At 46.6% G+C, this 72,089-nt stretch overlaps 1 protein-coding gene across 12 annotated transcripts; it reads left to right on the top strand.

Annotated features, from left to right (window-relative positions):
• The first annotated feature begins 53,177 nt into the window (after positions 1-53,177).
• Positions 53,178-67,619, top strand: LOC125556579. Of its 12 annotated transcripts, none has more exons than XM_048719318.1 (21): positions 53,178-53,459; positions 53,607-53,656; positions 55,075-55,144; positions 55,775-56,316; positions 56,409-56,504; positions 56,586-56,723; positions 56,804-56,875; positions 56,977-57,113; positions 58,551-58,625; positions 61,689-61,747; positions 61,859-61,966; positions 62,224-62,283; positions 62,365-62,560; positions 63,291-63,340; positions 63,452-63,560; positions 63,671-63,719; positions 64,751-64,838; positions 65,311-65,634; positions 66,291-66,341; positions 66,809-66,955; positions 67,328-67,619. In XM_048719318.1, exons 4-11 carry the CDS (start codon positions 55,806-55,808, stop codon positions 61,908-61,910), a joined length of 1,140 nt encoding a protein of 379 aa, XP_048575275.1. In that variant the 5' UTR covers positions 53,178-53,459; positions 53,607-53,656; positions 55,075-55,144; positions 55,775-55,805; the 3' UTR covers positions 61,911-61,966; positions 62,224-62,283; positions 62,365-62,560; positions 63,291-63,340; positions 63,452-63,560; positions 63,671-63,719; positions 64,751-64,838; positions 65,311-65,634; positions 66,291-66,341; positions 66,809-66,955; positions 67,328-67,619. The 12 variants fall into 12 exon arrangements, with proteins under 12 accessions (XP_048575275.1, XP_048575257.1, XP_048575262.1 ...); XM_048719300.1 differs by having other exon boundaries at positions 56,965-57,113; positions 64,751-64,801; positions 65,321-65,634; XM_048719305.1 differs by having other exon boundaries at positions 56,965-57,113; positions 64,751-64,801; positions 65,316-65,634.
• Positions 67,620-72,089: the final 4,470 nt, after the last annotated feature.

The raw sequence follows: 72,089 nt of genomic DNA, 5'->3' as shown, positions 1-72,089 counted from the left end.
GCCCACAATCAAGTTACATTACAAAGATAGCTTGTCGCAGCTCTAACAGATTGTTTTCATGACATGATGGGCAGCGACAAGAAAAGAAGAAATGAGCGGCCTAATCTACGCGATCTCCTTCGACCCGCTTGATCCCGCTCACCTTGTCCACAATGGGTGCGACAAGGGCCTTGAGCTCCTCCAGATCAGCTTCTGGCGGCAAGGACCTGAGGATGTTGGTGAGGCGGAGGCCCGGATTGCGGAAGGCCACCTTCATCAACACTTTCTCGAGGGCTCCTGCGCAGATCTCGCGCGACTCGTCAGCTAGTTGCTTGGGGATCCTCTCTCGGAGTCGCTGAAGGGCCGTCGCCACGCCCTTGAAGAATAGGACGAGCTTGGCGCTGGGCTGGAGGTTGTCGTCGGAGGGATACCCAAGATCTTCCATCCCCAGCTGCGCCAGCTCCTTGTCGATATCTGTGGCGGCATTCACCAGACTCTCCGTCCAGTGCGTCACAGTCTCCCTGAAGGTGTTCTGGGCGGTGGCAGCGCTCTCCAGCAGCGCCTTGTCGGCCTTGATTTCCTCCTTCAAGGCCGCCTCCCCCTTCTTGGCGCTGTCCAAAGTCTTGGTCAAAGTGGTTAGCTTCAACTCAAGATCCACGTTGGAGGCCTTGGCGATGCTGAGCTCCTTGCCCTTCTCGGAGAGATCGGCCTCCAGCCGCGCCACCTTCGTCTTCAACTCCTCCTTGGCGGGCTCGGCGGCGGCGGCAGTGTCCTCCGCTTGCTTGAGGGCTCCGCCAAGCTTCTCCTCGCGCGAGGCAAGCTCCTCCTCGTGGGCGTCGAGATTGACCTTCCGCTGCGCCAGCTCGCCCTCTTCCGCGGCTAGCTTCACAGCGGCAAGTCACTGGCGCTCTTCGGCTTCAGCCTTCTCGAGGAGAAAGACCTTCCGCGCTTCAGCGAGCTGCTCCCGCTCCTCCGCCAGGGATCGGAGGGCTTCCCGGTGGAAACCCCTGAGCTCTTCCGCGCGCTTTTCAATGTCTGCTCCCGCCTTTGCGACAAGCGCCTCGCGGGACTCCAGCTTGGCTTGTCGCGCGCGGTAGAGCGACATCAACCTGCGTAGCAGCCGCTCTTCTTCGGGCTCGTTGCTGCTGCTGCTTGGCGCGTCGACCAGCTTCAGCCCCGCGGAGGCGAGCACTTCTCCGTCGAAGACCTCCCCCTCGACCGGCGCTCTGGAGCTTGATGCCCAGGGAAGATTGATGACGACGTCGTCGCCGGCCTTCAAATAAACGCCCGGCTGGGGCTCCTTGGAACTTGGCGCTGCGGCTTCGGCGGATGGGTCGGCGGTCGGCGTAGCGCCTGGCGCTCCTGCGGCCTCAGGGCCGTCAGTACGATCGCCAGATTCCTCGCCAGTTGCTGCGGCGTCAGCCTTGGCGGCCTCTGCGCCGGTGGCGTCTCTAGCACCGGCTGCTTCATCGGCGGCGACCTCTGTCTCCATCTGCTCCATAGCGGATGGATCTGACAGCCGGAAAAGGGGAGAAGAGTCAAACAGAATCCAGCAGAAACCCATAAAGATCAAGAAAAGAAGGATCCAAGAGAAGTTTTGAAGCAAGGGGAGTACCTGCACCAGGCTCTGCGGTTGTGGTCTCCGTCGTCGGGGGGCCGTTGGCGCTGTCCCTCGCCGGAGAACCCTCCCTTGCCGGAGACTTCTCCCTCACCGGGAAGCCTTCCCTTGCCGGAGAATTCTCCCTTGTCGGGGGATTCTCCCTTGGCTCTTGGTGGGGCTGCTCGGCTCCTACACAAGTCAACAAGCAGATATCAGCAAAGACAAGTACCCATGCGCGCCTCGCCACGGAAAATAATTCACACACTTACACTGGGGGCTGCCATGGAGGAAAGTCGCCAGCTCCAGCAAGGTTGTCTCGGGCGCGCCACCTGTTGTCACAGTGGGCTCGTCCTCGATGATGATCACCGGGGCCTTAGCTCTCTTTGCCGCTCTCTGGGCCAGAGTCCTAAAGAGGAACAGATTCAGGGAAAAGCAAGTGAGAAACAAGACCAACAGCAAGAGTTGAAGAAATGCAAGTACAACAAGAGAAGCTTACTCTTCTTCTTCTTCCTCGTCGGAGCTTAACACGGAGAAGTCGAAGCCTGGCGCGCACCCAGAGCGAGGAGGCGGAGGAGAAGCTTCCCTTGGCCGCTTGGCGGGAGCAGTGGCGGCGGTCTGAGACGACCCCGCTCCGGCTGTCGGCGCGGCGTGAGTAGTGGCAGGGACTGAAGCGGTGGTCCGGCTAGACTCCGCTCTAGTTGCCGTCGTAGCATGAGGCGCTCCCGCGGCAACGGTGTTTGCCGTGGTCGAGCGTGTCACGCGGCGTGGCGACTGTTGGCCCGCTTGCCGCTCCGCCACATCACCAACCTTGCGGAGACGCCTTCTTGGTGGGGATGGAGGCTCTGCTTTTGGTGGGCTGTCTGAAGACGAGGTGGAAGAAGAGTCGATTTGCAACGAGCCGCTCGCGTCCTTGGCGGGCTCGCTCGGCTCGGTGTCTTGCCCGACAAGCCCCTTCTTGCCGGCAGGCTCCCCTCGCTCGGCACGGCTTGCCGCTTCTGCTGCATCGGCCTCCTCCACAGTGAACCCGAACTCGCCCGCGGCTGCGGCTGCCGCTGCCTCCTCCAGCCTAGTGGCGATGAGCGCCATCTCCGCATCCGTGGTGTCGCGGGTGAGGCCGTCCTTCTCGTCGAGACGGATTGGCACTTCCACCAAGTCGTCGAAGAATTGCTGCACGACCTCGTCTGCAGGCTCCTGCCAAGTTGGCACAATCCCGTTCGAGTCGCACTCCGGCATCATTGCACGGATGCGGTCGAGCGCGGAATTGTTGCACAAAGGCACGACGCCCCCCGGCAACCTGAACACCTCGGGATGCTGGGGGTCATATTTGAACAGCTCCTGCAGCATCGCGTTGAGCTCCAGGACTGTGAAGTTGTAATTGAGGCCTAGCCGCAGCCTCATGATGTCTGCCACGTTCTTGAACTCCCAAGTGGGCCTCCCCCGTTCCTACAGGGGGGCGATGCGGCGGCGAAGGAAGTCTGCGCCAACAGCGCCAACAGTAAGCCCGGCAAGCCTCAGGCGCAGGATCCTGGTGAGGGCAATCTTCAGCCTGGCGTCCTCTGGAGCCATGTCACTCCAATCGCTGCCGCGTGCTACTGGGGTTCGACGTCGGACGGTGAATGGCTGCGGGCTCTCCTCGTCAATCCAGCACCAATCAGCTCTACACTCCTCCCACTTGCCGCGGAATTCTCCCTCCAGATAGGTCTATTTCTTGCCGGGCCTTGAGATCCAGGCAATCCCGCCGGATAGAGGCTCTCCTCTCTCTACTCGGGGTATGAAAAAGTGGCAGAAGAGGGCTACGTTGGGAAGGACTCCGACAAAGTTTTCGTAGAGGTGTGCGAAAACTGCCATTGTCAGCACGGCGTTGGGGGTGAAGTCAAGGAGATGGAATCCATAGGTGTTCATGATGTCGCAGAAGAAATCAGAGAAGGGCGGGCAGAGCCCGCAATAGAAGAACAATGCAAAGAAGGGGTACCCATTCAGAGCCTTCTTCCAAGCGGCGGCGGGGAGAACCTTTGTGCGCGGATGCGCGCGCGTCTCCGCCGACCAGAACAGATAGTAGTTCTCCCTCAGCTCCTTCGCGCCGAGCTTGGGAGGGAAAACGGACCGCTCCTTCCGCAGCGCCGCGAGCCGCTGCGCCTCAGTCGTCTTCACGGTCTTCCCCTTGTCGGCTTTTGGAGCCATGGCAGAAGTAGTGGAGGAGGTCGACGGCGTTGGTGGTGCTAGTGGCGATGGGGGGCGGAGCGCTGCTCTCTCTCTCTCTCAGCTTTGGGGAGGCAAGGGAGCGGCGGAGATTTCTGAGATTGGGAACGGCAACGGGCGAGTGGGCCAACTGCCCCTGTTTCCCCTGCTTATAAAGGGGGAGGGGGCGGACGTTCCGCATTTTCGAATAAAGAAACCCCCACGACCTCTCCCACGACGCCGCATTCAACGCGTGCCGTTCGGGGAGGGCGCGGTGGATACGGAGTGAGATACGGCGTAACCTAGGCCGCGCGTGCCCGTGCCCTGTTTTGGGCCTGGCCCAACAGCGCTCGGCACCATGTATGGCCCAGGCCCGGGGGCTCCTGTCGGTGTACTAGAGTAGGGGTACCCTAGTATCCCGAACTTGTGCACGGGCAGTCGCAGCATCCCGCGGCAAGGCTTGCCGGGTGACCTCCAAGATCCTCCGTGGTTCCTTTGGAGCCATTCAAGAACAAAGTGTCCAAGTCAAGAAGACAAGACCCCGGCAAGAGGAGCTTGCCGGGAAGGCCACTCAAGGCATTTCAAGGAACTTGCCGCGGCGCACCACGCGTTCCGGCAAGACCCGGTGAGCGACAAGCTCCCGGACGCGACAAGACAACGGCCGCGGCAAGGCGCTCGCCGCGGCAAGCCACCTCTCCGCGCCCGCGCTCCAGCACATCCACCAACGTGTCGCTCTGGGGCCCTTCCAGGCGTACGTGGCGGAAGGCTGTGCAGCTAGGGACGTGCAGTGGCAAGCGGCGCTGACAAGATCGCCATCGTGGCGAACGGTGGCGTCCCTGGCGGTCCCTTTTCGCACTGTTTAGGCGACACAGACGGGCATTTAAGACCCTTGTCCCCTGCCGTCAGGGTTAGGTATGATACACTGTAGCAGGTAGCTGTGCCTACCACAGCACCTTTCCATTTTTTCCCTTTACCTCCGTTGCCACCTGTCGGTAACCCCTTGAGCATATAAAAGGAGGCCCGTGTGCAACGTAGAGGGGGGTTAGCCAGTTCGAACACTCACGCTCGGTCTTGCTGGCCGCTGGTGTGTACTGTAGCACTCCGCGCTCCCGAGCTAGAAATCAATACAAAACCATAAAGCAGGAGTAGGGTTTTACGCATCCGTGCGGCCCGAACCTGGGTAAATCGCTCGCGTGCTTCGCCTCGATTTGCTCTTTGCACGATCTCCGCCCCCGCCGAACCGAAAGGGACCCGGCCCGCCGGTCCCATAGGTGCCCGTGGATCAGCACCCCGGCAGTATGCTTGAAGTATTATTATTTTTATGTCAATATGAACTTTTATCTTGAATCTTTCGAATCTGAATATTCATACCACAATTAAGAAGAATTACATTGAAATTATGCCAAGTAGCACTCCGCGTCAAAAATTATCTTTTTTATCATTTACCTACTCGAGGACGAGCAGGAATTAAGCTTGGGGATGCTTGATACGTCTCCCACGTATCTATAATTTTTTATTGCTCCATGCTATATTATCTACTGTTTTGGACATTATTGGGCTTTATTATCCACTTTTATATTATTCTTGGGACTAACCTATTAACTGGAGGCTCAGCCCAGAATTGCTGTTTTTTTGCCTATTTTAGGGTTTCGAAGAAAAGGAATATCAAATCGAGTCCAAATGGAATTAAACCTCTGGGAACGTGATTTTTGGAACGAACAAGACCTAGGAGACTTGCACCCTACGTCAAGAAATAAAGGAGGAAGCCACGAGGTAGGGGGCGCGCCTCCCCCCCCAGGCGCGCTCTCCACCCTCGTGGGCCCCCTGTTGCTCCACCGACGTACTCCTTCCTCCTATATATACCTACGTACCCCCAAACGATCAGATACGGAGCCAAAACCTTAATTCCACCGCCGCAACTTTCTGTATCCAGGAGATCCAATCTTGGGGCTTGTTCCGGAGCTTCGCCGGAGGGGGCATCCATCACGGAGGGCTTCTACATCAACACCATAGCCTCTCCGATGTAGTGTGAGTAGTTTACCTCAGACCTTCGGGTCCATAGTTATTAGATAAATGGCTTCTTCTCTCTTTTTGGATCTCAATACAATGTTCTCCCCCTCTCTTGTGGAGATCTATTCGATGTAATCTTCTTTTTGCGGTGTGTTTGTTGAGACCGATGAATTGTGGGTTTATTATCAAGATTATGTATGAACAATATTTGAATCTTCTCTGAATTCTTTTATGTATGATTGGTTATCTTTGCAAGTCTCTTCGAATTATCAGTTTTGTTTGGCCTACTAGATTGATATTTCTTGCAATGGGAGAAGTGCTTAGCTTTGGGTTCAATCTTGCGGTGTCTTTTCCCATTGACAGTAGGGGCAGCAAGGCACGTATTGTATTGTTGCCATCGAGGATAACAAGATATTTTTTTATCATATTGCATGAATTTATTCCTCTACATAATGTCATCTTGCTTAAGGCGTTACTCTATTTTCATGAACTTAATACTCTAGATGCATGCTGGATAGTGGTCGATGAGTGGAGTAATAGTAGTAGATGCAGGGAGGAGTCGGTCTACTTGTCTCGGACGTGATGCCTATATACATGATCATACCTAGATATTCTCATAACTATGCTCAATTATGTCAATTGCTCAACAGTAATTCGTTCCCTCACCGTAAAATACTTATGCTCTTGAGAGAAGCCACTAGTGAAACCTATGGCCCCCGGGTCTATCTTCATCATATTAACCTTCCAATACTTAGTTATTTCCTTTGTTTTTACTTTGCTTTTATTTTACTTTGCATATTTATCACAAAAATACCAAAAATATTATTCTATCATATCTATCAGATCTCACTCTCGTAAGTGACCGTGAAGGGATTAACAACCCCTTATCGCGTTGGTTGCGAGGATTTATTTGTTTTGTGCAGGTACGAGGGTGAAAGTGCTAGTGATCAACTAGAGGGGGGGTGAATAGGCAATTTTTATGGAAGTCTTCAAATCATGGAAGTTTCGAAGACAAATGATAGAAATAAACCTATTACCATGCAGCGGAAGGTAGACTACACTAGGCAAGCCATAGTCAAGTATTCAATCAAGTGAAAGCACAAAGACTAATAGCAGCTAGGCAGTATGGATCAGGATGGAAGATAGTATGAAGCCAATCAGAACAAGCAGTCACTCAGTGAAGACAGAACATAATGCAGACATGCAATGACTTCACAAGGACCAACTGAAAATAAAGAGATGGGAAGGATAGAACTAGTAGCTCGTTGAAGACAATGATTTGTTGGACCAGTTCCAGTTGTTGTGACAACTGTACGTCTAGTTAGGGAGGCTGAGATTTAACTCAGAAGACCGCGTCTTCACCTTATTCCCCTTGAGCTAAGGACACCCAGTCCTCGCCCAATCACTCCGGTAAGTATTCAAGGTAGACTTCCAAACCTTCACAGACTTCGTTCACCGGTGATCCACAATGACTCTTGGATGCTCAGAATGCGACGCCTAACTGGCTGGAGGATTCACAGTCCTAGAGTCTAATAAGTCTTCAGATCACACAGACAGGAAGACTTTAGTGATGCCTAACACTCTTTGGCTCTAGGTGTTTAGGGCTTTGTCCTCGCAAGGATTTCTCTCTCAAAGGCTTCGAGGTGGGATGCTCTCAAATGACAAAAGTCGTGCACTAACTCTGAGCAGCCAACCAATTTATGGTGTAGGGGGTGGGCTATTTATAGCCACTAGGCAACCCGACTTGATCTGTCCGAAATGACCCTGGGTCACTAAGGAACTGACACGTGTTCCAACGGTCAGATTTCAAACACACACGACAACTTTACTTGGGCTACAAGAAAAGCTGACTTATCCAACTCTGGATAAGATTTGCTCTCATTGTCTTCGCTCGAAGACATAGGATTTTGGTTAAGCATCACTTCAGTCATTCTGACTGGTTCACTTGGACCCCACTTAACAATACGGTGGTTCCTATGACTCAACAAAGAAGAAAAGGAAATGACGAAACAACTAAGTCTTCATGCTCCATAGTCTTCACGCGATGTATTCTCTTGTCATAGTCTTTGAGGGAGTCCTGGATTAGGGGGTATCCGGACAGCCGGATTATATCCTTTGGCCGGACTGTTAGATTATGAAGATACAAGATTGAAGACTTCGTCTCGTGTCGTGATGGGACTCTACTTGGCGTGGAAGGCAAGCTAGGCAATACGGATATGTATATCTCCTCCTTTGTGCCCGACCTTGTGTAACCCTAGCCCCCTCCGGTGTCTATATAAACCGGAGGGTTTTAGTCCGTAGGACAACAGACAATCATACCATAGGATAGCTTCTAGGGTTTAGCCTCTCCGATCTCGTGGTAGATCAACTCTTGTAATACTCATATCATCAAGAATAAATCAAGCAGGACGTAGGGTTTTACCTCCATCAAGAGGGCCCGAACCTGGGTAAAACATTGTGTCCCCTGCCTCTTGTTACCATCCGCCTTAGATGCACAGTTTGGGACCCCCTACCCGAGATCCGCCGATTTTGACACCGACATTGGTGCTTTCATTGAGAGTTCCTCTGTGACGTCACCATAAGGAAGGATGCCTCATCTCGTTGTTAAAAACAACATTACCGCCGTGGGAGCTCTGGCTGTCGGCCAAACTCTTCGGCTAGGCAGTTTTGTCATGACCGCCTGTTCGGTTGCTGCACCGACGATGACTTCTCGGGTCATCAAAAACAGCCTCCACGTTAGCTCAGAATTCGCCGAGCAGATGGATCCAATGGAGCTCTCCTCCCTAAACGAACTCTTGGATCGCATTTCCACCTTGGGAGTCGCTACAGACTATGATCGAATTGGGCTTAAACCCGATCGAAGGGAGATTAACTCTCCACCGGTCACCCATCATGTTGCGGTGGTGGAGGAACAATGCGGCGATTCTCCCTCTATCTTGAAGGCTAACTATGTCCGAATTCCTGAGCTCTCTGAGTGGGATACCCATTTACGGGAGGACATCACCCAAACCCTGAACCTAGAGTCAGGCAGCGGGCCAGACTCATTGGGCAACATATCGGAATTCGAACTTCCAAGATCGGAAACCCCTCGGCCCCTGGGTCTCAGATCAGGTAGGGGTCCGGACTCAAATCCACCCACCTAGCCAGACATAAAAGATCTTTCCCACATCAGGCAAGAGCCCCATGAAACAGTACATCATTATTGGGCCAGATTCCTCCTTGTGATGAACAAGGTTAAGGACTGCCGTGAGGAAGACACAGTCTCACTTTTCTGCAATAACTGCACGGACAAGGGAATCCTAAACGCCATAAGTCACCGTGACATATCACGCTTCGCCGACTTGGCGTCCATAGTACGAAAGTACTGTGCGATGGAAAGTGCCTGGAAAACCAAAACGAAATTCTGGGATAATCCAGCTCCGTATATGCACCCAGTCTGAGGTAAAAGGGTGCACTATCATAAGACACCCGAGTTCATTACAAAGAAGCAAAAACCCTCTACAGGGCATGGAACCGTATTGGAGGGATGTCTTAACAGACCCTGCAAAATTCATAGCACAACGGATACAATACCAACGGACAGCCCTAGAGCATGTTGGATACTCCGGCAGGTGGCCAAAAGTGGTGAGGATCTTCTTATCCCAAATGCCACAGAGCACCATCCCGTGGATAACAATACGGTGTTAACAGTCTTTGAGACCTTCGCGTCAAATAATAGGCGCAAGCGAACACTCCGCATCATGGCCGAAATCTGCCACGTAGCAACAATAAATCCATGGAGTGACACGGCTATTACCTTCAATGCCAGTGACGAACCTAAATTCCGAACAGCCCGAGCACCAGCGCACTGGTCCTCAGTCCAATCGTGGATGGTTTTTGACTCACCAAAGTACTCATGGACGGCGGCAGCGGATTAAACCTCATCTATGAGGAAACTCTTCAAAAAATGGAAATAGACTGGAAACGCATTGAGCAAAGTAGCACAACCTTCAGAGGAATCATACCCAGTCAGGAAGCATGATGCGCTGAGAAAATCACACTAGATGTGGTATTCGGTATGCCAGAGAACTATAGGTCCGAAGAAATTACATTTCAAGTGGCCCCATTCAGCAGTGGATACCACGCCCTTTTAGGACGTGAGGCGTTCACGATCTTCCTATTGGGGAACGTAGTAATTTCAAAAAAAATCCTACGCACACGCAAGATCATGGTGATGCATAGCAACGAGAGGGGAGAGTGTTGTCTACGTACCCTCGTAGACCGGAAGCGGAAGCGTTAGCACAACGCGGTTGATGTAGTCGTACGTCTTCACGGCCCGACCGATCAAGCACCAAAACTACGACACCTCCGAGTTCTAGCACACGTTCAGCTCAATGAAGATCCCCGGACTCCGATCCAGCAAAATGTCAGGGAAGAGTTCCGTCAGCACGACGGCATGGTGAGGATCTTGATGTTCTACCGTCGCAGGGCTTCGCCTAAGCACCGCTACAATATTATCGAGGATTATGGTGGAGGGGGGCACCGCACACGGCTAAGAGATCAATGATCAATTGTTGTGTCTATGGGGTGCCCCCTGCCCCCGTATATAAAGGAGCAAGGGGGGAGGCGGCCGGCCTAGGAGGAGGGCGCGCCAAGGGGGGAGTCCTACTCCCACCGGGAGTAGGACTCCTCCTTCCCTTGTTGGAGTAGGAGAGAAGGAAAGGGGGGAGAGGAACAAGGAAAAGGGGGCTGCACCCCTTGTCCAATTCGGACCAGAGGGGGGGGCGCGCCTCCTTCCTTTTGGCCTCCCTCCTCTATTCCCGTATGGCCCAATAAGGCCCATATACTCCCCGGCGAATTCCCGTAACTCTCCGATACTCCGAAAAATACCCGAATCACTCGGAACCTTTCCGATGTCCGAATAAGTCGTCCAATATATCGATCTTTACGTCTCGACCATTTCGAGACTCCTCGTCATGTCCCCGATCTCATCCGGGACTCCGAACTCCTTCGGCACATCAAAACTCATAAATTCATAATATAACTGTCATCGAAACCTTAAGCGTGCGGACCCTACGGGTTCGAGAACAATGTAGACATGACCGAGACACGTCTCCGATCAATAACCAATAGTGGAACCTGGATGCTCATATTGGCTCCCACATATTCTACGAAGATCTTTATCAGTCAAACCGCATAACAACATACGTTGTTCCCTTTGTCATCGGTATGTTATTTGCCCGACATTCGATCGTCGGTATCTCAATACCTAGTTCAATCTCATTACCGGCAAGTCTCTTTACTCATTCCGTAATACATCATCCTGCAACTAACTCATTAGTTGCAATGCTTGCAAGGCTTAAGTGATGTGCATTACCGAGAGGGCGCAAAGATACCTCTCCGACAATCGGAGTTACAAATCCTAATCTCGAAATACGCCAACCCAACAATACCTTCGGAGACACCTATAGAGCACCTTTATAATCACCGAGTTACGTTGTGACGTTTGGTGGCACACAAAGTGTTCCTTCGATAAACCGGAGTTGCATAATCTCATAGTCATAGGAACATGTATAAGTCATGAAGAAAGCAATAGCAACAAACTAAACGATCAAGTGCTATGCTAACGGAATGGGTCAAGTCAATAACATCATTCTCCTAATGATGTGATCCCGTTAATCAAATGACAACTCATGTCTATGGTTAGGAAACATAACCATCTTTGATCAACGAGCTAGTCAAGTAGAGGCATACCAGTGACACTCTGTTTGTCTATGTATTCACACATGTATTATGTTTCCGGTTAATACAATTCTAGCATGAACAATAAGCACTTATCATGATATAAGGAAATAAATAATAACTTTATTATTGCCTCTAGGGCATATTTCCTTCACTCTCCCACTTGCACTAGAGTCAATAATCTAGTTCACATCGCCATGTGATTTAACATCAATAGTTCACATCACCATGTGATTAACACCCATAGTTCACGTCGACATGTGACCAATACCCAAAGGGTTTACTAGAGTCAATAATCTAGTTCACATCGCTATGTGATTAACACCCAAAGAGTACTGAGGTGTGATCATGTTTTGCTTATGAGAGAAGTTTAGTCAACGGGTCTGCCACATTCAGATCTGTAAGTATTTTGCAAATTTCTATGTCAACAATGCTCTACATGGAGCTACTCTAGCTAATTGCTCCCACTTTCAATATGTATCCAGATTGAGACTTAGAGTCATCTGGATCAGTGTTAAAACTTGCATCGACGTAACCCTTTATGACGAACCTTTTGTCACCTCCATAATCGAGAAACATATCCTTATTCCACTAAAGATAATTTTGACCAATGTCCAGTGATCTACTCCTAGATCACTATTTTACTCCCTTGCCAAACTCAGGATAGGGTATACAATAGGTCTGGTACATAGCATGGGATACTTTATAGAACCTATGGCTGAGGCATAGGGAATGACTTTCATTCTCTCTCTATCTTTTGTCGTGGTCGGGTTTTGAGTCTTACTCAACTTCACACCTTCGTAACACATGCAAGAACTCCTTCTTTGACTGTTCCATTTTGAACTACTTCAAAATCTTGTCAAGGTATGTACTCATTGAAAAACTTATTAAGTGTCTTGATCTATCTCTATAGATCTTGATGCTCAATATGTAAGCAGCTTCACCGAGGTCTTTCTTTGAAAAACTCCTTTCAAACATTCCTTTATGCTTTGCAGAATAATTCTACATTATCTCTGATCAACAATATGTCTTTCACATATACTTATCAGAAATGCTGTAGTGCTCCCACTCACTTTCTTGTAAATACAGGCTTCACCGCAAGTCTGTATAAAATTATATGCTTTGATCAACTTATCAAAGCATATATTCCAACTCTGAGATGCTTGCACCAGTCCATAGATGGATCACTGGAGCTTGCATATTTTGTTAGTACCTTTAGGATTGACAAAACCTTCTGGTTGCATCATATACAACTGTTCTTTAATAAATCCATTAAGGAATGCAGTTTTGTTTATCCATTTTCCAGATTTCATAAAATGCGGCAATTGCTAACATGATTCGGACAGACTTAAGCATAGATACGAGTGAGAAACTCTCATCGTAGTCAACACCTTGAACTTGTTGAAAACCTTTTTGCGACAATTCTAGCTTTGTAGATAGTAACACTACTATCAGCGTCCGTCTTCCTCTTGAAGATCCATTTAATCTCAATGGCTCGCCGATCATTGGGCAAGTCAATCAAAGTCCATACTTTGTTCTCATACATGGATCTCATCTCAGATTTCATGGCCTCAAGCCATTTCGTGGAATCTGGGCTCATCATCGCTTCCTCATAGTTCGTAGGCTCGTCATGCTCAAGTAACATGACCTCCAGAACAGGATTACCGTACCACTCTGGTGCGGATCTCACTCTGGTTTACCTACGAGGTTCGGTAGTAACTTGATCTGAAGTTACATGATCATCATCATTAGCTTCCTCACTAGTCGGTGTAGTAGTCACAGGAACAGATTTCTGTGATGAACTACTTTCCAATAAGGGAGCAGGTACAGTTACCTCATCAAGTTCTACTTTCCTCCCACTCACTTCTTTCGAGAGAAACTCCTTTTCTAGAAAGGATCCATTCAAAGCAACAAATATATTGCCTTCGGATCTGTGATAGAAGGTGTACCCAACATTTTCTTTTGGGTATCCTATGAAGACGCACTTCTCCGATTTGGGTTAGAGTTTATCAGGTTGAAACTTTTTTCACATAAGCATTGCAACCTCAAACTTTAAGAAATGATAGCTTAGGTTTCTTGCCAAACCATAGTTCATACGGTGTCATCTCAACGGATTTAGATGGTGCCCTATTTAACGTGAATGCAGCTGTCTGTAATGCATAACCCCAAAACGATAGTGGTAGATCGGTAAGAGACATCATAGATCGCACCATATCTAATAAAGTATGGTTATGACGTTCGGACACACCATTACACTGTGGTGTTCCAGGTGGCGTGAGTAGTGAAACTATTTCACATTTGTTTTTAACTGAAGCACAAACTCGTAACTCAAATATTTTACTTGTGCGATCATATCGTAGAAACTTTTATTTTTGTTACGATGATTCTCCACTTCACTCTGAAATTCTTTGAACTTTTCAAATGTTTCAGACTTGTGTTTCGTCAAGTAGATATACTCATATCTGCTCAAATCATCTGTGAAGATCAGAAAATAATGATACCTGCCAAAAGCCTCAATATTCATCGGACCACATACATCAGTATGTATGATTTCCAACAAATCTATTGCTCGCTCCATTGTTCCGGAGAACGGAGTCTTAGTCATCTTTCCCATGAGGCATGGTTCGCAAGCATCAACTGATTCATAATCAAGTGATTCCAAAAGCACATCAGCATGGATTTTCTTTATGCGCTTTACACCAATATGACCTAAACGGCAGTGCCACAAATAAGTTGCACCATCATTATTAACTTTGCATCTTTTGGTTTCAATATTATGAATATGTGTATCACTACGATCGAGATCCAACGAACCATTTTCATTGGGTGTGTAACCATATAAGGTTTTATTCATGTAAACAGAACAACAATTTATTCTCTTACTTAAATGAATAACCGTATTGCAATAAACATGATCAAATCATATTCATGCTCAACGCAAACACCAAATAACACTTATTTAGGTTCAACACTAATCCCAAAAGTACAGGGGGTGTGCAATGATGATCATATCAATCTTGGAACCACTTCCAACACACATCGTCACTTCACCCTTAACTAGTCTATGTTCATTCTGCAACTCCCGTTTCGAGTTACTACTCTTAGCAACTGAACCAGTATCAAATACGGAGGGCTTGCTACGAACACTAGTAAAATACACATCAATAATCTGTATATCAAATATACCTTTGTTCACTTTGCCATCCTTCTTATCCTCCAAATACTTGGGGCAGTTCCGCTTCCAGTGACCAGTCCCTTTGCAGTAGAAGCACTTAGTCTCAGGCTTAGGACCAGACTTGGGCTTCTTCACTTGAGCAGCAACTTGCTTGTCGTTCTTCTTGAAGTTCCCCTTCTTCCCTTTGCCCTTTTCTTGAAACTAGTGATCTTGTCTACCATCAACACTTGATATTTTTCTTGATTTCTACCTTCGTTGATTTCAGCATTACGAAGAGCTTGGGAATCGTTTCCGTTATCCCTTGCATATCATAGTTCATCACGAAGTTCTACTAACTTGGTGATGGTGACTAGAGAATTCTGTCAATCACTATTTTCTCTGGAAGATTAACTCCCACTTGATTCAAGTGATTGTAGTACCCAGACAATCTGAGCACATGCTCACTGCTTGAGCTATTCTCCTCCATCTTTTAGCTATTGAACTTGTTGGATACTTCATATCTCTCAACTCGGGTATTTGCTTGAAATATTAACTTCAACTCCTGGAACATCTCATATGGTCCATGACATTCAAAACGTCTTTGAAGTCCCGATTATAAGCCGTTAAGCATGGTGCACTAAACTATCAAGTAGTCATCATATTGAGCTAGCCAAATGTTCATAACGTCTGCCTCTACTCCTGCAATAGGTCTGTCACCTAGCGGTGCATCAAAGACATAATTCTTCTGTGCAGCAATGAGGATAATCCTCAGATCACGGATCCAATCCGCATCATTGCTACTAACATTTTTCAATATAATTTTTCTCTAGGAACACAATAAATTGGGAGCAACATCGCGAGCTATTGATCCACATCATAGATATGCTAATACTACCAGGACTAAGTTCATGATAAATTAAAGTTCAATTAATCATATTACTTAAGAACTCCCACTTAGACAAACATCCCTCTAATCTTCTAAGTGATCACGTGATCCACATCAACTAAACCATGTCTGATCATCACGTGACATGGAGTAGTTTCAATGGTGAACATCACTATGTTGATCATATCTACTATATGATTCACGCTCGACCTTTCGGTCTCCATGTTCCGAGGCCATATCTGTTATATGCTAGGCTCGTCAAGTTTAACCTGAGTATTCCGTGTGTGCAACTGTTTTGCACCCGTTGTATTTGAACGTAGAGCCTATCACACCCGATCATCACGTGGTGTCTCAGCACGAAGAACTTTCGCAACGGTGCATACTCAGGGAGAACACTTGTACCTTGATAATTAGTGAGAGATCATCTTATAAAGCTACCGTTGAACTAAGAAAAATAAGATGTATAAAAAATAAATATCACATGCAATCAAAATATGTGACATGATATGGCCATCATCATCTTGTGCCTTTGATCTCCATCTCCAAAGCATCGTCATGATCTCCATCGTCACCAGCATGACACCATGATCTCCATAATCTTGATCTATATCAATGTGTCGTCACATGGTTGTCTCACCAACAATTGCTCTTGCAACTATTGCTATCGCATAGCGATAAAGTAAAGCAATTATTTGGCGCTTGCATCTTATGCAATAGAGAGATAACCATAAGGCTTTTGTCGGTTGCCGATAACTTCAACAAAACATGATCATCTCATACAAAAACTTATATCTCATCACGTCTTGACCATGTCACATCACAACATGCCCTGCAAAAACAAGTTAGACGTCCTCTACTTTGTTGTTGCAAGTTTTACGTGGCTGCTACGGGCTGAGCAAGAACCGTTCTTACCTACGCATCAAAACCACAACGATAGTCTGTCAAGTTGGTGTTGTTTTAACCCTCGCAAGGACCGGGCGTAACCACACTCGGTTCAACTAAAGTTGGAGAAACTGACACCCGCTAGTCACCTGTGTGCATAGCACGGTGGTAAAACCAGTCTCGCGTAAGCGTACGCGTAATGTCGGTCCGGACCGCTTCATCCAACAATACCGCCGAACCAAAGTATGACATGCTGGTAAGCAGTATGACTTATATCGCCCACAACTCACTTGTGTTCTACTCGTGCACAACATCAACGCATAAAACCTGGCTCTGATACCACTGTTGGGGAACGTAGTAATTTCAAAAAAATTCCTACGCACACGCAAGATCATGGTGATGCATAGCAATGAGAGGGGAGAGTGTTGTCTACGTACCCTCGTAGACCGGAAGCGGAAGCGTTAGCACAACGCAGTTGATGTAGTCGTACGTCTTCACGGCCCGGCCGATCAAGCACCGAAACTACGACACCTCTGAGTTCTAGCACACGTTCAGCTCGATGACGACTCCGATCCAGCAGAATGTCGGGGAAGAGTTCCGTCAGCACGGCGGCATGGTGAGGATCTTGATGTTCTACCGTCGCAGGGCTTCGCCTAAGCACCGCTACAATATTATCAATGATTATGGTGGAGGGGGGCACCGCACACGGCTAAGAGATCAATGATCAATTGTTGTTTCTATGGGGTGCCCCCTGCCCCCGTATATAAAGGAGCAAGGGGGGAGGCGGCCGGCCTAGGAGGAGGGCGCGCCAAGGGGGGAGTCCTACTCCCACCGGGAGTAGGACTCCTCCTTCCCTGGTTGGAGTAGGAGAGAAGGAAAGCGGGGGAGAGGAACAAGGAAAAGGGGGCTGCACCCCTTGTCCAATTCGGACCAGAGGGGGGGCGTGCGCCTCCTTCCTTTTGGCCTCTCTCCTGTATTCCCGTATGGCCCAATAAGGCCCATATACTCCCCGGCGAATTCCCGTAACTCTCCGATACTCCGAAAAATACCCGAATCACTCGGAACCTTTCCGATATCCGAATATAGTCGTCCAATATATCGATCTTTACGTCTCGACCATTTCGAGACTCCTCGTCATGTCCCCGATCTCATCCGGGACTCTGAACTCCTTTGGCACATCAAAACTCATAAATTCATAATATAACTGTCATCGAAACCTTAAGCGTGCGGACCCTACGGGTTCGAGAACAATGTAGACATGACCGAGACACGTCTCCGGTCAATAACCAATAGCGGAACCTGGATGCTCATATTGGCTCCCACATATTCTACGAAGATCTTTAGCGGTCAAACCGCATAACAACATACGTTGTTCCCTTTGTCATCGGTATATTACTTGCCCGAGATTCGATCGTCGGTATCTCAATACCTAGTTCAATCTCATTACCGGAAAGTCTCTTTACTTGTTCCGGAATACATCATCCTGCAACTAACTCATTAGTTGCAATGCTTGCAAGGCTTAAGTGATGTGCATTACCGAGAGGGCCCAGAGATACCTCTCCGACAATCGGAGTGACAAATCCTAATCTCGAAATACGCCAACCCAACAAGTACCTTCGGAGACACCTATAGAGCACCTTTATAATCACCCAGTTACGTTGTGACGTTTGGTGGCACACAAAGTGTTCCTCCGGTAAACGGGAGTTGCATAATCTCATAGTCATAGGAACATGTATAAGTCATGAAGAAAGCAATAGCAACAAACTAAAGGATCAAGTGCTATGCTAATGGAATGGGTCAAGTCAATCACATCATTCTCCTAATGATGTGATCCCATTAATCAAATGACAACTCATGTCTATGGTTAGGAAACATAACCATATTTGATCAACGAGCTAGTCAAGTAGAGGCATACTAGTGACACTCTGTTTGTCTATGTATTCACACATGTATTATGTTTCCGGTTAATACAATTCTAGCATGAATAATAAACCACGCTACACTCCACAGTGCACAGGGACGACGTGATACTCGACAAGAGATCCAAGTCCACCTCTTTTAAACCAGCGGATGAAATAGTCAAATTCCAAGTCCACCCAATGGACCCTACAAAAACAACCTCCATCGGGGCACAGTTAAACCCCGCCGTGGACGCCGCACTACGGGAGTTCCTGCACGAGAATTGGGACATATTCGCCTGGCATCCCTCAGACATGCCAGGAATCCCACGCAGGCTGGCTGAGCATAGCATCAACATCCTAAAGGGATTCGAGCCGGTCAAGCAAGCTCTTCGGCGTTTCTCCGAACCTAAGAGACAGGCCATGGGAGAGGAACTAGCCAAGTTATTGGAGGCCGGATTCATCAGAGAAATAAAACACCCGGACTGGCTAGCAAACCTGGTGATGGTACCAAAGAAGGATAAATCCTGGCGCCTTTGTGTCGATTTCAAGGACCTCAATAAAGCTTGCCCAAAGGATCCCTTCCCCCTCCCCCGCATCGATCAAATTATTGATGCTACCGTAGGACACGAGTCATTGTGTTTCCTCGACGCATACTCCGCTTACCACCAAATCAAGATGGCGGAGTCCGACCAAGCCGCAACGGCATTCATCACACCATAGGGTCCCTTCTGTTTCAACACAATGCCTTTTAGGCTCAAAAACGCCAGCGCAACATATCAGCGCATGATTCAGACATGTCTGGAGAAACAAATCGGCAAAACCGTAGAGGCATACGTAGACGATGTGGTCGTCAAAACCAAACATGTCGATCCTCTGATAGACGACTTGAGGCTCACATTCGACAACCTCCGAACATATGACATCAAGCTCAATCCGGAAAAATGCGTTTTTGGCGTACCAGCCGGAAAGCTCCTGGGTTTCATTGTCTCCAGTAGAGGTATTGAAGCTAATCCGGCCAAAATCCGAGCTTTGTCACAGTTGGCTACCCCGACAGACCTCAAAAAAATCCAGAAGTTAACTGGATGTGTGGCGGCTCTAAGCCGCTTTATCTCCCGCTTAGGAGAAAAGGCATTACCCCTTTATCTCCTCCTTCGGCGCACCGAACACTTCGAGTGGACGGACGCTGCCACAGCCGGATTGGAAGAAATAAAAGCCATACTGGCAACCAACCCAATCCTAGCCGCGCCAAACATCGGTGAACCAATGCTATTATACATTGCGGCAACTCATCAAGTTGTAAGCGTAGTACTCGTCGTCGAATGAGAAGTGGACGGACATAAATTCCCTCTTCAAAAGCCGGTATATTATGTATCCACTGTCCTCACTACATGCAAATCACGATACCCACATTATCAAAAGATAGCGTATGCGGTATTCATGGCATCCCGAAACTGCAACACAACTTTCAAGAGTGTTCGATTACAGTAGCCTCGGAGGTGCCACTCAATGATATTATAAACAACCGCGATGCCACAGGCCGGATTGCCAAATGGGCCATTGAGCTCCTCCCGTTCGACATAACATACAAACCTCGGCGAGCCATTAAATTGCAAGTATTGGCCGACTTTGTCGCCGAATGGATGGAAGTCGAACTCCCTAAAGAGTACGGCGCATACTCCAATTGGATTATGCACTTCGACGGCTCCAAAATGCTGGCTGGACTGGGGGCTGGCATCGTCCTGACGTCCCCAACCGGAGATACAGTTCAATACGTACTGCAGATACTGTATACAGACTCCAACAATGCAGCCGAATACGAAGCCCTGTTACATGGTCTTCGGATGGCAGTTTGCATGGGCATTCAACGCCTGGAGGTGCGTGGGGATTCGAACCTCGCAATATCCCAAATAAATGGAGACTTTGATTCCAAGGATCCGAAGATGCCGGCCTATCGTAACGCCATCCTAAAGATGTCAGCTAAGTTCGAGGGGCTCGAATTTGACCATGTGGCTCGGGAAAACAATCAGGCGGTGGATATCCTCGCCCGCATCGGCGCAAAACGCGATGCGGTCCCCCCCAACATCTTTTTAGAGAGGTTATTTAAGCCATCCGTGGTATGGGAGGGGGATACCGGCAATATTAGTCCGGACCCGGCCACAACACTTGATACCGAACACTCTGACATGATCGGAAGCTCTGCCACCGAAACAACACCTTCATCCCATGTAATAATGGCCATCATAGCCCCGTGGATAGAACCATTCCTGGCCTACCTAACTAGGCAGGAACTTCCGGAGCACCAAAATGAGGCACGCTACATAGTGCAGCGATCTAAGGCCTACATGGTCCATGAGGGAGAACTGTATAAAAAATGCACTACCGGAGTCCTTCAAAGGTGCGTCTCCGAAGAGGAAGGGCGGAACCTTTTGGCAGAAATTCATGCCAGACTCGGCGGTCACCACACCGCAGCCCGGGCTCTTGTAAGCAAGGCCTTCCGTACATGATTCTATTGGCCGACGGCCCAGGCAGACGCACAAGACTTGGTCCAACGCTGTGCCGGTTGCTAGCTTTTCGCAAATCAAAGCCACATGCCACCCACCGCCCTCCAAACCATCCCCATTACGTGGCCCTTTGCGGTCTGGGGGCTTGACATGGTTGGACCCCTTAAAGGGGGAACCCACAAGAGAAAATACTTACTGGTCATGGTGGATAAATTCACCAAATGGATAGAAGCCAAACCTGTTAAAATAGCCGAATCCAGACCGGTGATAGACTTCATATCCGGGGTCGTGCACCGTTATGGCGTCCCCCACAGCATCATCACTGACAATAGCACGAACTTCACGGCCGATGAGGTAAAACTCTGGTGCAGCAAAATGGGCATCAAGCTCGATTATGCTTCAGTTTATCACCCACAAACCAACGGCCAAGTTGAGCGAGCAAACGGTCTTATAATGAGCGGCATTAAACCTAGATTAGTGTGGTCCTTAACGGAGTCTAACACGCACTGGGTAGAGGAGCTCGACTCCGTACTCTGGGGGCTGCGGACCACGCCGAATCGTAGTACTGGATATAGACCCTTCTTTATGGTGTACGGCGCAGAGGCAGTCTTGCCCTGTGACATAATTCATGACTCACCTCGAGTGCACATGTACGAAGAAAGAGAAGCCGAGCTCGATCGACAGGACAGTTTGGACACCCTGGAGGAGGAGCGCGACGTGGCAAAAGTCTGTTCCGCATTTTATCAGCAACAGGCTCGCAGATACCAAAGCAGAGAAGTACGGGCCCGAACTTATAACATTGGCGAACTAGTTCTACGCCTGCCGGATAAGAAAAAGAACAAGCTTGAGCCCAAATGGGATGGTCCCGTCATTATTTACCAAGTTCTGACCAGTGGAGCATACCGTCTGCGGGATGCATCGACTAATCGACTCGAGCCGAACCCATGGAACGCGGCCAGGCTCCAAAGATTCTATGCCTAGCGCCGGACTCTATGTTCATCTCCTTCCTCTGTCCATTTTTTGCATATACATTATCTGTCTTGTTTTTCTTTCTTTCTTTTATTCTTTCTCTAGGCCTTCAAGGGCCAACTTGTGCCTCGCTTGCACATTATAGATGCGCTAGCCGCGCTCATCATACCTGGGGGCTTCTTTCACATAAGCTTAATTATTTATCTGGGCCTCGTGCCCCGCACATGTGTTATACTTCCGCATGTACCTTTTTTCGCCATTATATGCATCGATATGACTTAAGTTTTGGCCAAGATGGGTTGCCTGGCTCTTGTATTTATGCCCTACGTTCTCGTTAATGCGGCTAGGGCATAAGGGGAGCACCTCTGCGATTGTTACTGCCGGGTCAGCCGGATGTGTACCTCAGACTAGGTGAAGCCAAAAGCTAGCGTTCTTAAGGGAATATTTGGTCGGTGAACAAAAGATGATTTTTTATTTATTTTCCATATGTGCCCCCAGATGTTTTTTCCTGCGTTTCCTATCGCAGTCCGGACATGCACTTTAGGGCATGCGTACCCAGGGAAAGGAACCCTTAACAGAACTATTCTCCCTAGAAGATGTTTCTTACTACCCATGTAATATAACATAACTAGTTGGGCACTTGTCTGTTCAAGAACTAATGACCCCTACGCCTGGTCTCCACGCATACCCCGGTTCTTATATAACTGAGCGGGTATTCGGATACACTCCGGACTATCGGGTCCCGAGGTTGAAGTGAAAAGGTCCGCCATGACAAATGATCTACAATCCGGCTAGAAGGCATTATACATGTCACTTCAATTACATAATCATGCAGACTGACTAAATTCCTCTTCTATACCATCCAACAGGCGGTCTAGCCTACAATCCTGTTGGGAATACTTTGCGACTAATTCTACTTGCCCATAAACTAAGCTAACGGGGATCTCTTTTCCATCGGGCCCCAAAGGTCCGACCTCGGCCAGGTGATTTGGGTCAGCCTTGGTATACCACGTCTTCACCATGGCCCAGGCTTCCCTGGCACCTTGACGGCAGGCCGATATCTTCCATAATCGGAAGCGCCGCCGTGCTCCCTTGAGCTTCTCCGTAAGCTCTGCAACGCCTTCTGGCAGGGAGACAGATGGCCACAAGGCCTGGGCAACACCTTGCATCACCTGCCAAACTTGTTCGTGCAGTTGTGAGAGCTCGGATAGAAGATCACCCGCAGACCCGAGCATTTCCTCCGCGGGATGACCCGTCAGCATACCTACAGACATAACGCTGTTAGTCGGCTTCTTCGCCGAACTCCTTCACAAGGATTCGTTCAAGCACTTACTGAAAATGCCGCGTCGAAGCCGCTTATTCTCCTTCTCGGAGTCTGCAAGCTAGGCTCGAACGTCTCTCAGTTCCACGCTCAGCTTGGTATTGGCGTCTTGGAGATTGTTTTTCTCCCGCTTGACCTCAGTCAGCACGTGTTCGCCAGCCTCTAGCTGTCGCATGACATGCTGGTCCTCCGGATTTTCTCTGGATTCATCTGCAACATCTATTGTTAGATCTACAACCACACCGCACACTATATGGTAACCATCATTCTTTAAAGTAAATGTTACCAGCGGGGGACTTTTTCGGTTCCTTCAATGCGGCAACAGCGGTCCGCAGTTGGGTCTTGCATTCCTCCAGCTCCTGTGACAGCCTAGTATTCTTCTCTGTAAGAACTTGCACAATAAAGATGATCCTTAAATCAGTTTTGCTAACTGTTTCAAGTCTCAGGGGCTACTGATACATATAAATCGTCAGATTTACTTACCCGTACATCCTTTACATACCGATCCGTGGCTCTGGCTAGACCATCTTGAGCCTCACGGACGTACGCCTCTCCAAAATTGAAGGCATCAAATGCCTCTGGTGAGAAACAAGCGTCGCGGAGTACGGCCCGGCGGCGCCTATGATTCATGGCGCTTTCCACTTCTGAATTTGTAGCAGATAATCTATCTGCATCCTCTGTAGGAGGATTATCCGGCGCCGCCCCATATCTGCTTCCGCCTCTATGTCTGGTCCTGGCGCCCGACTGGTGGAAGCGTGATTAGCAACATCGCCGGACATATTCCGGCGAGCATTTTTCTGTTAAAGAAACACGGGCATCCTTACATTCGAGAAAGACGACAACCATGGAGCGGGGTTTCTATTATACCTTTGCGCCGGCGTCTCCGTCCTGACCACCTTCCTTTTTGGCCTGCCCGGCCTCGATGCCTCTTGTTGGCGAGTTGCTGCGGGTTCGGCAGGGCATCCCGAATGCCTTCCCTATAAAAAATGCCATATGTATATGGTAGGTGAAGTGTCTAAAAGAGAATCCTAGTTTTTGGAGTTGGGATTTCTGGTTTTTCTTACGTGCGATGCAGGAAGCAGTCCGGGATAGTCGGCTGTAATGGCCACAATGGCATCATCGCAGCTTAACTGATAGAACTGCCGGTCTATCAGCTCCACGAATATAACCGGATCTTCTTCTAGTCCGGAGTCGAGGGCCCGGTCAGGGTCCTCTGGTTCTGGAGAGGGGCTGCTGACCTCCTTTGTGGCTTTTTGCAGTTCCTGCCGCAAAGTGGCAAGGTGAATACTCACGACAAAGAATGTGGGAAAAATGGGAGCAAGGAGATATAACTTACCCAGCTTGGAGGATTGTACATGGAGAATCCATCCCGTGGCTTGACGCGGATGAACTCCTCTTCCTCTCCCTTGAACAATTCAGAAAGAATTTTTGCTAAAGCGGCAGCATTGTCCAGACCCTTACGCCCGCAGCGGGTGGCATCATCTGCCCCGTTAAAACACCATAAGGGGTGCCCACGATATTGAAGTGGTTGCACTCCCCGCATTATGCAAATCGACATAACTTTGATTACTGTCAATCCTGATTGAGCCAGTGCTTTAATCCGGTTCATCAGGTAAAGGACTTCTCCATTGTCTTCCTCCTGGGGGCTCTGTGGGCGCCAACTTCGGCGTTTCTTCAGAGGAGCATTGCGGAATTCAGGAAGACCCCGCCGAGCAGGGTCCAGAAGGGGAACGTCCTCCATATAAAACCATTCCGAAGGCCAGTCTTCGGACGACTTCTTCGAGGTACCGGACAGGTATCCGGTTCCGGCGATGCGCCATATTTCAGCTCCGCCCACTTGATAAAGTGACCCCCTCTCTGTGCGAGGGACGAGGCAAAATAGCCTTTTCCACAGCTCGAAGTGAGCCTCCCAGCCCAGGAACAACTCGCAGAGAGCAACATAGCCGGCGATGTGTAGAATGGAGGCAGGGGTGAAATTGTGTAATTGGAGGCCGTAGAACTCCAGGAGCCCGCGGAGGAACAGATGAATTGGAAATCCGAGTTCCCTTAATAAATAAGGAACAAGGCAGACCCGCTCCCCCATAGAGGGACAGGGAAAGCTCTCCGCTTGCTCCCCGCCATTGTAGGTGGCAAGCCCGGCTCGAACGGGCACCATGTATGCTGGAGGGAGAAATCCCTTAGTCTACAATTCGATTAATCGACTGTGTGGGACTGAATACCTCTCCCAATCACCGGGCTTAGGGCTACGGGGGCGGGAGGAGGAGCTACGGAGGTCAGGCATGCTGGAATGGATCTTTCTGAAGCATGCTCTGATGGATTCTCGCTGGGGGAGGATGGTATGGATCGGATCTGAGCATCCCCATCCTCTTAATAGACAATTTATTTATCTGGCTAGGGGGGCGAATGTAAAAATGCCCTGGCTCCTCGTATTCATTCAACGCGTGGGAGATAGCCCTTATTGGGCACAGAAGCCAAGAGGTCCAAACATTTATGGGACCGGACACTACTTTACAAACGTTCGAAATATGGAGAAGAACCCGCCTTGCAATGCCGAAGACAACACTGCACGCCGTACTCATCGTCATTGAAGCCTGGTTCGGGGGCTACTGAGGGAGTCCTGAATTAGGGGGTATCCGGACAACCGGATTATATCCTTTGGCCGGACTGTTGGACTATGAAGATACAAGATTGAAGACTTCGTCTCGTGTCGTGATGGGACTCTACTTGGCGTGGAAGGCAAGCTAGGCAATACGGATATGTATATCTCCTCCTTTGTAACCAACCTTGTGTAACCCTAGCCCCCTCCGGTGTCTATATAAACCAGAGAGTTTTAGTCCGTAGGACAACAGACAATCATACCATAGGCTAGCTTCCTGTGTTTAACCTCTCCGATCTCGTGGTAGATCAACTCTTGTAATACTCATATCATCAAGAATAAATCAAGCAGGACGTAGGGTTTTACCTCCATCAAGAGGGCCCGAACCTGGGTAAAACATCGTGTCCCCTGCCTCCTGTTACCATCCGCCTTAGACGCACAGTTCGGGACCCCCTACCCGAGATCCGCCGGTTTTGACACCGACAGTCTTCAATGTGAATGTCTTCACATACCACCTTTGTCTTCAATGTCTTCATACATTTTTAGGGGTCATCTCCGGTAGGAAAACCGAATCAATGAGGGACTTCTACCTATGTTATCCTGCAACTTTCACAAACACATTAGTCCCTCAACCAGGTTTGTCGTCAATACTCCAAAACCAACTAGGGGTGGCACTAGATGCACTTACAATCTCCCCCTTTTTGGTGATTGATGACAAACTGGTTGAAGTTTTCAATGGGGATAAAAGTATGTGAAATTGTAAAGGATTTAAGTATTGTCTTCGTAAGTAGCAGAAAGGCTCCCCCTGAAGATGTGCATATAAGTATTTTTGCTTTTGAATGCAAATGCACATGGCAGGTTGTTCTTGCGGAGCTCCTCTTCTACTTAAGAAGACAATTCATCATGTATGAAAGGATATATAGAAGATAATGACATGCATAATGAAGAATGGACGTCTGTAAAATGACTTCGTGCAGAATTTATCGTCGCACATGCGGAATTTATAATCGCATCACATAGTGTCGAAAAGGTAGCAGATGACCATCAAGTTTAAGTGTTACAATTCAAACGAACCAAATGTATCTAAAGCGAGAGTTGTAAGCACTTGGCAAAAGTATAGCAAAAGTAAAGCAACCACCCATATGGACCCGCTTGAAGACTATCAACTCATATGCTTCTCCCCATTTTGTCAGTAATGACCAAAAAGGTTTGAAGACATAGAGTTTCTACTCGTTCCCATGAGGAGTAGGCAAAGCAGCAGGCTCGTCGTTGAGGTCCGGTGGTGCAGAAGAACTTGGTGCAGTGTCGACACGCGCTGAAGGTGGAGGTGGTGAAGTGGCATCATCTTGATCATCTATGACTCTGGCATTCACCGTTGCAGCTGAGGAAGAATAGTCAGAGTCTTCAAGTGAGGGAGTTCGACGCAAGTGAGCATTCGTTGGAGGAGTGGAGTCAAACCTGAATCTTTTTGTGAAGCCATCGTCTTGAAGATCTGCTTCAGCAGTGAGCAATGTCAAACTCTTCCAGGACCTCCGACAGGTTTCATGTGTAACAAAGGCATTCTTGGTGGCAAGATTGCGAATGCGATTGACGTCCACCAAGAGGCTTTGCATCTGACGGTTAAGCCAGTCATGATGCTTATCTTGTTTCTGATGTAGAGCGATGAGAAGCTCTCGGTCATTGAGAACACGAGATCGCTTCCGAGGCCTTTGGGCAATGGTGCTTCCAGTGGCTTTAGTTTGGGCGCGAGGGGCACGTGTGTTGCCAGCCAAGGGATAAACACAAGAGACGGCCTGAACTCCTTCAATGGGCTGGGTGAAGCTTTCACGATCAACATTGTGAAGATAAATTGGATCCTTTGCGGGCTCTGGGTAAATGGCTTCAACAGACAGATCAACCTCTGGCAAGAATACGAGATGATTGCGCGCAGATGGCTGATAGTTGAAGGCAGAGTGAAGCTTGATAAGGCGCATTACCCATGGAGCATAGAACTTCATACCAAAGATGTCGGAGCCAGATGCAGTCAACTGCCTGATGAAGAAGTCTTGAGCATTGAAGCTGATGCCATTGAAGATATAGAAAACCAAAGTCTTCATTGCTCCTTCAAGCTTCGCTACAGATGAATGTCCTTTGACAGGCCATAGAGTTTTCCTGATGATATGGTAAATGGTACGGGGCAGATACTCTAGGTCTTCGACAAAGAATTCCGTTGGGTATTCAGCGTCGCGTGGCAGAGGCTTCATCATGCTCAGCATTTGGCTCATGTTAGGCTCAGGCTTCTGGAAAATGCTCTCCAAAGCATTCTGGTGTTGTTGACAACCTGGTTCATAATATTCGCCAGGAGTGGGAAGGGCTGTAAGCTCAATGATGCCTTGGGCTTTAGCTTCATGATGGACATCGCCCATCATCCACTCAAGGATCCATGTCTTCGGATCCCTGTTGTACCCACGAATGTGGAGGGTAGCATAGAATTGAAGCAGAAGTTCTTCATTCCAGTGTTCCTTGGCAGTCACAAAGTTGAGCAGACCCGCATCACGGAAGCAGTCAAGGGCTTCTTCAAGGCATGGCAGTCCAGCAATGGCTTCACAATCAAGAGTTCAAGACACATATGTGGGAAGATGCGCCCCTGATTGTACAAGATGCAATAATAGTAGCTTCGCTGCTGATAACTCTAGAATCGATCTGAGGAGATTCTTGGCCTTGTGTAGGGATTCTTGTCACTGTCAAAGAATGTGTTGTGTGCCTTGAATCCATTCAGATTAAACGATCCTGGTGACATTGCAGTACCTGGGAACCGTGGTAGCCTTGGCTTTGGCTTCTGGACCTGAGGCCTGTGCTCCACATGATAGGCAAATTGAGGTCCGGGAGCAGGCGGAGGAACCAGAATTGGCCAGCGGACTGTAACAAGCTGACCACAATCATATGCTTGCTCGATGGTGTGTGGCCTGGGAGGTGGTACATGAGCAGAGGTATTGGCTTCAAGCTGCAGATTTGCATCAGGTGCAGCATAAGCTTCAGGTGCAGCGACATCTGGCACCACATTAGCTTCAGGCGCCACATTAGCTTCACTCATGACAGCGTCATGGGCTTCAGTGTTGGTGGCAGCCTCAGTGTTGGTAACCTCCACTTCAAGAGCTGGAGGGTCAGACACGTTCTCCTCGAGAACAACGTCAGGGTTGGACGGGGGTGTAGCAACTCTTTCTTCATCTCTTGGTTCTTATTCTTGATCATCGGCTGATGCAGCCGGAATATCTTCAGCCATTTTGGCTTCAGATTCAGGGATATTCATAGTAGGAGAGGCTTCAGGAAAGACATCACGTGAAACGGATTGGTGCTCTTCTCCTTCTGGAACACTTGACAATGTGACATGTGGCCTTGGTCCTTTGCGAAGCCTGCGAAACGCTGGCGATGCCTGTGGAGATGGAGTTGGTTGGCCCTCAAGGTCTTCATTGTCAATCACCGGAGTGGTGACATGGGTTGGGGGAGTAACTGGTGATTCTTCATCACGAGGGGATTCTTGGGGGTGATCAGCCCATGAGTCATCCTAAACAATTGGCGCCAATGGACAACCAATGCTGATGAGTTCGCTGTTCGTGAGAACAGGCGATCATACCAAATTGTGCTCGATCTGAGGAAGGACTTCCTCATCTTCAACATTGTCTTGATGACCAATGTCTTCATCTGCGGTGGGGTCAGGAGCTGGATTCTCTTCAGCTTCGGGAGCCTCTGTGGAAGCAGGCTCATGAACTACCAGACGATGGTCTTGATGTGCAGAGGAAGGACAAGCAACAGAAATTGGCTCGACAACAAGGGGCTCTATGGAAGCAGCCCGGTCTCTCTTCTTTGTTTTTCTTTTCTTGGTTGGTGGAGCATCATCAGTGGTGGCTTTGGTCTTGCACTTTCTGGCTTCGGCTTCAGTTGCTCTCGTTTTCTTGAACTCCGAAGCCACGGTGGGGACCTTAGGCTTCGAGCCTGTCATACTGGCCGAGAAGACAATGCGAGGTTCTTCCTGCCTTGATGCTTCTGGTTCGGCCACAGCTGGCTTCTTCTTCTTCTTGGCAGCCATTCTAGGGTCGATGCCAGGTCGCCCCAAAGCCTTGCGCTTTTCAGCTTCATTGTAGCCTTGAACACATTTGGCAGCAAGATTCTTCATGCGCTCACGAGAACCTTTTGCTTCTTCTCGTTTCTTGTGGAATGCCTCCTTGAGCTCATGCATCATGACCTTGAAGTTTTGAATGTCTTCAACATTGAGCTTGGCCATGTGCTTCTTGAACTAAGCCTTTTCATAGTCAATCTTGTGCTTCAGCTCAACAATCTTCTGGGCAAGAGCCAGCTCAGGAGCAATGGCTCCGTGGAAGGAGACGCTGAGGCCAATCGGGAGCTGAAGATCATCAAAACTGAGGTCTGGGCTGTCAAACCACTCATCAATAAACTTGTACAGAATCTCCACATCAAAGAGGGGAAGATCATTAAAGATTTCCGCCTCTTGCTTGCTCTTTATCAGTTGCTCAAGAGAATCATCGCCAAGATCGTCGTCGCTAGACAGATCAATGGCATTATTCTCATTTCTCAAAACAGCAGCAGGAGTCAATGCTTGACCAGTTGGTTGCATGGGCTTTTTCAACTTATCAGACTTGGAGATGCGAGAGAGATCTTCAGACTGCACACTAGCTTCAGGAGGTGCAGTGGCCAGAGGCTTCGCTCGTGAGACCTTTGGTGCAGAAGGGGGCTTCGAAGCCTTTGGTTTCTTTTGCTTCACAGGCTTCGGTGGTGCAGGCGCTTCGTCAAAATCAGCGTCATCTGCAGAGTGGTCCACGGCTGCCCCTTGAACCCGAATGTGAGTGATGAGACCTTCTAAGTTGTAGAAGGGCCCAACAAGATAGGGTTCAGCTTCGCGTGTGCCGTCAGCACGTGGCGCAGAGGGGCCTGGGTTGAAGTCTAATCCCAATGACTTCTTGTTTTCCTTGGCCGAGTTCTTTGCAGCCTGATAGTTTCGCTTGAACAGATTGTCATCTCGACACCATAGTAATGATGATGGGTCGGCATCAGTAGGTTGTGGCCCTCGGACCATGCAAGGGTAAAATCCTTGAGCAATGGCTTCAGTTCTGGTCTTGGGTTGAAGATTTTTATAGAGAATATCTCCCCAAGGACACGAGATAGCATTCTTGTCAGCATACTCCTTGGTGACGAATCTGTACTTGAACCATTGCTCGGCCCAGTATATTCGAATCCATTGGATTCGTGTCTTGCACTAACCATAGCTTTCTTCGGGGTCAGTTTTGTATAGTTCATAGAGATCTTCGGGCAGGTCCATTGATGTACCCCCACGGTGTTGTTTGCCACCCTTCCTTCCTGATTTCTCTTTAGCCATGAAGTTTAGACTGAAAGGCTTCAACACTGTCAAAGTCTTCCGTCTACTGGTCAGACAGGAACTGGCTTTAGGAGAATTTATGTGATGCTGTAAGAACTCTGCAAATGAATGCAGACTATGAGAACCAAGGGATTCTCCCACGGACATGTACCTGTGACATCATTAGAGATGCGAGGGAAGGGGAAGAGGTCATATGCATTCTTAGAAGATCTTGAAGATAAATCAGTTTGGAAGACATTGACCTCATAGTGCGAAGACATTCACTCATATGTAGAGAGTTGGTTCCAGATTTGTACGAATCCACTAATAACTACAAGTGAGGAATCTAACTACTTTGTGAAGCACAAGTGAACATACTAGGCAAGCTATGAGATGCAGAACAGGGTAGATCCAACTTTGTAGCAACAGAAACCACTTGAGGTTGAAAAGGATGAATCTATCAGATCAAAAGGACTGTAAAAAGAGTTTTTATTTACCACTCGAGGAACTGCTAGATGGAGTAGGAGATGAGGCCGAGCATTTCGATCTTCCGTGCCCTAACTTGGCGACGGAGGACACCTACGGCGACGGCGCAGAAGATGATGTCCGCGGCCGGCGTGAGGACAGCGTCGGTGAGGTCGCGACAGATAAGTGCTTCGTCACCGGCGTCGTCGAGGGCTAGCGGTGGCGCTAGGGTTTGTGTGAGAGAGAGAAGTGGAAGAAGAGATAATGACTGGGGTGAGGCGTGTATTTATAGGGACAGGGACGGAACATCGTTATTACGCAGGTGCCCCTAGCGGTTCACATTTGAAGGACATGTGGCGATCATGCAACACATCGGAGGTTGTTCCACGTTCCCATGTACGCCTGGATTGTCGGGTGGTCGTTCCCACTTCTCCAGGTTTCAGGTAAAAAGGATTGAGCATTGAAAACAGATTAATGTTTGTCTCTGTATCTTCTACTGATAAGGACGCAGAGAAGACATTCGACAGTTTCAATAGAATGCATATGATTTGGATAGATAGATTTGAGACGGGAGCATAGAGAGGTTAGGGTCCGATCACATTCACTTAGTTCAAAAGATTCAACTAGAAGGCGTAGCTATAAGTGAATGTTGTAGAGGACAGAAACCAAATCAATATAGTGAAGATAAACATGAGGCCATGTTAACATTGAAGACAAACAAAATGCGAAGACTTTGCAAATGTAACGCCAACAGAAAGTATTCCAAACAAAAGTTTGGTGGTGGCGTTACCCACCGTATAGGAAGTATTAGACCCAGACACGGTGCATAATTATTGGGGCGCTCCGCAGTCAAATTCCGCGTTAATGTATTCACACTTAGAGTGTAAGTCTTCATTAGTTGAAGATATATGTTACTTCATGTGTTTGCACATCTAAGTCATCAACATGCATAAGTGTTAGGATGTGTGCATGATCACAAGACATTTGAGGATTCCAAGATATTTAGCTCACACCGCAACTTGCAAAACCTTTTCTCATCCAAGGGCTTTGTGAAGATATCTGCCGGTTGCTCTTCAGTGCTGATGTGAATGATATCAATATCTTCCTTCATGACATGATCTCTGAGAAAGTGATGATGGATCTGAATGTGCTTTGTCTTTGAGTGCTGAACTGGGTTGTTGGCGATCTTAATGGTGCTTTCATTGTCGCAGTAGAGTGGCACTTGCTTCAGATGAATGCCATAGTCTATGAGTGTTTGCTTCATCCATAGAAGCTAAGCGCAGCAAGATCCAGTAGCAATCTATTCAGATTCAGCAGTGGAGAGAGATACACAGTTCTGCTTTTTTGAAGACCAACACACAAGTGATCGTCCCAGAAAGTGACATGTGCCTGACGTAGACTTGCGATCCACCTTGTCACCAGCATAATCAGTGTCCGATAATCCAACTAGATCAAACTTTGAGCCCTTTGGCTACCATAATCCTAGTGTTGGGGTGTAAGCCAAATATCGAAGAATTCGCTTCACAGCTAAGTGATGCGATTCCTTTGGTGCCGCTTGGAATCGGGCACACATGCAAACACTAAGCATGATATCTGGCCTAGATGCACATAAATAAAGCAAAGAACCAATCATGGAGCGGTATACCTTTTGAGCAAACTCTTTACCATTGGCGTCAGAATCCAGATAACTCTTGGTAGGCATTGGCGTCATATAACCCTTGCAGTCTTGCATTCCAAACTTCTTCAGGCAATCTTTGAGGTATTTCTCTTGAGATATGAAGATGTCGTTGCGTTGCTGTCGTATTTGAAGACCAAGGAAGAACTTAAGCTCACCCATCATGGACATCTGATATTGCTCTTGCATCATATATCCAAACTCATCACTGTATTTCTGATTGGTGCAGCCGAAGATAATGTCATCCACATATATTTGGCACACAAACAGTTCACCATCATATGTCTTCGTGAAGAGATTGGGATCCAGGGAACCAGGTTTGAAGCCTTTGCTCTTCAGGAAGTCTTTGAGTGTGTCATACCAAGCATGATGGGCTTGTTTGAGGCCATACAGTGCCTTGTTGAGCTTATAAACCATGTCAGGATGTTTTGGATCTTCAAAGCCAGGCAGTTGTGCAACATACACTTCTTCTTCAATCTTGCCATTGAGAAAAGCACTCTTTACATCCATTTGATACAGAAGGATGTTATGATGATTTGCATAGGCTGGCAGTATGCGTATGGCTTCAAGCCTAGCCACAGGAGCAAATGTTTCATCGAAGTCAATTCCTTCAACTTGAGTGTATCCTTGAGTAACGAGACGAGCCTTGTTTCTGACAACTTGACCATGCTCATCTTGCTTATTGCGATATATCCATTTAGTGCCTATGATATTGTGCTTACGAGGTTCAGGACGCTTGACCAGTTCCCATACATTATTCAGCTCAAACTGTTGAAGCTCTACTTGCATAGCTTGAATCCATTCAGGTTCCATGAAGGCTTCATCAACTTTCTTGGGTTCAGATATTGAGACGAATGCAAAGTGTCCATAGAAATTTGCTAGTTGTGTTGCCCTTGATCGAGTGAGTGGACCAGGTGCATTGATGCTATTGATTATCTTCTCAATCTGTACTTCATTTGCAACACAAGGATGAACCGGACGAAGATTTTGCTCTTGCCGATCATTGTCATCGTTTGAAGGATTGTCTTCAGGCTGAGCATTGGCTTCAGGTTGATCAGGTGCAAAGATGATAAGTTCCTCTTCAGGCTGTACTTCAGACAGTATGATTTCTCCAGTTCCCATAAGCTTGATGGATTCACTGGGTGGAATTTCATCTAGCACATTTGGCAGGTGCTCTCTTTGCGAGCCGTTAGTCTCATCGAACCGCACATCCACAGTTTCAACCACTATATAGTGAAAGAGGTTGAAGACTATGTAGGAGTGCGAATCCTTTCGTAACCAAGCATAAAACCTTCATGTGCTTTCGGTGCAAATTTTGAAGTGTGATGTGGATCCTTGATCCAGCACCTGGCACCAAATACTCTAAAGTAACTGACGTTTGTCTTCTTACTAGTGAGGAGTTCATAGGATGTTTTCTTCAGAAGCTTGTGAAGATAAACATGGTTGATGACATGGCATGCAGTATCAATAGCTTCAGGCCAGAACTTCCTTGGAGTCTTGTATTCATCGAGCATCGTCTGAGCCATCTCAATGAGTGTTCTGTTCTTGCGTTCCATGATGTCATTCTGCTGTGGCGTGTACAGAGCTGAGAACTTATGAGTGATGCCCAATGTATCAAGATAAGTGTTGAGGCTGGTGTTCTTGAATTCAGTGCCATTGTCACTTCGGATGTGCTTGATCTTGACGCCATAGTTGTTCATGGCTCGATTGGCGAAGCGTCTGAAGACATCCTGCACTTCAGTCTTGTAGAGGATTATTTGCACCCATGTATATCTTGAATAATCATCAACAATGACGAAGCCATAGAGACAAGCAGTAGTAGTAAGGGTTGAGTAGTGAGTAGGGCCAAAGAGGTCCATGTGTAGTAGTTTGAAGGGTTGAGTCGTTGTCATGATTGTCTTCGAGGGATGCTTGGCCCTCATCATCTTTCCAGCTTCGCAAGCACCGCATAAGTGATCCTTCTTGAACTTGACGCCCTCGATTCCTATGACGTGCTTCTTCTTTGCAAGAGTGTGCAGGTTCCTCATGCCAGCATGCCCTAGCCTTCGATGCCAGAGCCAGCATTCTGAAGCTTTTGCAAGAAGACATACGACAAGTTGTGGTCCTGCTGAGAAATCTACCATGTACAAATCATCTTTCCGATACCCTTCAAAGACTAGAGACTTGTCAGATTCCATTAGAACTAGGCAACGATATTTTCCAAATATCACAATCATGTTCAAATCGCAAAGCATTGAGACGGACATTAAGTTGAAACCAAGGGATTCAACAAGCATCACTTTATCCATGTGCTGATCCTTTGAGATTGCAACTCTACCTAAACCCAATACCTTGCTTTTACCAGTATCAGCAAATGTGATGTGACTTTTGTCAGATGGACGTAAGGTTGAGTCCATGAGAAGACTTCGCTTGCCAGTCATGTGATTAGTACATCCACTATCAATAATCCATTCTGAAGCAGATGGTGTCATACCCTACAGTGCAGTTAGGGGGATAGGCTTCACGAAGAGCATTGTGAAGCATAAACATTTGAGGAGCAAGAGGACTATTAAAGCTTAGATCGAGGTTAGGACTAATAGGGCAAGTAGCAAGCGACTCAGGAACAAAAGACATAATAAGACCATTTGGGCATTTGATCTTGCGCCCTACAAGATGTTTAAGGTCCCCAGCAATAGATTCAGACGCATTTGATTTTCGGCTGGAGACCTTTCCCTGCAAAAGAGAGTTAAGCTTTCTTAGCCACCCACATCTTCAAGGGTGGCTCCGAAGCAATGAGTCTAAGTGTAGCATCTGAGAACTTTGGCTTTGGAGCCCTAGCAAATAGTCTTGCAGGTGGAGAATAATACTCATAAGAATAAGCAGAGTAGTTCTGGGTCTTATGAACATGGCGGTTTGATGAAACACGCTCGTATTCATAGTCCTGAGTATGGTTTCTCTGCAAAACATTTGCGTTAGTGCGACTCAGGCGAGTCCTCTATCTGTATGAAGCCTTTGGACCATATGAAGCCTGTGGTCTGGAGTATGTCTTCTTCACTTGTGGTGTCATGATGACATTCACAGGAAGATTCTCCAGACACTTTTTCGGCACCCAGACTTTCTCCATAGGTGGCCCATTCCTGCAGTTAATACCAATATACCTGGCAAACACTTCACCATTCTGATTTTTAAACAGTCTATAGTTTGCATCAAAGGATTCATCAATGATGATGGGATTAGCACAAGTGAAGCCAGATAGGGTGGATGGATCCACTGAAGGTTCCATTGCAGCAACCCATGTGGTTTTGGGGTACTGCTCAGGTTTCCAGTAAGAGCCATCAGCATTCATTTTCCTTTCGAACCCAACACCCTCTTTCCTAGGGTTTTGGTTCAGAATATGCCTTTTGAGGACATCACATAGTGTCTGATGCCCTTTGAGACTTTTGTACATCCCTATTTCAAGCAATGTCTTCAACCTAGCATTTTCATCAGCAATAGCAGTGGCATCCTCAGCAGAGGGGTTAGTTACCACATCAACAGTTGAAGATATTGCAACAGTAGCAGCAGTAGAACATCCAGCAACAGAAGTAGCGTTATCATGCTCAATGCATTTAAGACATGGTGGTTCAAATCCTTCCTGAGCGGGACTGATCTGTTTAGCGCGAAGTGACTCATTTTCCTTTTGAAGATCTTCATGAGCCGCTCTCAATTTCTCAAGATCTTGCTTCCTTTGAAGATAATCATAGGAAAGATTTTCATGAGTTGTTGAGAGCGTTTCATGACGACTTTCAAGTTCCTCATACTTAACATGAAGATTTTTTATGTCTTCAATTAAGGACTGAGATCGAGTCATTTCAACGTCTAACAGGTCATCGCTTTTGTCTAACAGTTTTTGACTATGTTCCATAGCTTTCTGTTGTTCACTTGCAATTTTAGCAAGTGTTTTGTAGCTGGGTTTGGAACCACAATCAGAGTCATCTTCACTGGATGTTTGATAGTGAGTAGTGCGTGAGTTTACCTTGGCACTGCGTGCCATGAAGCAGTAGGTGGGAGCGGAGTTGTCCTTGTCATTAGCATCGGCGTCGGTGATGAAGTCATTGTCTTCAGTGTTGAAGATGGACTTGGCAACGTAGGCTGTAGCCAGACTCGCAACACCAGAATCGGACTCCTCCTCAGACTCCACCTCCGCCTCCTCAGAAGCAGACTCCTCCTCTGAATCCATTTCCTTGCCAACAAACGCACGAGCCTTGCCAGATGAGCTCTTCTTGTGTGATGAAGACTTTGAGGAAGACTTGGAAGAAGACTTTGAGTATTTCTTCTTCTTGTCGTCAGAATCATATTCCTTGCTCTTCTTCTTGTTGTTGTTCTCATTGTCCCACTGCGGACACTCAGAGATGTAGTGACCAGGTTTGTTGCACTTGTGGCATGTTCTCTTCTTGTAGTCATGAGCAGAAGCTTCATCATTCCTTGAGCTGGATCGTGAAGACTTTGTGAAGCCTTTCTTCTTGGTGAATTTTTGGAACTTCTTCACAAGCATAGCAAGCTCCTTTCCAATGTCTTCAGGATCATCAGAACTGCAGTCAGATTCTTCTTCAGACGAGGAAACAGCTTTTGCCTTCAAGGCACGAGTCCGGCCATAGTTGGGACCGTAGATATCCCGTTTCTCAGAAAGCTGAAACTCATGTGTGTTGAGCCTTTCAAGTATGTCAGACGGATCGAGTCTCTTAAAGTCAGGGCGTTCTTGAATCATCAGGGCTAGGGTGTCAAACGAGCTGTCAAGTGATCTGAGGAGTGTCTTGACGATTTCATGCTTGGTGATCTCAGTAGCACCGAGAGCTTGAAGCTCATTTGTGATGTCAGTGAGTCTATCAAACGTGAGCTGAACATTCTCATTGTCGTTTCTCTTGAATCGGTTGAAGAGGTTGCGAAGGACACTGATCCTTTGATCTCTCTGGGTTGAGGCGCCTTCGTTGACCTTGGAGAGCTAGTCCCAGACTAGCTTGGATGTTTCCAGAGCACTCACACGGCCATACTGCCCTTTGGTCAGATGACCACAAATGATATTCTTGGAAGTGGAATCCAGTTGAACAAACTTCTTGACATCAGTAGCGGTGACACCTTCACCAGCCTTGGGGACGCCATTCTTGACGACATACCAGAGGTTGACATCAATGGCTTCAAGATGCATGCGCATCTTATTCTTCCACTAGGGATATTCAGTTCCATCAAAGATGGGGCACGCAGCGGAGACTTTGATTATCCCTGCAGTCGACATAGCTAAAACTCCAGGTGGTTAAACCGAATCACACAGAACAAGGGAGTACCTTGCTCGTATACCAATTGAAAGTGCTAGTGATCGACTAGAGGGAGGGGTGAATAGGTGATTTTTATGAAAGTCTTCAAAACATGAAGGTTTCGAAGACAAACGATAGAAATAAACCTATTACCATGCAGCGGAAGGTAGACTACACTAGGCAAGCCATAGTCAAGTATATAATGAAGTGAAAGCACAAAGACTAATAGCAGCTAGGCAGTATGGACCAGGATGGAAGATAGTATGAAGCCAATCAGAACAAGCAGTCACTCAGTGAAGTCAAAAGATAATGCAGACAGGCAATGACTTCACAAGGACCAACTGCAAATAAAGAGATGGGAAGGATAGAACCAGTAGCTCGTTGAAGACAATGATTTGTTGGACCAGTTCCAATTGCTGTGACAACTGTACGTCTGGTTAGGGAGGCTGCGATTTAACTCAGAAGACCGCGTCTTCACCTTATTCCCCTTGAGCAAAGGACACCCAGTCCTCGCCCAATCACTCCGGTAAGTCTTCAAGGTAGACTTCCAAACCTTCACAGATTTCGTTCACCGGCGATCCACAATGACTCTTGGATGCTCAGAACGCGACGCCTAACCGGCTGGAGGATTCATAGTCCTCAAGTGTAATAAGTCTTCAGATCACATAGACAGGAAGACTTCAGTGATGCCTAACACTCTTTGGCTCTGGGTGTTTAGGGCTTTGTCCTCGCAAGGATTTCTCTCTCAAAGGCTTCGAGGTGGGTTGCTCTCAAACGACAAAAGCCGTGCACTAACTTTGAGCAGCCAACCAATTTATGGTGTAGGGGGTGGGCTATTTATAGCCACTAGGCAACCCGACCTGATTTGTCCAAAATGACCCTGGGTCACTAAGGAACTTACACGTGTTCCAACGGTCAATTTTCAAACACACACGACAACTTTACTTGGGCTACAAGCAAAGCTGACTTATCCAACTCTGGATAAGATTTGCTCTCATTGTCTTCGCTCAAAGATATAGGATTTTGGTTAAGCATCACTTCAGTCATTCTGACTGGTTCACTTGGACCCCACTTAACAGCACGGTGGTTCCTATGACTCAACCAAGAATAAAAGGAAATGACGAAACAACTAAGTCTTCACGCTCCATAGTCCTCACGCGATGTCTTCTCTTGTCATAGTCTTCAATGTGAATGTCTTCACATACCACTGAGGCAGTCCTGGATTAGGGGGTCTCCGGATAGCCGGACTGTTGGACTATGAAGATACAAGATTGAAGACTTCGTCTCGTGTCCGGATGGGACTCTGCTTGGCGTGGAAGGCAAGCTAGGCAATACGGATATGTATATCTCCTCCTTTATAACCGACCTTGTGTAACCCTAGCCCCCTCCGGTGTCTATATAAACCGGAGGGTTTTAGTCCATAGGACAACATACAATCATACCATAGGGTTTAGCCTCTCCGATCTCGTGGTAGATCAACTCTTGTAATACTCATATCATCAAGAATAAATCAAGCAGGACGTAGGGTTTTACCTCCATTAAGAGGGCCCGAACCTGGGTAATACATCGTGTCCCCTGCCTCCTGTTACCATCCGCCTTAGACGCACAGTTCGGGACCCCCTACCCGAGATCCGCCGGTTTTGACACCGACATTGGTGCTTTCATTGAGAGTTCCTCTGTGTCGTCGCCGTTAGGCTTGATGGCTCCTACTATTATCGATAGCGATGCAGTCCAGGGTGAGACTTTTCTCCCCGGACAGATCTTTGTGTTCGGCGGCTTCGCACTGCGGGCCAACTCGCTTGGCCATCTGGAGCAGATCGAAAGTTACGTTATGCCCCTGGCCACCAGGTCAGGTTTGGAAGCTTAAATTACACGACTGATATTCGCGGAGACTTGATCTTCGACGGATTCGAGCCCCTGCCTTGTGCGCCACGCGGTCACGATGAGTACGATTTAGCTCTACCATCGGACCGTATTTAGGAGATTGCACCGGTAGCCACACCGAGCTTCAATTCAGAGCCAGTCGCGCCATCCTTGGACGGGTGGATAGACCCCGCCATGGAGGCCGTATCCTCGGCGGCGATCGAGCCGAATATCGACCTTACCCGTCACGAGAGCCGCGTAGCCAAACTGTCGGATCCTTCTCCGGCCATGGGCTCCGAACCGCCTGCGCCCGTTCCTGTCGAATCCGATTGGGCGCCGATCATGGAGTTTACCTCCGCGGATATTTTTCAGCACTCGCCCTTTGGCGACATACTGAACTCATTAAGGTCTCTCTCCTACGTCCGGCGGGATTGGGATGCGGATGACGAAGAAATTCGCCGCCCACCCACCACCCACTTAGTAGCCACTGTCGATGACTTAACTGACATGCTCGACTTCGAATCTGAAGACATCGATGGTATGGACGACGATGCAGGAGGCGAAGAGGAACCACTGCCCACAGGGCACGGGATGCCCACTTCATCACATGATGTATACATGGTGGACAGACCCGAAGAAAATAACGACGAGGAATGGAAGGACGCAGCGAAGGGTGGTTCCCTCGAGAAGCAGTCAAAGTGGCGGCGTAAACGCCGCTCCAAATCCCACCTCAGCAAAAATAACGATCATATACACCCAGCGTTAGAGCAGGGTGAACCATTGCCCAACCACGGCAACACGGAAAATCAAGGCGAACAACCCAACCCCGTCGAAGATAACAGTCCGGACGACATCACACCGGACAGGCGCCAGGAGCAACATAATGCCCACCAAAGGCTTGTTGCCACGGCGAAGAGTCTAAAAAACAGAAGCAAAGGCTCAAGGCTGCACAAGACACACTCAAAATCAAATGGAGTGAAGTACTCAACATTGCAGCGAAATACGACAATAATCGCCACACCAAGAGCTATCCGAAGCGAAAGTTGCTACCTGAATTTGATGAGGAGGCCTTAGATCCTCCACAATTAAAAAATAAAATGGCCATCCGGTCGGATAGATGACCTCATAGCCAACATAAAGCGGCAAACGACATTGCACATAAACCAATACGCGATCCGCGCAAGGGCTCGCATCAAAAGGACGGCGCAACCAGATCCATCTATGGACCACGCAGGCGCGCTCCAACATACAATGCAACACAACAAACATCCGAACACCATGGTACGCCCAAATACAGGGGTGCCGCACACCCTCTATGTTTCACTGACGAGGTGCTGGACCATGAATTTCCAGAGGGATTCAAATCCGTAAACATCGAGGCGTACGACGGAACAATAGACCCTGGGGTTTGGATTGAGGACTACATCCTCCACATCCATATGGCTCGAGGAGATGATCTCCACGCCATCAAGTACTTACCCCTCAAGCTCAAAGGGCCAGCTCGGCACTGGCTTAGAAGCCTCCCCGAAAACTCCATCGGAAGCTGGGAAGAGCTCGAAGACGCCTTTCAGGCAAATTTTCAAGGGACATATGTCCGACCACCGGATGCAGACGATTTAAGTCATATAACTCAACAGCCCGGCGAGTCAGCCCGAAAACTTTGGAACATGTTCCTCACTAAAAAGAACCAAATAGTTGATTGTCCGGATGCTGAAGCCTTAGCAGCTTTCAAGCATAGCGTTCGAGATGAGTGGCTCGCCAGACACCTCGGTCAAGAAAAGCCGAAAACAATGGCAGCATTAACAAGCCTCATGACCCATTTTTGCACGGGCGAGGAAAGCTGGTTAGCCCGATGTAGCACCAGCGACCCATGTACATCCGACGTCAGGGATGGGAACGGGAAATTACGACGCAGCAAGAATAAGCGCCAGAATAAAGAAGACAGCCCGAAGAGCACGGCGGTAAACGCCGGATTTAGAAGCTCTCGGCCAAGGCAGCAGAAGCCGCCCTCCAAAGGCAACAGAGACGAATTGTCCAGCCTAAACAAAATTCTGGACCAAATATGTCAGATCCATAGCACCCCAGATAAACCTGCAAATCATACCCACAGGGAATGTTGGGTCTTCAAATAGTCCGGCAAGCTCAACGCCGAACACAAGGGGCAGGATACACCAAGTGAAGACAAGGACGAGCCTCGCAAGCAAAGCACAGGGGAATAGAAGAAATTCCCACTAGAAGTCAAAATAGTCAACGTGTTACACGTGATAAAAGGGAGAAACAAAGCGACACCTTTAGAGGAACATGCCCCAGGGCCTATCACCGCGGAGCTCCACCACTGGTCATCCCAACCGATCACCTCGGACCATCGGGATTACTCGGCAAGTATCCAGCGTGCAGGATGGGCTGCCTTGGTATTAGATCCAATAATTGATGGATACCACTTCACCCGAGTCCTGATGGACGGCGGCAGCAGTTTAAATCTGATATATCAGGACATAGTCCGCAAAATGGGGATAGACCCAACAAAAATTTGCCGCAGCAATGCTACCTTTAAAGGAGTAACGCCAGGCCCGGAGGCTCACTGCAAGGGCTCCCTGCTACTAGAGGTTATATTCGGCTTCCACGATAACTTCTGCAGCGAAAATTTAACTTTCCACGTCGCTCCGTTCCAAAGTGTCTATCAAGCACTACTCGGACGCGAAGCTTTCGCTCGCTTTAACGCAATACCGCATTACGCTTCCCTCAAGCTCAAGATGCCCGGTCCAGGCGGCGTCATTACAATAAATGGAAATATTGAGCGCTCCTTGCGCGCCGAAGACGGTGCGGCCACCTTGGCCGCCGCACACTAAACGGCCTCACCAACTCAAGCATTTGACAGGTCGTTAAGACCACGAACACGGCTAGACGAGTCCGGCGCAGCTATATGTAATTAATACAGGTTTGATGGCTATACCCCTATTACAATACAAGGGGCTCAACGCGCATGCAAAAGTGGCAATAAGGCTCACCTTTACTCATTTTCAACTATATATTGTTTATTCAATATAACTTAACTTTTGCATGGCAACTTTTCAATTAAGTTCCTCTCTTTTTCAGATGACCATCGTGCTACACCCGTCCAGGATACGACACAACGGAGACACAGGCGCAGACGTGCAGTAAGGACCCATTCCAAGGATTCTATGTAGATTAAGACCCTGCGTAAACCTTTTTTACTGTCTCTTGTTGACTTACATCCCTCGGATTCTCGGTACAACCGAGAAGGATGCTGACATCTTGGCATGTGACCATGCCAGAATAATGCACGTACCTGGATACCAGGGGCTTATTACAAAGGGTACTATTTAGACCCGGTTTACACCATAAAGACCAAATACCTTAGGGAGTGTTCGGCGTCGCGAGTTTGGCTTTATATGCATCAGCTCCGAATCATGTCTTTGGTCAAATGTTGGGTTTGCCCGGCTCCTGTGTTTTGCTGCCTTACGTTCCGCTCTATCGGCTACGGCGACACCAGGAGAACTACTGCGATTGTGCCCTGGTTCATCCGGACGAGCACTTCAGTAGAGAAAGCCGAAAACTGACTATCATGATATAGCGTGAGACTGGTCAACCACTCGATGACTTATTGGAATCTTCGGGGTTCCTCCGCATTAATGAAGGGCCGTTTCCCGGCCAGGCATGTACGCACCCCGAATCCGGATGAGTGCGGAGCCACCAGGGGCTATATAGTAGCCCCACTGTCAAACTCCTATGGCTAAGTGAAAGTGTTAAAGCATTATAGTCTGGTTGCCTAGTTCGCTGCACTATCACCTCCTTAATAGGACCAAGACGTTGGATTAAGTGTGAATGCGCGTCTTCTGAGAACACCCCCGCATTATATGCGTGGGGGCTGAAGCCGACGACTGCAATCTTTCAGGTTATATACAGGTATACATAAACGGCCGCACAGGAGGCATCACAATACTTTCGGGCAAAAGTATAAATACATCCTCGATAAATTTAATAAAACGTTGTTTTTACAATGGGAATACATGTCACTCAAACATAACATTCTTCGAGCACTGGGCCTCTATCGAATGAGCGCCCTCAAGAACTTCTTCAAAATAGTGCTCGGCAGCCACTCGGCCTATGGCCGAACCCTGCGCCGCGACAGTGGTGGCATCCATCTCTGCCCAGTATGTTTTGACACGGGCAAGGGCCATCCGCGAGCCTTCTATGCACGCCGACCTCTTCATCGCATTAATGCATGGCACCGCACCAAGGAACTGTTGCACCAAGCTAAAATAGATGTTCGTCTTTGGCCTTTCCGGCCACAAATGATCCACGACAGACCTCATGGCGAGTCCGGACAATCTATTGAGTTCGGCCCATTCGGCAAGCTGGTCAGTCAATGGAAGCGGATGCTCTGGAACGTTAAATTGCGACCAGAATAGCTTGTCAACTTCATGATCTGTCTGATCTCGGAAGTATTCGGCCGCATCGACAGCGCTCGCCGCTAAATGCAGATATGCGTCGGCCGAACTCCACAGCCGATCCAGAGGGGCATACCGTGGATCGCCGAACTTCCTCCGCAGCATAAAGGGCTTCCCAGCCACAATATCCCCGGCTTCACGCAGTTCCTCCTTCTTTGCTCTCATTGCAGAGCGGGTGTCTTTGGTCGCCATTGTGGCCTTTCCGAGGTCCGTAGCCTTCGCCCGGCTTTCTTCTTCAAGAAACTGGCAGCGGTCGGTAGTGTCTTTTAACTTCACAGCCATTTTGGCCATTTTCTCTTTGCTCTCGCTATGCGCGGCCTTCTCGGCTCTCAACTCTTCGGCTGCCTTCAAAGCGGCCGCATTACTACTCCTTGCTTGCTCCTTGGCTCGGGCAAGCTCCGCCCGCAGGGCCTCCACGGTGGCAGCTCCATCTGCAGTCACAACATATTAAAGATCCTGGCATCACGCTACTCTTACTATGTGACATTCACTATAAACATCACCTACCCCGTGCCTCGTCAAGCCGCTTGTTAACAAGCTCGATATCGGCATCCGCCGCATCCAGTTGCCACTTTAGTTCGGCAACCCCATCAGTCCGGCTAGCCACCGGAGCTTCAGACACCTACACATAAAGGCGTTCTGGTTATTACCTGGGACTATGATCCTCCGTTCGCCGCCGTTCTCGATGACAAACAGAGTCTCAGGGGCTACTATCTACACAGGGCACACCTAAAATGCGTGGTACCATCACAAATGTATACCATTTCACGTACCTCAAAGCCCGTCAGTAGACTCATAAAGGCTTCATGCAACCCGTTTTCGGCGGACAAAATCCTTTCAATCGCCGTACACATTAATGTACGGTGCTCTTCTGAGATAGTCGCTCGCTCTAGCAGACCCTTCAGTACGTCCGACCGCATACTAGATGGTTCCGGACTCTTTTGATTGCTCTCTTCAAGAGCCGGATACTGAGGGCTTCGGGTGACCATGGGATTACCTTCTGGCCTTGTCGGATCCGGAGAAACCCTCCGTGATGACACTTCAAGGTCGCCCGCTTCTTGAGCCAGGGAGTCTGGGGGAGGCGTTTCGCTCTCCATAATCTCCGGAAGAATATCCCCCGAAGACGAGCTCTGCTGAGAAGGGATCAGATCCGAACTGCAAGATAGATGCTTCGGTTATCTTCCTCGGAAGTAAGGTAGTATATCTTCACTATTAAGTACTTTTTGATTACTTACAGCTCATTAGAGGGCTGATCCCCGCACGTACTTTGTGCGGCAAGAGCACCCCCCGAGGCGGGACCCTCTGGTGGAGTTTTATTCTCCCGTTTGGAAACCTTGGTTTCCGGATCATCAGAGGTAGTCCTCTTCCTCCCCCGGGCCGAGGGAATGTCAGATTCCTTCCCGTGGTTATCCTCCGTCATGGAGGCGCTCGTTCCCTCGGTTGGAATAGGTAGCGGTGGGGGCCCGCTTTCGCCCTCTTTATCCCCCCTTCATCTTCCTTTGAGGGCACCGGGCAAGGTGCTAGCTCGAGCATCTTTTCCAGCACCGGATTGTCCAAGCCTTCGGGAAGGGGGGCTGGACACCGGATCATCTTCGCCTTTGCTATCCAGTCCTGGTCAAAAAGCGATTCTTCATAATGACGTCATGATAAATGAAAGACAGTGTGTTCGGCTAGAGGATTACTTACTTGGGCCGCGGTGCGGTTGCTGCTCAGGCCCACGTCCTCGGAGGTGTCCGGACACTCTATTTGGGGTCCAAAGAACGACTTGTACATCTCCTCATGCATCAGGCCGAGGAAATTCTGAATAGCGCGCAGTCCTTCTGGGTTGAATTCCCACAAGCAGAGGGGTCGGCGTTTGCAAGGCTGGACTCGACGAACCAGCATGACTTGCACTACCATAACCAAACTAAAATCTCCCTCGAAGAGATCTCGGATGCGGCTCTGCAGTATGGGCACATCTTTGGCTGGACCCCAACTCAGCCCCCTGCTGATCCATTACATCAGTTGTGGTGGAGGGCCCGAGCAAAGGGCGGGGCAAGCTACCCACTTGGCACTTCTGGGAGCGGTGACGTAGAACCACTCCCGCTGCCATAATCCGGACACCTATGGAAAGGAACCCTTTGGCCACGGAGCTCCAGCGATCTTTCTTATTAATGCACCTCCGCACGCTGCATGCTGCCCCTCAACCGTCTTCGGCTTCACATCAAACGTCTTGAGCCACAGGCCGAAGTGAGGGGGTAATGCGGAGGAAGGCCTCACATACAACAACAAATGCCGAGATGTGGAGAAAGGAGTCCGGGGCTAGATCATGGAAATCAAGCCCGTAATAGAACATCAAACCCCTAACGAAGGGATCCAGAGTGAGGCCTAGTCCTTGGAGGAAGTGGGAGATGAACACGACGTCTTCATTGGGTTCAGGAGTAGGGACGACCTGCCCTCGGGCAGGCAGCCGATGCGAGACTTCGGTGGTCAAGTATCTTGCCTCCCTCAACTTCTTGATATCCTCTTCCGTGACGGAGGAGGGCATCCACCGGCCCTGGAGGCTGGATCCGGACATGATTGAAGGTCCGAAGCACCTGACCTGGGCTTTGGGTGTTAGAACTCGAGGCGGGGGAAGGATTCGATTGAGCACGGGAGGAAAAAAGTAAAAGCCTTGTCCCTTTATAAAGAGGGTGAATATCAAGTGTCCTTGTGGCCGTTTGGGACTTGCCTAAAATCTAGGAGTCCTAGGCACGGTTGGGTTACCCACACCCGTATTGATGAGAATCCCGTAATAAGGGGGACACGATCTCTGCTTTGACAAGACGAGTCAAGAAACTGCCTCGCGTTATGTGCGGGGCTAGTTAAAGAAAAACGGTTCGAATAATCACCGAGCCATGGCATGCTGTCATGTTGCCAAAACGTGTCAGCAGATTAGAATTGTGGAAATATTATTCTCTCTACGGTGGTATGTGGAACTTATTTTGCAGGGTCGGACACTATCCTTGTATTCAAATTTTTCCATGGTGTATTTGGAGGAAGAACCCGCCTTGCAATGCCGAAGACAACACTGCGCGCCGGACTCATCGTCATTGAAGCCTGGTTCAGGGGCTACTGAGGGAGTCCTGGATTAGGGGTCTCCGGACAGCCGGACTATATTCTTTGGCCGGACTGTTGGACTATGAAGATGCAAGATTGAAGACTTCGTCTCGTGTCCGGATGGGACTCTGCTTGGCGTGTAAGGCAAGCTAGGCAATACGGATATGTATATCTCCTCCTTTGTAACCGACCTTGTGTAACCCTAGCCCCCTCCGGTGTCTATATAAACCGGAGGGTTTTAGTCCGTAGGACAACATACAATCATACCATAGGCTAGCTTCTAGGGTTTAGCCTCTCCGATCTTGTGGTAGATCAACTCTTGTAATACTCATATCATCAAGAATAAATCAAGCAGGACGTAGGGTTTTACCTCCATTAAGAGGGACCGAACCAGGGTAAAACATCGTGTCCCCTGCCTCCTGTTACCATCCGCCTTAGAGGCACAGTTCGGGACCCCCTACCCGAGATCCGCCGGTTTTGACACCGACAACCACCTTTGTCTTCAATGTCTTCATACATTTTTAGGGGTCATCTCCGGTAGGAAAACCGAATCAATGAGGGACTTCTACCTGTGTTATCCTGCAATTCTCACAAACACATTAGTCCCTCAACCAGGTTTGTCGTCAATACTCCAAAACCAACTAGGGGTGGCACTAGATGCACTTACAGAGGGACTCGCGCATAGCCTCCTACTGGATTGATACCTTGGTTCTCAAAAACTGAGGGAAATACTTACGCTACTTTGATGCATCATCCTCTCCTCTTCGGGGAAATCCAACGCAGTGCTCAAGAGGTAGCAATGTCCGGCCTGTCGTGGGGCGCCGGATGTCCGGGGGTCGGCCAGATGTCCGTCCGCTGTAGAGTCGCATGGCGTCCATCTCTCTCTTGTCTTATTCTGGTTGGTGGCGTCGGATGTCCGGGCTCCTGCCGAATGACTGGCCGCTGTAGCTCCGCGGTGACTCCACTTGAGGCACTTCTTGATCCGCTTCCGTGTGGACTTGACCTATGCTTCGAGCATCTCCATAGTTGTCTCCTCGGTTCCTAAGCACATGTAGTGTCTTTGCATGAGGTAGCAACCATGTCTTCGCACGATTGGAAAGGGGAAGCATTTAGGAGCGGGTTCACCTTGTGTCCAATGGCGTATGCTTGAGGTCTCGTTGTATGTCCAGTTGGGGCTTGGGGAGTAGTCATAGTGTTCATGGCGATGATCGTAGGATGCTCCGCATCAATATTTCCTTCAAAAATAACAACTTTATTATTGCCTCTAGGGCGTATTTCCTTCAATAAAACATCGCGTAACCGACATGGATAGGGGATTAAGTTTTGCACAATCTGATCCAAAAGAGCTATTAGAGTTCACCACTTAACTAAAACAAAAGCTAAATTAAATTAAGTAAACAGAAAGGGCCGGCGGAGTTCAGCACTACCTCGCCAGCCGCTTCCCCTTGGGGTCCCGGGACCAGTAGTAGTTCCTTGGCGTAGGCGTCAGCGGCGTGCGAGGCGTCGTTGTCATCGTTGGTGGTGTCCTTGTCCTAGGAGGATGACGACGATATGATCCTGGCCATGCGACACGTGGTCGGGCCTGCTCCCTCGTGAGCCGGGCGACTTTCTCCACGGTCACCGCCTTCTGCCTCGCCACTTGTTCCGACTCCTCGAACCCGATGTGGAGTGCCACCGCATTTTTGCGGCAGGTAGCGGGCGTCTATCTTTGCCGAGGTGGAAGAGCAGCGGAAGGCGTCGATGGTCGGTGTCGATGATCCTGTAGATATGCGTTGAAGCGGTTGGAGGCGGCCTACACCGCCCTCCTTACCACCGCGCACCTCAGACTCTGGCAAGCTCGGCCGCGTGCTTGGCGGTGCAAGCACGAGCACCTAGTACCGACCAGGAGGAGCAAGGGCTGGCGATCTCGGGCACCACCGGTCGCCCTGCCACCTGTCCAGGGATGGCGCGGACCGCGTCAAGCGGCCGCGGGCCGGCACGAAGCTACAACTGCCCCTCCGGGGCTACCGGGGATGCCGTCGAGTAGGAGCTCCCCCTCCTCGCCATCTAGCTGACGATCGTCGCTCGGTTGATCTCATCGGACTCACCATCGGATCTGTTGCCGGCCATGGTGGAGGGGAGGGGAGAGGAAGGGGAGGAGATGGACAGTGGAGCGAAGAGGTCGAGAGAGTTAGGGTTTGCTGTTCGGGTGAGATATTTGTGGGGACAGAGGTGGGGCGACATGGGCCGGTCCAACATGGCGGCAGCGACCAGATGTGTCCGATCCGCCCCATATCCACCCCAGATATGGACGAAGTATGGGAGATGCCGGTCAACCCGGACGTTTGAGCTGGCTATGCGTTGTCTGATTAGATGGTGATTTTATGTTTGAGTAGTGACCGAGCAGACCGCCCGAACATTGAGGATGGATATAGAGCCTCCGATTGTAGATGCTCTTATCTGGACACGCATTTGGATATTTTGGGTGTTTGTGAACCCTATATGAATAGTAAGATCAAAAGGTGCCAGGAAAACTAAAAAAATATATTTTGGGATATCAAACCTAGTTGATTATATACTTTCATGTGAAGTTTCGTGAAGAAATGACATTCATGATACTCTAAAAAGAAGATCTGTTGTATGGGAAGAATTGTTTAAATGGATCGTAGGTCGGATGGATAGCACGGATGTCATTTATTTACAAAACTTTGTGTGTGAGCAGAATAATCAACCAGATTTTTTTTGTTTTTTGCGTGAGATGATCAACCAGATCTGATACCCTAATTTTTTTATATTTTCCGGTATTTTTTGATCTAATAACATTCTTATAGGGTATTTTTTTTATCTAATAACATTCATATAGGGTTCACGAGCCCGGAAGAGCTCCGATGTACTTACCCTCTTATTGCCTTTGTCTGCACGTACATCGGGCAGCTGCCTCCATCAATCATCAGAGTATCTATCCGATAAGAATGTAGTGGAGGCATATTTGTAGACATAGCTCCTTTTTCTAGTTGAGCTCCTTTTTTCTTTTTTTTCTTTTTTGAGTTTTTTTTGAGACAATCACATGAAGCTTTATTTAGACCACAACGATGTTCAGAGGTACAAAACAGAGATCACCAGGGTGCCCTAACCAAACATGGCGGCCCACCCCCAACTTTAAACAATGCTCCGCTAGATTGTGAGCCTCAAAATTCGAGCTCCTAAACTCATGCACAAAGCTACATCTACTCATAGAAGAGCTCTAATCTATTATTTCATGTAGGATCGCCCCATAGCTTGCCGGGTTCCTTTGCTTAATATCTTCTACCACCGTCCTGCAATCTGAAGCTACATGTGCACTCTGTATATTAAGATCTGCAGCAAGTGCCAATGCTTCTCGGATAGCAAGAGCTTCAACAGTCGGAGGATCAAAACTCTTTTCACCACTAATGCTGATGCACCTTGAAAGTTCCCGTCCTGGTCACGACATATAGCTACTGCTATGCCGCGCGTCCGGCTCTGTGGTACTGCAACATCTACATTGAACTTAAACATTGTGTCAGGAGGTTTGATCCATTGGCTGGGTCTGCATTGTCGCCTCTCTGGTGGTTTACTTCCTATCTCCTCAACTGTTGCAAGATCTCTCAGATAGGCTTTAATAAACTGATGTGTTGAGTCTAGACTTTGAAAAATACCTTCATATATTGCCTTACGTCTCGCCTTCCATACTGACCAAAGAGTTACAGTCAAAATAATAAACTCCTTCTGTGGCAGGTGATCATGCATTGCAAAAAGCCAATTCCGGGCGTTCGTATCAGTGTTCATGCTTACTTGTTCAACCAAAGAAACCTCTGACAGAGACCAGATACAACGTGACATGGTGCAATCAAAAAGAGCATGCCTCCACGAATCAGCACAACCGCAAAGCACGCAGAGGTGTGTGGTCGACATGTTGCGATGATGCAGGACATCCATGGATGGCATGGAATGTTGCGCAAGTCTCCATAAGAAAACCCTAAGTTTTGCTGGGACTTTAGTGTGCCAAAGACCCTTCCATGCTTTGCTGCTTGCATTCAAATCTGATGCTCTTGCGTTTTCCTCTATCCAATTCACTCTATGATATTTCTTGTTCATGACCATCCGGTAACATGATCTTACTATGAATCTCCCGCTTCTCTCAGCCTCCCAGGCCCAAAAATCAGCAATAACCCTGGTGCACAGCGGGATGGACATAATAGCGTCAGCATCAAAAGGTAAAAAGTTTGCTCTCATTAGCTCTTCTCTCCGCGTCGCTGACATTGCATCAATCAGTTTAGAGACAATCACCGGAGGGTTATCTGATATAGATGTTATGGGGCGCAACGGACCAGCCCTAGGTATCCAGTTTGCCTCCCAAATCTTTATGGTACTCCCATCTCCGACTCGCCGAATGAGCCCTTGCCTTAATATGTCCCTTCCATCAATGACAGCTCGCCAGATTTGCGAGGGGCGGTTCCATAACTGTGCTTCCAAGAAACAGCAAGTTGGGAAATATGCAGCTTTGAGTATTCTTGCACTTAAAGAGTTCGGATCATCCAGTATCCTCCAAGCTTGATGGGCCAACAAAGCAAGGTTGAAAATTTCAATATCTCTGAAACCCATACCTCCCATGTATTTTGGTTGAGTCATAACATCCCATGCTACCCATGCTGGCTTCCTCCTTCCTTGCTTACTTCCCCATCAAAATTGCCTGATTATTGAGGTAATATTTTCACACAAACCTCAGGGTAACCTGAAACATGCCATAGAGTAAACTGGGATGGCTTGGGCCACTGACTTGATAAGTACCTCCTTGCCTGCTGCAGACAATAGTTTCTCCATCCATCCTCTGACTTTCTCCTGTACTCTGTCTCTCAAGTATTTGAACGTGCCCATTTTTTATTGACCCATGTCAGTAGGAATCCCAAGGTACCTATCACTCAAAGACTCATTGTGCATGTTAAAAATTTGTTTTATGAGTTCTTTTTTTGAGTGAGTTCGTAAATGTAGCTCTACTTGGTACGTAGGCCCGTGACGGCATGGGCTCTGCAGCCCGTATATCACCTAAGATACATAGTGGGAGTAACCCAGCCTCCTTGGACTTTAGCGATTCCGGGCCGTCAGATCTGGCCCTTGATGCGTTCTCGTCCATACGATCATGCCCCAGAAGGATCCCGTCCGTCGGATCGAACTGTAAAACTGTAGATCAAAACAGTATTCACCGCGTGTCCACCGCGTGTAGTTTTGATCGCCCCCCGAGGGCATTCTTGCAATTTTGCTCTGAGGTAAAAGCCCTGCCGTCTCCTTCTCCTGTCGCAAACCTAGCCACCGCATTGTTCCCCTCCAGCTCTCTCTCCCTCTCTCGACACTGCCCATCGTAGAACGCCGCCTACAGCCGTCGCCGCCGCCGTGCTCCTATCCACTTCTCCCCTTTCATCTCCTATCGCCGAGATCGTTGCCGCCGCGCTGCTCTCCCGTCGAGCTCACCCCTCGCCGTTGCTGGGAGGAGACAGTTGACCGTCTGATTGTATCGATGCCGACGAGTTCGGTGGGCACCGGGTCCTTCTACACTGTCACCGACGCCGCCTCCTCGTGAGATCCCCACCATGGTGAGCTCCCCCACCCTCCCCTTCCCACCCCGCCCTTCCCCCCTACTCGCCCCTTTGCTTCGCACGGTTTCGGCCCCTCTGACCGCGGATTTCCGATCTAAGCTACTGTTAGCGCACGCGTGACGATGGTACTCTGTGGTGATGTAGGATCTGTGGTGATGTAGAAGGGCAGCAGGGCAGCAACCTCAACGCCACAGGTCTTCCTCCTCTCCCCTTCTCTGCTTCATGTTCTATTACATCAAACTTGAGCATGTAGGTACTATTTAGATGTGTAACTCTAGATTTATGTGGTAGAAATATGTTCTGAGAAGCTTCTCAGAGAATTTGCTTCATATACATACTAACCCTCTCCTAAATGATAAGTAGATGAGGCAGGTGACTTATCTCTGTTATTTTCCAGACCAATAGTATTTTAGTCAGCTTCAGGGTATGTTGAATATGAGAGTTAATGAAGATGATCGTTCTTTCTGTTGAGAGTACACAATCTGACTCATTTTAAAATAGCACCTTATCTTTATGAAAACACTATTTATAGTATGCTCACCTAATGAATCTATTAAACGATCTAAATACCACTGGTTCACAGATTAGCTTGTGCCACCGTTGTTTTTTTACTTATCATGCCATTCTTATTTATGAGTCTGGCCTGGCATATTCTTCTTCCAAATATAGTATACCTATCTATAATACGAATACTACATGTGCAGAACACATATATGTTGACTTCTCATGTATGTGATTACTTCTTTGGACACATCTGTATGCGTGGAGCCTCATTTCTGCAGTTCCTTGGCACAATGTGATACTCTGCATTGTTAAGTATACTTAAATTTGATTCTGTAGATAGGGTTGCTACTTTATATTCTGGTAAAGAAGAGGATGGTGTTTTGGTCCTGAGAAAATTCAAACCTCCATCAATCTTTTGTCTAAATGAATTTCACAAAGAGAAGAGCAAGGGTGAACCAGGATTTATTAGCAGCATGATATTGTAATTGACGCGGTTCCAATATTTCCAGGATTCCATGAACCATTATGTGATTATTTCCAGTTTTGCAGTGGATTTAGAACTAGAATCTTTAGCGTGTTCCAATATTTAATGCATATGTATCTTGTGATTGTGGAAATAAAAACTTAATAACCTTTGACCGCGACTACCAAAGCTCAATGACAAATTGATAACATATCTTTTGTTGGGTGGATGTGGTCTCCTTTATTTCACTAATATAACTGAGCTTCAGAGAAGGCCGTTTTATGCCATTTGATTTCCCTTTTCATTATTTAAAGGAGGAGGTGATATTAGATTATTGTTATGGTAGGTGTAATCTTTTTTCTTCGATGGTATTATACATTATGAGTATGGAGTTGTTTCATTCCAAGTACAGAAGAAATTGAGTCTATCTTGAATCTGTGTTGAATTGTTTAAATTTTTTGTATTTTTGTATCTTCACTCTTATTATACATTGTATCTTCCTTTTTCATGACCCAAAAATAGCTGAGAAAGCATGGCATGACATCATTTGTTTTCCATCCTAGGCTCATTTCCAGGCCTGCTATTATTCTTTTTTGTCCTTCCTAAACTGTATCCTTTCTTTACCGTTCTCCTTTTCTTACGCAGGTAACCGCTGAGGATGTTTAAAAAGGACACCACCAATAGCAGAGCACTCTATTGCTACAATTATATGCAGGTACAAAATCAATGCTAACTTTGGGGTCTCCCTTTATGGCCTTTCCTGTGATCATAAGAGCTACAAAGAGATGCATTTGGTTTTAGGTCTATATGATTTGATGTATTTATATTTATCCAATGAAAAAGCACTTTGCTTGCTTTAGTAGATAAGAAAACTCTCTATTTATATTATGATATATGTACATATATTATTTAAATGATTCACTAAGAACTGCTTGGGATAGCAATCGTCGAGGGGGTATTTACTTCTATATTGTTTGGATCGTGTTTACACAGTTTTCTTGGTTGTAAAAGATCTACTATTTTATATCGACCATGCATATAATGTTTACTTAGGGAATTCCAAGTCTGGAAGAAATTATTGATAAAATGTGTGTACATTCAGATCCTCGTGTGTATGTACACTGTAGTAAGTGTCTGGTTGTAATAAAATGTGAAACATTAATTGTTCCTTTATTCAATTACGGTCTTATTCGTTGTTCCTTTATTCAATGACAGTTTTATCGTGTTCCTGGTTATGTTGCTCATGCAGTATATGATTATATATACCATATTTTATACTCTGATGCCTATTGTTATGCTATTCTCTGATGTATGCTTACGTGTCTCTTGCTTCTTATTTGTACAGCGTGTGTGTATGATGTTGTTGGGTTGTTGACATGGCCCGTGGTCCAGTTGCGGCTCATGCTCAAGGCACGGTCGAGGCTGCTGTTGGGTTGGTAGGTGGTCGTGGCCGTGGCCGTGGGCGTTCTGCTAGTCGTCGTGGACGAGCCACTGGCCGTGGAGGTTCTAATATAGGGCGTGCCCCTGTTTCTGATCATGTTGCTTCTTGCCGGGTGCCTGACGCTGGTGCTGAGCCTCTTGACAGGCGTAGGGGTGTGAGTCGGCAGGTGCCTGCTGCTGGAGCTGAGCCTATCGCCAGGCGTGGGTGTGGCGCTCAGCAGGTGCCTGCCGCTGGGCATGGCGCCATGCCTCGGCCAAGTGGTAGGGGTGTTCGTGGCCATGTCCCTGGTCGTGGTGCTGATTCTGGGAATGCAGCCGCTGCTGTTGTCCCTGGTCGAGTTGCTGGTCCTGGGTTCACCGCCTCTCCTAGGCGTGCGGTGGTCCCTGGGATTGCTATACGTTACGTGCCACATCAGCCTATTGGGTGTCCTCCTCGAAGCCGTACAAGTATGTGTGTGTCCATTGTTCTTCTTTTATATTTTGTCTCCTAGGGATTGATGATAATTATTTCGTTACTGTGCTGTTTGCGACGTGGTTAGGTGATGGCTGGTTCCCTTTTCTGAGCTCGACCGTGGCTGCGGTAAATCGCAGAAAACGGAAAATGTGTGTTGAGTTTCGGCACGCTCTATATGAAGGTGCATGAAAGTTCTTCGTTTGTTGTTAGTTGTTGTTGTTGGCCATGTTGTGTCTTACTTGGTTCTGCATGTCCTGTTAAGAACATGTCGTTGATGGGCCTTTGCCGAAGGATTGGCATGGTTTCTCGGTTTATGTGAGTTCAGAGGTGACTGGGGTAGACCGCAACAGACGGAAAAGATGGAAAGTGTCGATTAAATTGCGACGTCCTGGATGCGAAGGTGCACGAGATTTCATGGTTTGTTGTTAGTTGTTCCTATTTGCCGTATGTTCTCTTATTTGGTTTTACATGCCTTGTCAGAGATTGTTGTCCAAGGGCCTGTGCCGAAGGATTGGCAAGGTTTCTCGGTCAAGTTTGCCGAGTCCCTTAAAGGTACTTATTAACAAGACTTTTGTTGTTTTGGTTATGTGATTATTGTCTTCCTTTTACCCTTGGTTTGTGGCTGATAGTTTTGTCGTTAGCTTGCTATGCAGATAGGTCGTACTACGGCCCTCCGGATTTCTTGTGCCAATACTGTGGTGCCTCCTTGTGGTTTGCTGAGTGTTCAAAGTCTAGGTCATCCTGGACACAACGTAAGATGGTTTATAATCGCTGTTGTAAAGGCGCTAAGGTATATATTCCTCCCTTTAAGGATCCCCCGGCCTATCTCCGTGAGCTCTTTCGATTCGATGGTACTTCTCGTGCTAAAAAATTCATCCAGACTATACGTGAGTACAATTGTATGTTCGCTTTCACTTCGATGGGTGCTACTATTGAACGCTCGTTTGGTGGCAGTCGTGGACCTAAGATTTTTAAGATCAGTGGTCAAGTGTCTCATCGTATTGGTTCGTTGGTGCCTAGCGGTGATGATACACCTAAGTTTGCTGAGTTGTGTATACATGACCCAGCTAATGAGATTAGACATAGGATGAATGCCTTAAATCCAGATGACAAGCCTACTGGGGGTGTGGATGAGAGTATTGTGGTTGGTCTTAGAGACATGCTTAATGAGTTTAACCCATTGGTACAAACCTTTCGGGAGGCGAGTAAGATGATAGAGGATCATGGTGATGAACCCATCGAGGATATCTCGATTCGTATTATTGGACCTTCGGAGGGTGATAGTCCACGGTTTAGTTTGCCTACAATCACTGGGCTTGCTACTTTAGTTGTCGGTGGTGGCTTCACGTTAGAGGCATCTTCTCGGGATATTGTTGTTTGCAGTCGTTCCGACGGTTTGCAGCAGATATCTTCTCTGAACACTGCATTCATGCCTCTGCAATACCCGTTGCTTTTCCCTTATGGAGAGAGAGGGTTCCAGGTGGATGTTCCTCACTTGATTGTTCCTGAAGAAGATGATGACGATGGACCTATAGATCCTAATCCTGCACCTGGAAGTCCGACCGTTGAGGCATCCTCTTCATACCCTTCTGGGGGTGGTGATGCTTCCACAAATAGTCAGAATAGGATGACCATGCAGGATTACTATCGTTTTATGTGCCATTACAAGGGTGATCAGCCCAATCCATATATATGTTATAGTCTCCTCTCCTCCCAGTCGGTTGTTGATGCACGTGCGTGCATCGATGAAAGTAGACTGTGGTATATCATAAGAAATCAGGACATGCTTAGATCAGAGCACATGCAGGGTATTACTGATGCGGTAGGTGATGGGTGTGTTGATGGTGATGCTCTTGGGAAGAGGACCATTGTACCTTCCAGTCACATAGGCGGTCGTCGTTACTTCCATGAAAATTTCCATGATGGCCTTGCCGTTTGTCGGGTGCACGGTGCGCCTGACATATTTACCACTTTCACTTGCAATCCCAAGTGGCCTGAGATCACAAGTGCATTGGAACCAGGTCAGACGCCTTCTGATAGGGCGGATATTGTTGTTAGGGTCTATCACATGAAGCTCACCGAGTACTTGGACGAGATTAAGTGAGGCCGGGCTTTTGGCCCCATAACGGCTGGTATTGTGAATGTTGTGCTCTATGTGTGGCTGTTTTTTTAATGATGTTTTACTTCTATTGGCTGGTCTGTCTAATTTTTTATGTCCTTTTTTCAGTGTTTTATACCGTTGAGTTCCAGAAGTGGGGACTGCCTCACGTGCATATACTTGTCTGGCGGAGAGGGGGTAAAGGTGAGGTTGGTGTTGAATATATTAATTCATTAATATCTGCTAAAATACCTGATGCATTGCTTGATCCTCTAGGATATGCTTTAGTTTCTGAGTTTATGATGCACGGTCCGTGTGGTGAAATGAACGATAAATGTGTCTGCATGAAAAAGGGTGTTTGTTCTAAATATTTCCCAAAAGATTTTAGAGATACCACTGTCATTGATGATAATGGGTTTGCCTTATATCGACGTCGTGACGACGGTCGAAGGGTCTATAAAAATGGTCATTACCTTGACAATAGGCATGTTTTCCTTATAATATGGCAATGCTCAAGAAATTTCAGGGACATATAAATGTAGAGTGGTGTAATAAGACACATGTGATGAAATATCTCTTTAAGTATGTCACCAAAGGTGCTGGCTACTCTAAGGTCATGTTAGAAAGGCTAAAAAATTGACTAAATCTGGTTGTCATACAGTAGATGAGGTTCAGGAGTATCTGATATGTCGGTATATATGTGAGTATGATGCATTGTGGCGCATATTTGGGTTTGAAATACACTTTAAAATGCCGTCGGTTCAAAGGTTGACCGTTCATATGTCTGGCATGAATACTGTCTACTATCGTGCTGGTGCTGACCTCATGAAAATTGTTGATTCTGACTTCTTGCGAAAGACTATGCTTACCGAATGGTTTGTTGCGAATGAGATGTTCGAAGATGCTCGTTCATTAACTTATTGCGATTTTCCAACTGCTTGGACCTGGGAAGCTAAAAGTAGGTCATGGCATCCAAGTGTATTATATACATATGATGGTCGTGTATTATATACATCCTTTGAGTGGTGAGTTGTATTACTTGTGCATGCTTTTGATGATTGTTAAGGGGGCTAGGTCTTTCGAAGATCTTCAAACATATGATGGTCATCTTTATCACACCTTTAAAGAGGCTTGTGCCGCGCGCGGTTTGTTAGGAGATGATAACGAGTGGTACATAGCATTTGATGAAGCGGTTGTTTGGGGGTTTGGGCATCGACTTAGACAGCTATTTGTGACTATGCTCATGCATTGTTCTATCAAGGATGAGATGGGGTTCTTTGAACGTTACTGCGCTAGCATGTACGATGATATCCAAGATGGGTTGCGTCGTGCCCTGGGTAATCTAAACTATGTTGTTCCTCCTGAAAGATTGAGAAATATGCTTCTTGATGAGTTAGCTGACATTTTCTTGAAACGTGGTTCTGATATAAGAAGTTTTAACTTGCCGTCTCGCTCTGGCGAAGGTGAGCAGTCTGATGATAATCGTCTAATTCGTGAGGAACTGTCTTATGATGCATGTGCTCTGTCTAAACAGTCCTTGGTTATGTTTGATAGTTTAAATGAGGACCAATTGGTTGCTTATAAGACGATTGTAGAGTGTGTGCAGGCGGGGAGACCAGGATTTTTTTTGTCTCTGGGTACGGTGGTACTGGGAAGACATACCTGTGGAGTGAAATATGTGCTTTCCTTAGGGGCGAGAGGAAGATAGTGCTTACTGTTGCGTCGTCGGGCATTGCGTCGCTGTTGTTGCCTGGTGGGAGGACTGCTCATTCTCACTTTAAGATACCTATTCTTCTTGAAGAAATACACAGTGTGATATTAAAAGAGGCTCTAAGCTTTGTAAGTTGTTGATGGTATCTTCGCTTGTTATTTGGGACGAGGCGCTGATGACACACAGGAAATGCTTTGAGGCTGTAGATAGAACTTTGCGTGATGTCCTCTCTGTGGCTAATCCAGATCTTGTTAATATTCCGTTCGGTGGAGTAGTGATGGTCTTGGGTGGTGACCTTAGACAAATCTTACCGGTCGTTGAGGGAGGTACTAGGCCTCAGATCATTGATGCGGCAATCACGAATTCTCCGCTATGGCATTCTGTCCAAAAATTGTCGCTTTCTATTAACATGCGCTTGGGTGTGCATGGTGCGGATACCCAGGCACAGAAGGATGTTGCCTTATTTAGCAGATGGGTGCTAGATCTTGGGGAAGGGAAGTTGCCTGTCACAAGGCGAGGCGATGAGGTTGAGGCTTCTTGGATACAGATACCGGACGACCTCTTGGTTTGTACGTCTGGTGATCCAATAGCTGCTATTGTTTCTTCTGTCTATGGTGATTTTTTGCAGAACTACCTGAACACTGGTTACTTGCAAGAGAGAGCCATTTTAGCCCCTACCAATGACCATGCTGAGGATATTAATGATCATATTCTTGCATTGGTTCCTACTGATAGCAGAGACTATTTGAGTGCTGATTCTATTGATGATTCTTAGGATTCTGTTAGGGACAAAGATGTTTACTATCCAGTCGAGTACCTGAATGCAACTAAAGTTATAAATTTCCCAAATCATAGGCTGACTCTTAAGGTTGGTGTTCCGATTATGCTTCTTAGAAACCTGAGCCAGGCAAATGGTTTGTGTAATGGTACACGACTAATTGTAAAAGAATTAGGTGGTCGGCTTATCGAAGCTGTCATTATGACTAGCTCACATGTGGGTGATACTGTTTATATCCCCAGGATTGAATTATTGGCAAAGAAGGGAAATGCACCCTTTGTGCTTAGACGTCGCCAGTTTCCTGTTCGTGTGTGCTATGCCATGACAATTAATAAGAGCCAGGGGCAGACCCTGTATGTTGTTGGTATATATCTTAAGGGTCCTGTTTTTACTCACGGACAGCTGTATGTGGCAGTGTCTCGTGTTACATCGAGGGCTTATTTGAAAATCCTTATATTAGATGCTGATGGAAAATGCGGCTCTCAGACCAAGAACATTGTTTTCCCTGAGGTCTTTCGGGCCGCGGGGATGACTTAGGTTTGTGTATGATGGTAGTCTTCATTTTGGTAGGTTTTGGCATGCTTTTGTGAGTTGGATGATATTTTGGGTGGCGACATATAGTGTGGGCTGAATAAATATGTCATCCCATGCGATGGGGGTGATATTTTGAATGTCCGCGTGTACTAGGATTGGCTTTATTCCGCGGTTTGTTTATGTCATAGAGATTTACTGAGTTTAATGGTGAAGTTGTGTTTTGGTGCTGATACTTTTGTTGTAGATGGCGATGACTGATCTGCAGGCTCTTCTTGTGGGGAACAAGAACCTGACCATCTGTGTGTATGTTTCGCGTCTGTAGCAGCATTGTGGATCCACACTGCTGCCCTATGTTGTTTGTAATTTTCTCCTGCCTTTTCTGCTTGGTAATTGATGTTTGTTGTTTCTTGGCAGGTCTAACATCTATGCTGAGATTGGTGAGAAGCTCGTGCCTAAGTTCAATTGAGACAACCACATCCATGTTGTTTCTTGGCATGGGCAACCACATCTATGCTGATATTGGTGAGAAGCACGTGCTAATACCCTTTTTGTGACTTGCATTGATACTTTTCTTATTTGACCCCACCAAAATATATCTCAATGCAGCTATTCTCTAATCTAAACATGGATGACTTTCAACAGCCTCTTAGTTTTCATGCATTTAGCAAGAGAATCCTACTTTGTTACTTGGTTTGATAAAATAACTACAGCAAAGATGTGTAGCTTTCATGTCTTGCTCAATGTGTTCTATAATGATGAAAGCCTCTTTTATTTGCCAGGCTCCTGGGATCCTTTATAGGTCTCTTGCTGTGAAGCTTGTGGTTGGCATGCATTTCAAGGTCTGATATCCTATAAATGTATCTTCTAGCATGCAACCATTTTTGGAGGGACTCAAGTTTGAACTGACCGATTTCTTCTAGCATTCAATTGTTATGAGGGTGGAGTTGGAGAAGGTGGGGCGTTAGAGCAGAGCCTATTGCAGCGTCCACGGCCTCCTCGGGCATGGCCAATCCCGACAGGTTGACCAGGTTGCGGGGTTTGGTTAGCAGTGTGTGTGGCCAGTGGTTGGAGCACACTGAAGTGGAGGAGCAGTGTTGTTGTTGACCATGGATTCAGGTAGTTTCTGATCTTCTCTCTTGTTGTGGTGGTCCGGCAGGTTACTGTTTAAATGATGCATTGGTCGCAGTTGGTGTCGTGCTTGCATGTCTGCTATAATGCCTCTGCTACAACATGACATATGTTAATGTAGTGTTTATTAAGGTTTGGTCGGCATGCTGAATAAGTCCAATATCCATCTGTCTATGTTTCTATACCTTATGGCTTACGTGATTAAACATGGGTTTATTAGTGTGTAGCAGATCCTGAGAGTTCTGTCAGGATAGGGAGAGACACTAAGGCAAAAGGCAAATGTACATGCTCCTTATTACTTATCAGAAATATTTTCCTGGGAGTCCATTTTCATTGTTTCTCATCTGAAATTAGATTCATAATGATGCCATTCCTACATCTCATTTTGTATCGGTTATCTTCTGATATTATGAGTCTTGGGGATTATAAGTGCCATTGAACTGTTCACTCTTATGAGTGATCATGAGATGCATGTACTGTTTGCCATAAGGTTCTTGCAACGTTTCCTATAGCTAGATGGAGCTGCCAAAATAATTGAAGTTAAACATGTTTTATATTAGAAAGAATTTGATTAAACCAAATGTATTTTGCCATCCTTGTAGTTGGACTAATATCAAAGCAATTTCCGTTAAAAATTTCCTAACCACCAGACTATTATCCAAGCATTTTTTGACACAAGGTTGAATCTTAAATGGTGGATGGTTGATAATTTGTCCAGGTTGAGATCAGCCACTGATGACACGAGTCTTCTACCCTGCTCCTGTGAAGGTAATCGAAGGCCTGCGCCTCCCATCATGATATCCTCTCTCAGCTTGCACCTCTTCATGTGTGCTCCTCCTCCCAGTTTATTCTTACCACTGTTTGGGTTGTTTGATTCAGGTTTCTTTTTCTAAAATTAAATCAAGTCTCAAGGAATGAGATGGAAGCGTTGTTCAGGCTCTATGAGAAGGTGAACTGCTCTATCAATGACGATGAACTCATCCAATTGGTACCTCCAAACAACTTACTTCCTATATGTTCTTGGGATCAAGTAATGTGATGTTGGTTTACTAAATTTGTGTTCCTGTCAGCTAATAAGACCATCCTTTCCGTTTTCAGCACTTTATTGGTAACAATTTTACCATCCGAGGATACATCCAAATTACAGGTTGTGCTATTTGTTATCTTCTCTTTTTATTCTGGATGCATGTTTCTGATATCCCTTTTTATTCCTATTCGTTGCATACCTTATTTATTAGAAGGTCTAATTGCAAGTATTTGCAAGATCAAATTGTTACACAAAATTTTCTTTGCGATGTGCATGAATTGCCCCTCCTGTATAAATTTTATGTCTACGAAATCTTTTTAGGAGCTGCTAGACATGGCTTCTTTTTAGGAGCACATGCTTGCTGATATGCTATTTTCATCTAAATTCCGTAAAGAATGGCATGGAATATTTTGCTTGGGTTCATCGAAAACGCCCTCGCCCAGCATGGTTTAAGTTAATATATTCTGTACAAGTAAATGGTTAACATAGTCTGTACCTGCCTCTTGGGTGATTTTGTGAGTTGTGATAGATTGCTCCAGATGATGCATCCTCTATGTTACAAGTAGAATATCACTGACCGCGTGAAGTTCAAAAATTTGTAGTCTTATACAAATAGAAAGAATATATGATGTGACCTCATTTCTTAATCCTACGGTATCGCTGCATTAGTTTACGAGCTGTTACACACATACATGGCTTGAAGTTTTGGGATAAATGGGACAAACATAGGGTTGCAGATTGTCAATCCAAGTTTTCTCCGCAAATCAATTTGACACTAATCCTTAGAAAAAAGATATTTCTGTTGCATAGATTGTGTTGTATAGGTTGTTGACTTGATTGACATCACTCCAGTTTTACGGTGGCACAAAAAATAATTTAATTCTGTTACTTGCAACTGTAACTCTTTCTCATCACACATAATGTTAACCTTATAGAGCTAAGGTGGTTATAGTTAGAAACCTCTACATGGATTGATTTAGGGTTTCAAAATAGTGTGAACTGTAAAACGTCTTATATTTTAGGACAGTGGTAGTAGTTAACATGATTGTTTCAGATTCTGCCATGGAAGCATTTTACCCCTTTTGCAACTTTTGTTACACTAAATTAGTACCGACTGGTAATATTTCTTCTCTGTATATTTTATGTTATAGGATTAGAACGAAAAGAAGAAACTACAGCATCACATAACTGCAGCAAAGAAGGTAATGCATGAGATGGAACAGGGTCGTATTATGGAAGGTTAGCTCTGAATTAATGTTCATCATATGTGCTATGTACTAATGATTGTCTTCAGGGATTATTCCATTCATATTGCTCTGAATTAATCGTACTCTCATGCTACCTCATTACCTTATTATGTTACAACTTTGATGAAAAAGCCATTGTTGGTATTTGGAGTGCAGACTGTAGAATTAGGATCCTCTGACATCTATTTACTACTTTGAATTAATTATTATTCGATGACCATATAAATGCACATTTCCAGATAATATATATTAGTTTGTCTATTCAATGGTGTCATTTTCCATTTTTTATAGGCATTAAGATCTCCCTGTTATTTTTGTTCTAAGGATGCACTTCAGTATTATGTAACTATGCTGATTTTACTGTCAGCATAAATAATAAATGAGTTAAGATTTCTGCTACATAACTTTACACCGTAACAAACCTGGAGACTTCTAACTGGAAGACACAATTTTCATTTTTTAAGCGAAGAACAGAATCCCTGATGTTCCACGGAGTGTTTTCAGTTAAAGGTAAAAAAGGAAAAAGGAAGTCTGGAGCTCTCTTGGCTGTACAACAAAGAGGGGTTACTTCACATACTCATCAGCAGTGAGGCTAATATCATCTCTAATCAAGTGAAAAAGCAAGGGCGCATCCTTAGTTTTCTGTTGGAAGACTTCTATTTCTCTCATTCCAGAGGTGCTAGCATGTGCAAGCAGTGAGAGTGTACTTTTTATTGATATGAATCTTCAGGCTTCATTTTGAAATTTTGGGCCACGAACGCTTGATCGCAGAAGTAACAGGTATCATGGTGAGGCAAGTTTCTGTTTTGCATGTTGCCTTATTTCTCTTCTATCTGCAATTTGCTTCCACGTTCTATATGTTTGCGAGGAAATTTCAAATCAATTTGTATGCTCATCAATTGTTGCATCTATAATACGTATGTGAATCATGTACCTTACGGATTCCTTAAGGGCCTCATGATTGTTGGTGTTTTTTTCATACGAAAACACCAAGGTTATTATCCTAACTATCATAGTTTATACCAGCAGTCATAACAATTACGCAAATTTTTTCCAGGTGATTACATAGTTAAAGGTAGTGAATTTTTTTAGTCATGTGTGATTTCTTATCAACTGAGCTATCAAATTGTGCATTACGTACTTGGTCACAACGTTGTAACCGGCACCCTCGCGCCAAGGCGCGTTTCCGATCTCATTGGATACTTTCATACTTTAGTTAGAGGCAGAATTGTCAGAAGCAAGCATAGTGGCCATATGATGAAGCCGATAAGTGTTTAGTAGAGACTCCAATCAATTCGATCTCTCCATGATCTTTACCGCATATGATATTTTCCTTCTGTGTATTTAACTTTGTCAAGTGCATGCTATGGTTCAGAACAAAATTCAGTTTCCAATTATAATTCAGTGATTTTGTTACCTTGTATTTTATTTTGCATAATTGTAGAAATTATGGTGGCCATCCGCGGATCTACTGTTCCTGGTTTGCTTTGTCGAGGTATGATCTTTCATAATGTGTTGTATCTTGCAATATTATTTGATTTGTTCTTGCCATCATTTTTCAGTCTCTTGCAATATTATTTGATTTATTTCTCTCATAAATAGAGCACAAGTTGCCCCTTCTAATTGATCTGTCTTGTATCTATATGGTGCAGTGGTGTGTTATGTAGAATATGTACGGTCCCATGTTTTGTTTTCTGCATTACTTTGTTGTTGTCTAAGCTCTACCAATAGTGAGACCAAATTATGTTCGGTATATTCCTTACATGGTAGATTCACGGATGTCCACCCCAATTTCTACAATTTTTTAATACAACAAACTACCATTTTTAATCATACACTACCTCCTCTGACCAAGATGGTCGTCGTCCCATCTTTGTGGTTTAGGAATATGCTCTTTTATTTTGCAAGCAGAAAATTGATTAAGGTTTGTGTGATCAAGTTTATGTGTTGCCTGCTATGCAGTGTCCCGGACAAGAGGACCAAGTGTGGGCGGGTAGGTATCGGCAAGGCGGGCTGTCAGCACGGTGTTGGAGTTGGTCGGTAGTGGTGCACCTACGCCGTGTTTGGATCAATACTGTAGGAGGTTCCATTGAGGCCCAGTCTATCCAGGTAGTTTGTTATACTACTGACTTGAATACACTTTATTTATCAAGGATTTTTGTATATCATAATATCAAAGGCAAAAGGGTCTGTCTATGGATGCACTTCTTATGGCCATGTACAGTTCAGAGCCACTGTTATTCATCAAGAACATAATTTAACTAAAGCTCGTTAAAATAATTCCCATAGAAATAATCACTTTGGATTGGTAGTGTCAAAAGGATGCAGAACATTTGTAATATTTCTTCCCATATTCATGAGACTTCCACTCTACTGTTGTATTACTCAAATTTAATTTCATTACATATGTGTGCATGTATCAGTTTTCATATTTAAAGTGATATATTTAAGAATTATGAGAAATTTTGCCAAATTTGCCAGGCACAAAACAGAGACATCTGAAAGCAGGACAGACATCACTCATGGAGGCAATTGAACAAAGCTATGGCATTGTAGTTTTATCTCTATTGCCACTGTTGGCTTTTGCTCTCTTGTGTTCCTGCTCATGTTACTGAACTTAATGTTAGCTAATTAGCTTTTGTAATCGTGTGACCGTGCTGAATTGGATGTTGCCTTGCTTCCGCGACGGGTTAGCTTTTATAATCTCATGACCATGTTGAACTTGATGATGTTACACTTCTCGATAATTGGTTGTTCTGTTACATGTGCTAAACTTGCCTTCATACTAATGCATCATGCCGTTTGATCTTCCACGGCTTGACCATATCGTTAGGACCGGCACCCTCGCGCCAAGGCGCGTTGCCGATCTAGTGAAAATAAAGTGGGGGGGCCGCTGTGGCTGCAATCCATGCCGTCCGCACTCTACGACATTTTCCTAAACATTGTTCGAAAATGCCTAACCATGCTCGGTACTGACGGTTGTACTATATCAAAACAAATCAAACAGAATGCTTCTCCTGAAAACAAACTAGCAAAAGAACCGTAAGCACTGGAATTGGCTGCCAAATTTGGCCGATCATATATGAGGTAAGAAAGACGCAAGGACGTGACACGGCATTACGCGTATACGCGATCCTGCCTAATCCTGCCTAACCACGAGTTAAAACTGACGAAAGGAAACGGTTTCTAATTGGCTTCAAACGGCAAAAAAAAAAAACTGCCCAGGCAAACGAGCGTGGATTTACCTTATCCAACAGCAAATCGGGAGTATGTGTTTGGTTGAATGTGTGGTATGAATAGGTTGAGACCGCCTATTTTTTATTTATTTTTTAGTGGAACCATTCAATTCATGTGTTTAGGATTTCCCCTGCCATGCTCACATAGTTATGCATGCAAAGGGTGGTTATTTGATTCGACCAATTTTGTTGGGTGGAATGGTTTAGCACCTTTGAGACATTTTTTTTTTGACTCGAATCGTTCAAGTGGTTTATAACCAAACACGTCTATTTTTTAATGATCCCAACCCATCTATTGCCACCCTTGCAACCAAACGCACGTCAGGCGCCATATGCTATGACCTTTGTGGAGTGTGCGGATAGATACATACAGCAAGTGTATTTATCCTTGGCCAGATTTCTCTGAGGAATCAAACATGTTCCAGCCCTTCGTTGGTCGGACCAGTAATAGTAGATGTTTGAAAATGGAGAGAAACGAGACAAGGGGATAAGGCAAGAAGGCATAATTTTCAATTCAAAACCGGGGGGACAGGCCGTGGAGGATAAGGAGAGCAACATGTTTCCAAAAGCAGCCGCATGCAGTGATGCAGCTGGTGAGTCTAGAAAGATCCTGTGACTTGTCGATCGTCCTCATGTCCGCCTTTAAGCTGCTCTAGTATCTATCCACAATTATCAGGCCCTAATCATCTATAGTATCAGTCATCAATGTCTCTGTCCTCTTACGAGAATAGTCCACGGCCGTCCCATACATTACTCGAGGGGAAATTGCTATTTGCTACGCTCATCTATGGGTTTGTAGCTTTGCGTAATCCTCACTTTTTGTCGAACGGATAAACACATGAACATTTGTACGTTTGTACTTGTATAAAGTGTTTGTATTTGAGACTCAAGCCAAGTTGACAAAAAATTGTCTAGTGCGACAACGAAGATTTTCATACAACGGCGAAGCAACTTGTAGGCGATTTTCCTTGAATATCGTGTCAAAGTGTCAAAATTAGCATCATAAATCACGCAATCAAAAGAACTAAAATTTGATTACAATTTTGATAATAAAAATTCAGAATTGAGGGAAATTGGTAATATCAAATTATAGTAGACATTCAAAAATTATAGCAATCTGAAAGTATTGCATGGGAGTAGTAATTAACATGCTAGCTTCACCCATCGCGCGCACATGGAGTACTGGTAGTTTAATGTGATTTTACCAACCCTTGTGTGCAACGCCACTCTAGTGACTAAGCGAGCAGATCATACGACGCCCCGCAATGCAAAACAAGCGGTAACAAAAGGCCTTCCTCAACAAATAAATAGGCGGATTAGTAGATGGTAGACAGTGGTGGGTAGTGCTAATCTTGTTGGGTGGAGTCTTGAGAATTCACGATTGCAGTGCAGGATTCGTCGCGGCGTTGGCGTATCTTTTTTTTTTTGTTGAGAATCCGGTGTTGGCGTATCTAATATGGATCACATCGGTAGAAACGTGAGAGCGAGGAGGCCTTACATGGATTTATGTATGGGTATGTTATATTGTGCAGACTTAACGATTGAGGCAAGCGACCCATGTTTGAGTTAGGCGCGGGGGGGGGGGGGGGGGGGGGGAATCACGTAATGCACAAAATCACTAATTAGGCTACCCGTAGTGGCGTAACTTAGATAATAACTTAACACATTTCAAGACAATTTTGCTTATGTGACAAGTATTTAATAAGGAAAGAGGTGCTTGTGGTAGCATAATATGTTACTGTAACATAGCGTTTTCCAAGGCAAAATGAGTCTATGAGCTAATAAATGAAACCATCTATGACACTACTATTATGTTACTTTGCACTATGGAGGTAGTAACTTATACTATGTCATATGCATGACACTACTATAAGTTACTCCCACTATGACCAGCCTTAAGGAGTACTCGTTGCAAAGAACACTCCACTTCCCCAGATTGCGACGAGTGGCGCCCATGCAACGCGCCACTTGTCGTAATCTGGGAGTTTTCCTTTTTTTCTAGGTCCGTTTATTCAAAATGTTTTATCTTTTAAACAGTGCGTCCAAATCTCGAACCGTTTTCATTATTGGATTCCTCATGTCGAGATCTTCAAAACTAGATCCCATGTTGATAGATTTTAACGAACTTTTTTATGAAAAAAAACCGGACGAAAAAAAACCAAATTGGGAGCATGGTTTTTTTCTTTCCGAAAGAGGCACGCTAGTGCCTCTCGCGAAATCACACCCGTTCCTCTTGTGGAAACAAAACCGTGACTCTCGTGGAAGAAAAAAAAATAGAAAACGCGTTTTTTTTCGTTTCCGAGAGGAACGACCGTGACTCTCGCGAAAGCACAACCGTGCCTCTCGCGAAAGAAAAAAAACAGAAAACGCGTATTTTTTTTCCCTTTCTAAGAGGCACGTCCGTGACTCTCACGAAAGCACAAATGTGCCTCTCACGGAAGCAAAACCGTGACTTTCGCGAAAGAAAAAAAAATAGAAAACGCGTTTTGTTTTTCCCTTTCCGAGAGGCACGACCGTGACTCTCGCGAAAGCACAACCCTGCCTCTCGCATAAGCAAAACCGTGACTCTCACAAAAAAAAAAAAAACAGAAAACGCGTTTTTTTTTCGTTTCCGAAAGGCACGGCCATGACTCTCGCTAAAGCACAACCGTGCCTCTTGCGAAAAACCGTGACTTTCGCGAAAGAAAAAAACATGTTTTTTTCGTGCAAAAAAAATTCAATTTTTTTGATCGAAAAGCTAAGGAAGACCGGGAGAAAACCAAAACGTCGAAAAAACCCGGGAAAAACCTGTTTAAAAAGCCGAAAACGCATGAAAAAAATAAAAATAAAATAAAATCCGGAGGGAGCATCCAGAGCGCGACACGTGGCGAATGGCTGAGAGCGCGCCAAGTGGCGCTGATCGTTGCGAGGCTCCCGAAGAAGCGCTCGTTAACTAGTTGCTCCCCGTAATGCATCGCTATTTTCTCAAAAGAAAAAACGTAATGCAGTCGCTAATTACAGGTTATGCTCGATCGTTAGGGGGGGGGGGGGCAGGCCCCTGCTCACCCCCTGGCTCCGCCACCCTGTTCTTGTTTTTTTAGGTTGAACGTATTGGTTGGGATTGTATGGCAATGGCGATGTCTTTTGGTACGAATAATGTCTGCCGCGTCCTACCCCATTCTGATGGTGCGAATAGCGTTGTTGGAGGATGTGTGGAGTGTGTTTCCGTCGGATCTTGCAGGATTCGGTTGGTGATGGTCTTCAGTGGATCTATTTGGATTCAATTTTTCTTCGTCTTAATTCGTCTAGTTATAGTTTGATCTTTCTAATCTAGAATTCTCTTCATCGGTGATGATTGCTGCTCTAGTGTGCTGGTCTTTTGGGACCTTAGCATTACGACTTTTCGACTGTCTACTACAGCAAGGCTTGCCCGACTCCAGTGACGGAGGGGCGATGACGGTGGCGCTCCTTCGGCTCGCACCATCGCTAGGTGATCCATTGACCTGGTTGTAATATTTATTACCTCTAATATTCATTGTACTGCCATGATTGATGAATAGAATGAAAATTTCTCTCTTAACAAAAAAGAAAACTACATGGTACTTTTTTCCATGAATAAAACTAGACGATATTGTGTACGTTGTTGCCAAAATTTGTTGTTATATATTTCAACGAAGTTGGAACATGAACATTTGATTTATTTATTATATAAATGTAGATTTTTTATGAAATATAAGTAGTGTGATAGCTTTCATATGCATGGTTTCATGTTGTGGTGAAACTTTTTTCATGCATGGTAGCATGTTGATGTGGTCCTTTTTCCAATGCATGGTGACATGGTGACGTGACATAATTGCATGTTCAGATAAATAGAAGTAGCGGGGATTATTTTCTTACGTATATATATGATTTGTAATTGATGTATATTATCATTTGTATGTCTGATTCCACTTAGATTTTAGAGATTCATAGCAAAGACATGCAGCTCATATTTTGTGCTACAACCCTGACGCCGACCGACCGCTCCT

This window comes from Triticum urartu, chromosome 1 (genome assembly GCF_003073215.2).
Source record: "Triticum urartu cultivar G1812 chromosome 1, Tu2.1, whole genome shotgun sequence".
In the NCBI taxonomy this organism is placed as follows: domain Eukaryota; kingdom Viridiplantae; phylum Streptophyta; class Magnoliopsida; order Poales; family Poaceae; genus Triticum; species Triticum urartu.
Note: the sequence above shows the minus strand (reverse complement) of the source record. Positions and strands in the feature narration are given on the sequence as shown.

Excerpts from the sequence above, each read along its gene's own strand:
- LOC125556579 (XM_048719300.1), top strand. The coding sequence starts at position 55,806 with ATGGCCCGTGGTCCAGTTGCGGCTCATGCTCAAGGCACGGTCGAGGCT. Across the intron at positions 56,876-56,964 it reads GTTTGCCGAGTCCCTTAAAG|CTTGCTATGCAGATAGGTCG; the intron begins GTACTTATTAAC and ends TTTTGTCGTTAG. Across the intron at positions 57,114-58,550 it reads GCTGTTGTAAAGGCGCTAAG|TGTTTTATACCGTTGAGTTC; the intron begins GTATATATTCCT and ends TCCTTTTTTCAG.